Source organism: Saccopteryx bilineata, chromosome 2 (genome assembly GCF_036850765.1).
Source record: "Saccopteryx bilineata isolate mSacBil1 chromosome 2, mSacBil1_pri_phased_curated, whole genome shotgun sequence".
Taxonomy (NCBI): domain Eukaryota; kingdom Metazoa; phylum Chordata; class Mammalia; order Chiroptera; family Emballonuridae; genus Saccopteryx; species Saccopteryx bilineata.
The window spans coordinates 13,219,951-13,288,942 of record NC_089491.1 but is presented as its reverse complement, the minus strand read 5'-3'; the positions used below and the strand labels follow the sequence as shown (position 1 = coordinate 13,288,942).

Genomic DNA, 68,992 nt, shown 5'->3' with positions numbered 1-68,992 from the left:
TTAAGTGTGGCAAGCAGGACCACTGGCCCCGGCAGGGCCCCTGCCGGCGGCTGCCCACTGAATTCTGCCCTGACTGCAAGCAGCCCAGTCACTGGCAGAGCAATTGCCCCTTTGGGCAACAGGCTTTTCCTCAGCGCCTCTACGTGGAGGACAAGCCGCCTGAATGGGAGGCCAATCCAGCCTGGTGGGTGCATTGCTCGAACTCCTAGGACACGGCCTGGACTCAGAGAACCCAGGGTATGCTGCAACTAGTGGTAAGTCCATCTCATTTCTTGTGGACACGGGGGCTACCTTCTCTGTTTTGCCATCACACTCTGGACCTCTAGTTCCCTTACAGGTCTCAGTTATGGGAATGGATGGAACCTCTTCCCTTCCCCTTTTTACGCCACTCCTGACATGCAGTTTTGCCTCAAGCTTGCCTCCATACAGGACCACTGGCAGTTGGAACCACTGGACTCCATCCATCTCCAGCTCACCAAAAGGCTGGACCCTCTAAATCCCCCTATTACTCCTCTTTTTTTAAAAAATCCTTACAGGACCGCATCCACGAAGTTTCTCAACTCACAGCCACACAGATGTTCCTCCTGACACCCCTCAAAGCCACCACCTTCTGATCTCCCCCTCCCCACGACGCCCCTAATCAGCAGGAAGTAGCCAGACGAATAAACAGCGCCCCTTTTCTATTTAACACAAAAGGTCAGAATGTAAGGTTGGTGGATAATGGGAAAGGTCAGACCCGTGAACTTTGGCTAGGACCGCCCACAACCAAGAACGCCAAAAGAGGCTTCGCAGGAACCCTTTGGAAGAAAGCGACCGTCTGCCGGCCAGTGAGATTTCACCACGTCATAATAGCTTGACCACCCTAGGGACCCTTTAAATATCCCTCACACAGGTCACTCCTTGCGACTTCCTTGGCCTCCATCTTTCCTGGGGCCAGGGCACCTTGCCGGGCGGGATGCGCTGTACTCAGTAAAGCCTTTTGTTATTCCACACTTCGTGGCTCCCGCCCCTTCCTTCCTTCTCAGCGGGAAAAATACCTTACACATTGGACCTAGAGAATAGTGTTTGGGGGTTGCCGAGAGCAACCACCAAGGGCTCAAGTCATTTTGTGTACCTCATTTGCATGACTGCCTCTCCCTTCCCATCAATGGCCTCAGGGAGGCTCCCTATGACCGAATAAAAGGTGAAGAAAAAGCCCAGGCTTGGTAATGAATGAATGAATCAGCTCACTGTGCACAAACTGAAAACAGTTTCCACTTCGTAGTCTTAGTCAGGGGCAAACCACAAAGACAGAGACAGAAAAATACGTATGGCTTAGTCTTTACTGTACTTCGGAAGAATGAATGGGAAAAGGGAATGGGGGGGATTGAGGAGTGGGTGCTGACCCTGGGTCACTCAGGGGCCTTAGTTAGGCAGCCTTGACTGGTGGGAATATATATGTATATGTGATAGAAATATATATTGCATATTTACTGTACATTAGAAATATAGGGTGGGGCAAAATTAGGTTTACAGTTGTTCATGTGAAAAATAACACAATAGTTAATAAATAAGAATACAAGAACAAACTGTGTTTTGCATACTCACCACTATAAACCGACTTTTGTCCCATCCTGTATAGTAGACTGGGTACAACAGTCTAGTCTTGTCGTCCTACGATTTCCCGGGAAGACTTAGCTTAGGTGTGCTAATCCCCAGGAGTTAGGGACACACACATCAGGAACAGCAGAAATGAAGGCTCAGAGGACTCCCTCCTGAGCTTGCGCCCAGAGGTGCTGCTGGGATGTCCCCTGGCCCATCAGCTTCCTCGGGGCCCCTGTATGTCCTTGCTCCTCTGGCTGTAGATGACAGGGTTTAGTCTGGAGAACAGAACTGTGTGGATTCCCGTCGCCACCCGATCCTGGACCATATAGCTGGACAGGGGTCGGAAATAAATGTAAATAATACTTCCATAAAACAGAGTCACTGTAAGGCCAGTGGCCGAGGCCAGGCAGGTCCACATTGGATTCGGGCAGACGGCAGAGAAACTGCGGAGCCAAAAAGCGTTGGCTTTTTTTTACTATTCCGTTTAGTAAAGTCTCACAACTGTGGACAAGCACACTTAAACAGTCAAATGGCCCCTCACAGCGGCAGGCAGGCAACCCGCCATCCACAGTCCCCCATCTCTCTCGAGCACACGCACCCATAGCCTCATATAGGCCATGCACCCACGCACCAATCAGGCAAAGTGCTTGCAGCTGGTAACCCCATGAGCAAGCTGAACACAGCTGTCCCACACTCACCATGGTGAGGTGGGAGCCACCTGAGTTTGTGAGTCTTTGTAAGAGAAACATTTATTTGTGCTTTCTATGATTTGAAAATGAGGGTGTCATGATGACAAATCATAGTAGTTATACCTGAGAAATAGCGAACCCTTAGGCAGGGAGCTAAACAGTTCATGTATGTCACTCAAAACAACTCCCTGGTCTGGCTCAGCAGCGTTCCCGTTAAACAGACAAGAAACCTGAGGTCAGGATGTTAAGTGCTTTTCTCAGGATCCTGCTGCCTAGGAGGGCCAGAGCCTGGACCCCAATCAAGATGGTCGCAATCACACAACACTCCCTCACACTCTGGTAAAGCTTCAAAAGTTGATGCCGGAAACACACGTGCAGGGGTGTTCCTTTTTACCGTGGAAAATTTCTCTCTTGACAGCTTCATTCCCATGACAGACAGACTTTCTGAATCAATGTAGCGTGTAGCCCCTTGCTTAAACTGCTAGAGACAGGACGTGTTGACCAGACAGCCTCGTGTTGACCAGGAGCTCTGTTTCTATGGAGCTGCGGCAGTGCAGAGGAAAACAGTCAGCAAACAGAGACAGAAGATGTGGGTTCAAATCCCGGCTCCACTCTACTCACAATGTGTTTTTGGCAAAATCACTTCACTGCTCTGTTGTTGCTTTTCCTCGTGCCGAAGACAAAATAAAAACCTGCTGGCAAGAGGAAAGCGAGGAACACGTTTGTGAAAGCCGTCCGCCAGCCACAGACACAATACGTGTCAGCGGGATGAGTGGGACGTGTCCGATACGGGAGGAGCCAGCAGGAGAGGAAGGAGAGGCTGAGACAGGCTAAACGCACAGGAGGGGAAGGACTTGGATTATGAGAACACAGGGTATGGGGCTGGGAGCGTGAGGGGACAGGAGTTACTGGGGTCAGAATGGTTTCCCTCTTTGGTCCCATGCTGTCCAGCACCATTTCTTCGGGGTCTCCCTGGCTTCGCCTCCTCACGCCCTTCCGAGTCTTGCAACTCTTCTCAGCTTTCCTGCCAGCACTCTGGCGAAAGCCATCCCTTCCCACGTCGGCTATCGCAGCCTCGTCCCAGGGACGTATTCGGTGTTCCCACATGTCCTCTGGACATCTGCTCCCGCATCCTTTCCCTGGCCTGCAGCCACAGTGGTCTTTCAACAATAAAAAATTGATCACCCAACTCTTTAGATGAAAGTCTATGCTCATTTCCCAGGGCCTCTGCAACAAAGTACCACACACCTGGTGGCTTAAAACAATAGAAGTGTATTTCTCCCAGTGCTGGAAGCTAGAAGTCCAAAGTCCAGGTGTTGGCAGGGTTGGCTCCTTGGGGAGAGGCTGAGGGAGACTGTTCCAGGCCTCTCTCCCGGTGTCTGGTGGTCGCGGGCAGTCCTTGCTGCTCCTGGCTTGTGGGTACGTCACCTCACCCTCTGCCTCAGTCTCCACACGGCTCTTTCCTTTGTCTTCCCTCGGTGTCTGCCTCTGTGTCTTCACGTGGCATTCTCCTCTCCACGTTGGTGTCCAGATTTCCCTCTTCTTCTAGGGATACCAGTGGTTGGATGAGACCCCACTTAAATCCAGTGTGACCTCATCTTAACTTCATTACAGCTACACAGACCCCATCGCCGAAGCAGGTCACATTCTGAGGTCCTGGGAGAGTGTGAAGTTTAGCTGGACACTACTCCACCCAGTACAGAGTCCCTCTTCATGTAGCATTTGGAGTCCTGCTCCTCTCCGCCTCGCCTCGGGCTTGTTCTCCCCGGGAGTTTCATCCGGTTCCTCACATGTGTCAGGCTCCTTCCTGCCTCGGCTCACCATGGTCCTGGTCCTGCGTGCTTTTCTTCTCCGTTGTGCTTCGGGTCTCAGCCCAGCCCGTGCTTTCCTGGATCCAGTCACCCCGTACTGTGCTGTCATAGAACTCTTCCCTTCCTTTATATCGCCGCTTGTAGCGATGCTTTCGTTTATGTGATTAATATATATTTGTTTTCTTGACATATTGCACTGCGGTCTTGTTTCCTTTACCTCAATGTCACGTCCCCAGAGCTTAGTGGAGTGTCTGGCCCAGCGTGCGTGGTCAAACAAATATTTGTGGAGAAAACCAACTCACACCGGCATAAAGCTGGGGGCACCTCGAGATAAAATGCAGAGCTGGGTGGCGGCAAGCTGAAGGTGGTGACTCGGCGGCGTGTCCCTAAGTTCCTGTATTATAGAGCTCATGCCCGTGATTCCCGAGGAGTGGATGGCTAGACTTCGCTCTGGCCACGTGTCATCGGAGCTACAAACAGGGACCAGCACTGCCCTTGATTCCTCACGTCCTCTCACTTCGCAGCCTGTGAGGACAGCCTGGCAGCTGGGCCTCTACCAACTCTCCCCGCCCGCCAGCCTCTCTCCGTCTCTGCCACCACTGTCCTCACGGAGACCTTGATCACCTGCTCCTTCGAAATGGCCTCCTTGCAGCCATTCTTGTCCCCTGTCCATTTATTCTCTACACACTGTAGGCAGAACAATTGTTTTTAAAATGCAAATTAGAGGAAGTCACTGCATTTGTCTGCTAGGTAACAGAGTACTACAAATTGAAGGGTGTAACAAAAATTTATTGTCTCACAGTTCTCAAGGTTAGACGTCCACAATCAAGGTGTGGAGACGGTGGGCTCCTTGTGGGCACGGTGAGGGAGGGGTCAGCGCCACGCCTCCTCTCTCCTCGGCTTGTAGACACCTTGGTGGTCTCTCTCCCCACCCCGTCCTCTTCACATCCTCTTCCAGACTCTGTGCATGTTTCTGAGTCCAAATTTCCCCTTTTTATGAAGACACCAGTCATACTGAACTAGAACCCACCCTAAGGACCTCGTTTCAACTTGATTACACCTGTGAAGCCCCCTGTCTCCAAACGAGGTCACGTTCTGAAGTACCGGGGGATAGGACTCCAATACATCTTTTTGGGGAACACAACTCAGCCCATAAAGTCATGTTCCTGCTGTGTAAGCCTCCATATTACCCACAGACCAAAAGCGAGCTCCTCCCTGTGGCCTGCCAAGCTTCCTGTGGCCTTGTCTTTACCCTCTTCCTTCCCTCTTGCATTTCATGTTCCAGTTGTAAGACATTTCTTGCTTCTTCTCCCCTTAGGGCCTTACTATCCCATCTGCCTGGAATGCCCACTCTCCCTTCCGCCAGCCCCGGTGATATATCCCCACCGTGCAGGCTCAGAATCGATATCGCACCCTTTCGGAAGCCGGGCCACCACGTCTGGATCGGTTGCCCCTCTCGCGCGTGCGCAGTGTGGGACTGAGGCGTAGCACCGGAACCACTGTCTTCCCCAGTAGACTCTGCACTGCCCAAGTATGAGGACTGTGTCTGGTTCGTTGTTACACCACCCGCCCTGGCGCGGTGCCTGGAACAGAACCGTCCCTTGATAAATATTTGTAGAATGAAAGCATTCCTGGATGGTCACTTAGCATTCTGTCAACAGATGTAAGGAAGAAACGCAGTGGACCTCAAGTTGCCGTCTTAAAGGGCAAGGCTTTGTTTAATTAATTCATCGCGGGGTGGGGGTGGGGCCGAGGCCGGCCAGGAATGGCGGGAGCCCTTATTCCGGGAAGGTGCCTCTTGGTTTCTCATCGCTTTAACTTTTAAGTGACTCATAGAACCCTTGAGCTGGAGAAACTCTCACACACCATGTAGTTTAACCCTTCCATTTTAAAGAAGGGGAAAATCGAAGATTGGTGGGAGGCAGGACCTTCATTATCAATCACGACAGTTTCTTGTTAGAACCGAGATGCAAACCCAGGCCTCTTGGCTTGTCCCTGAAGAGAGAAAACTCTTTGGCTGTTGTGGAGATGTCACTGCATGGAGACTGAGAGCATGGCCCCCTTTCCAGGTAGGGGTCCCATCCTTCTCAGGTAAGCGGTCTAGGGCAAGTTATGTCATCTGTCTGTGACACAGTTTTTCTAGCCATCAGCGAGGACAATGGGAGTCCCCATCTCACAGGGTTACTGGGAGGGCTCCGTGAACTAAAACAAGTAGAAGCACAATGCCTGGCAGGTGGTCAGCACTCCCTCCCCCAGAGGCAGCTGTTTATACTGCACGGCAGAGAAAAATATTTGGGTGAAGTAAGTAGCCGGTCATGGTTAAACGCTGGAAGTCTGCCTGGACTGCACTTAGGTTAACCAAACATATGAGAACCGGGGGCTTAGTCATAGTGACCATGCACTCTTTTTTGTACACACCGATAGCCCTGGTAAATTTTGATAATAACTCATGGGTAACCCTTTCCTGATTCACTGCTCTCTTATCAGAACACTCAAAATGACTTTTGACAAGGTTTGATTCATAGGCACTTTGGAACTCACTGTTCTCCGATGGTGGGCTCGGAGGAGGCACACCCGGCAGGTATGGACTGTGAACACAGAGGATTCAGTCCTAGTGGCCTCCAACAGCCAGACGCTCTCTCCCCAGACGCTCTCTCCCCACGGCAGTCTCTAGATGCAGAAGCCTTCTCTGCTCCGTGTCTGCAGTTTTATTCAGAATCCACACTTCAGCTAAAGGCTCCTGCCTCCTCCCACCCACCCTTACCGCTGCCAGAGGGATCCAAAGGAAACCAGGAGGGCAGCATGTATGGTCAACAGGGGTAACAGGTCCCCGACACTGTTTCAAATTCCCTTCTCATTCCCCACCTCTGGCCCCAGCCCCGCCCGGACTCCTCATTTCCCTAGACAGAGTTACTCGGAGTCACCGAGCTGAGCACTTACATGTCCTGAGACCTCTCAATACCGTAATGGCTTAATGTCTGTTCTCCAGGCCTCCGGAGGGTTCCCTGTGCTCTGAGGGAAAAGGGTCTTCATTCTCTCTCCCTGCTGTTCCCTCGGGAACTCTGCTCTGTGCTGTTGCTAGTTTAGAAAGCAGAGCACAGCCCGAGGCAGTGGAGAATGTGAGGTCCTTCCTACTTGGTGTTCAGAATACTCCCAGAGCATCCTCTAGTCATGGTCCCATGTAGCAGGTGTGACTCAGCTTTCCCATTAGTAGGTGACTAAGGGTTGAGGAACACTGACGGGTATTTTGGAAGAGGGGGATGTCAATAGAGGTGAATTGTTACTACTCTTTGATGTGGATGGTAAGTGTGAGGTGAGTGCACAGACTCGGGAGGGAGTTCTGAGAACTCAGCTGGCAGCTCCTTCAACTCTGAACTCCCTACTGACCACAGTGAGGAGGGTGAGAAGGTCACTTGCATGGCTCTCAGTAACCGAGAGGTGAGAGTACATCCCTTATTTAGGAGTCACACTACCAACTCCAGCTCCGTGATCTGAGAGAAATAACCTCCTGTGGGTTTTCACGAAGAGATCACTATGCAATACAAAGAAAAGCCCACTCAGCAAGGTCCTTAGAAGAAACAGAGCAAGTTTTCCTACAGGTGCCTAGGGTGCATCCTGCAAGATCCAGCTTAGTCCAAGTGATCCTAAGGGGATCCAGAAATATGCAGGTATGCAGCTCTGATGGTCTGGCTCACCTCAGTGTTGTCTTTACTTAGGTCAAGAACTGCACCAGACCTGGGGTTCCTGGGGTTTTTATATCTTGATCAGGTAGCCCTCTCAAAGACGGATTTCTAGCTCCTGTATTTCTGTGCAGCTGTCTCTTGTTAATTACTGGTTACCCAATAGGCAATGTGGGCAAACAGGCACACACACTGGTTCACTAAATAGCAGGATCCTAATTTATCTCAGATCAGGTATGTGCCTATATGTTCTCTGAATTACTGTTAAAAGATGTGGAACCAACAGTCAAATTCTCAGGTTTCCCGGAGAATGAAGAGATGATTCTAGTTCACCTATTAATTTCATTCTGTCCAGTTTACCTTTGACAATTGTCAATATTTCTTTGCCATATATTCCTTAGGAATTTAAAAAATAATTTTTTTTTGATGATTGCCAGATGGAAGGGGGGTGTGGGGAGATGGGTGAGAAAGGTGACGGGCTCAAGAGGTACAAAGCGGTCGTTACAGAACAGTCACGGGATGTAAAGTTCAGCTTAGGGAACATAGTCGATAATATCGTAATAACCATGCATGGTGCCAGGCGGGGACTAAATTTATCAGGGTGATCCCTTTATAAGTTCTGTAAATGTCTAACCATTGGGTTGCACACCTAAAACTAACATAATATTCTATGTCAACTGTAAGTGAAAAAATTATTTAAAAAAAGAAAAAGTGCAAAAGATTCTTCATACAGTGATATCTACAATATTTGATGTACAAAAATAGACATTTAAAAACTGCAACATTAAGTCTTCTATCATCCAATTAGAAATTAGAATACCTCTTCAATGATCAGATTGAACCCTGACTCTATTCCCTCCTGAGATTTCTGATACATCTTTTTTCAGTTGGACCATTTCTCTCTTTTATCCCCCCTCACTATTGCTTGCTTTTTTTTAAAGGTTTAGCAAAGGTGCTTAGTTACGTATATTACTTTTCTAAAGCTAAATTCATTTTTTCTTCTGGTCAATAAGTATCCATGGATATTACATCAATTGTAAGTTTTAATTTGATTTCCCCAAATATCCTTTAATTTAGGCAACCATTTTATAACTCTGCTCCATTTTCATTTATTTTTATACTTCAGTGTATAAATTTTTTATGATGCCATGTAGTTGTGGCAGATAGATTAAATAATGTTTAACGTGTCCACATTAGTTATTGTAACCTTGACAATCTCCTAACCTTTCCCGGAAAAGTGTCGTTTTCTCATATATCATACATTTCCCATCACTGGTGTGATTACTAAAGGTCATTGCTCAGTAAACTCTAGATTCCACCTGGCCTGGGGGTATACAATACTCCACCCACCAAAAAACAAGCTTTTTGTTAACTCAGGGTTCAGGTACCTCTGTGAGACACTGCCCGTTTGTTTCCCAGGGGGATGATCTAAGGTTGATCCTTGACCTGCTCAAACTCTACCAGCTGAATCACAGAGAGCCAACATTCCTTTCTACTTTTTGACACCGTGGCTCTAAGGGGATATCAGTAGATATCATGCTGACCAGCAGCATCCTGATATAGTTTAGTCTGGCTGTAATGTTTCCACAAATGAGTCTCCTCTCAGCTGAGCCTGCCTGGCCACTGCTGTTTAAATATATCAGATACGGCCCTGGCCGGTTGGTTCAGCGGTAGAGCGTCAGCCTGGCGTGCGGGGGACCCGGGTTCGATTCCTGGCCAGGGCACATAGGAGAAGCGCCCATTTGCTTCTCCACCCTCCCTTCCTCTCTGTCTCTCTCTTCCCCTCCTGCAGCCAAGGCTCCATTGGAGCAAGGATGGCCCGGGCGCTGGGGATGGCTCCTTGGCCTCTGCTCCAGGCGCTAGAGTGGCTCTGGTCGCAACAGAGTGATGCCCCGGAGGGGCAGAGCATCGCCCCCTGGTGGGCAGAGCATTGCCCCTGGTGGGCGTGCCAGGTGGATCCCGGTCGGGTGCATGCGGGAGTCTGTCTGACTGTCTCTCCCCGTTTCCAGCTTCAGAAAAATACAAAATAAATAAATAAATAAATAAATAAATAAATAAATAAATAAATAAATAAATCAGATACTATTGCTGTCAACATGGCAGTTGTTTCTTCCTGGGTGAGGGTATGCTCTTCTGTAGTCAATGCAAGCAGTTTAGTAAATGCAGGGTCCATTCGAATACGGCTTCACTGTATTTCTGGGTCAGATGACAAGTTTAACCTGTTTCCTGGAAGAGGGCTCCCTCTAGTGACCGTTTAAGACTATATTGGTAATTCTCCAGGAAAGGATTCAACAGACTTAAGTCAAGCTCCCAACTCAAGTCCCTTTTATTCCTCTAGGCCAGTGTTATGTGATCACAAGCATTGTTGCCATGAATACTTATGGCAGAACCTAATTCAAGAACACTACGTGCACCAGAAACGCATGTTTTCCTCAGAGATGGCAGATGAGCGTTTTCTTTTAAGTGCAGTTTAAGTACCCCAAAGGCTTCCATTAATCACTCTTTTGGGGGGGAGTTCCAGAGTGACAACCATGTCATGCCAATATTGCCCTCTTGGACATTGCTGTGATTTCTCGAATGTCTGCTGGTATACTTTTCCATCCACACTCATATCTGCTGTAGTCAAAAGAGCAAATTTAAATTCCAACGTACTGGGCAGATGACAGCGATACATCTCCCTCTTATTCTGGGACTTGCTTTAACCAGGGTTTTGTCCTGGTTTACAGAAACATAATGTAGCAGCTGTTAGCTGACAGTCATGGTATACAGTGAGGTCCAAAGGGAGGCATCGTCTCAGGGATACAGAGAGTCAGCATGATAACTATAAGGACAAAATGAACGAAAATGATAACCCTAATCTGCTGTTGTGTAGGCAGGTCATCAAGGAGCTCCGGTTGATGTGTTCTCAGGAAATTGCTGTAAGATGGCTTTCCCTCTTAGGGAAGAATGAATCCTGGGGCATCTTCCTGTATTGGCTGGGACTTAGCACCATGTATGAGAGAAACAGCTCAGAATATTATTCTCTTGCACTGAGGTAGTTTCTTAAGAAAGACAGTTCCTTTCCTGGCTATTATTTCCAATTATGTAATCTCTTCAACTGCCCTGGTTCTCCCACATTTTCTAATTACTAGATGTTTAACCCAGACTGGGCTTCTCTGGTTAGACATTTCTGGTATAGCTATACTGCCCTCTACAGGCATGTAGCGGGATTAGGCTCTCCGAGTAGCTGCTTTTGTCCATTTCTAGGAAGGAGGAGAAAGGCAAAGTATGATGGGAATGCAGTATCTCTACCAGGAGTCTTAATTTAGCCCCACTAGGTAAAGCCATTATCCAGCCCCCTTTCCCTTTAGAAATATGCATGGTCAAGTGCAGAGGAATTTAAATTGAATTCTGAGCAGAAATGTCTCCTGTCTAGACATGCAGATGTTATCCTGGACTCGAGTCAATGGGATTCACAAGACAGAGAGAGGATTTGTGAGGTGGAGCTACTTTTTGTGAGGCGTTAGGTGTAGCATCATGACTGCTTCATGCCCACTTCTGCACCTCCCCAAGCTCCCAGGTATATTCCCTTTATACTGTCCCTTCCACTCAGACAGAGCCACACCGACCTGGTCCTAATCCAGGCTGGGCATCAGTGCAGAACAGTCCGCAGAGCCTCTGCACATCATCTTGAGGAGATCCAGCTTCTTTTCTAATTGAAGAATAATTTACATATAGTAGAGTGATTTAAATCTCAAGTGCATAGCATTTTACTGATGATCTATCTTTTTTCCTGTTAATGAACGTTTGGGTTGTTTTTAGTTTGGCTTATTATGAAGAAAGCTGCTGTGAATGTTTTATATACTTTTAAAAGAAAAGAAATAGGATAGTTGCATGTTTCATTCTATTGGGAACTAACTGCCAAACTGTGATCCAATGTGACTCTATAATTTTACATTTCTTCCAGCAATACATGAGACTTAGCTGTTTCAAATCCCGCCAGAATTTTGTATTGTCATTTAAATTGCAGCCCTGCCTGACCTGTGGTGGCGCAGTGGATAAAGTGTCAACCTGGAAATGCTGAGGTCGCCGGTTTGAAACCCTGGGCTTGCCTGGTCAAGGCACATATGGGAGTTGATGCTTCAGCTCCTCCCCCCTTCTCTCTCTCTGTCTCTCCTCTCTCTCTCTCTCTCTCTCTCTCTGTATCTCCCTCTCCTCTCTAAAATGAATAAATAAAAAAAATAAATAAATTGCAGCCCTGCTCTTGGGGGTCCGGTGCTACCTCATTGTGACTTTCATTCACATTTCTCTGATGAGTAATGATGTTGAGTACTTTTCACACGTGATATTGGCCATTTGAATATCTGCTTTTGTAAAATCTCTAAAGTTCAAGTTTTTTGCCCACTTAAAAAAATCGAGTTGTATGCTTTTGCTTATTGATTTGCGGGAGCTCTTTATATGTATTCTGAATATGTCCTTTAGCAGATATACGTACTCTGAATATTTTTCTCTCTTCACTTTCTTAAGGAGTCTTTTCATGAGCAGAAGTTATAAATTTTTATGAAATCCAATTGAATAATTTTTTTTGTGGTTAGTCCTTTTTTTTTTCCCTAATGCTCTATCTTTAAGGAAGGGTGACTTTTAATTACCGAACTTCTCTTTTTATTGTCCTATGAATGACCTTCCTCCGCTCTGAAACCCCAATGTGGTGTATCTCATCCTCAGCTCAGAATGTTGCATCTGCCTCATTTTCCCTTTCGGTCACTAAACCTCTCCTGTGTGTCAGCTCTCTGACTCTCTCATGTATGTGATGTTCTCGTAATATGCATGTCATTGAATTCGGCTGTTTTCTCTTGTTAATCTGTCTCATGCTGACTTAATTACTAGAGCAGCAGAAAGAACCTAGAAGAGAAAAGTGACTTCCTCCCCCACACTAGTGATAGCTAATTATTTTTTTAAAATAATCTTTTTATATGTAGTTAGTCCTTTTTGTTTTCTGACTGAGAAATTACATATATATATATATATATGTAACTTTTTCTGTTTTCTTCAAGAATTTTTACATTTTTACCTTTCACACTTAGGTGTATGAGCCACTTTGAATTAATTTTTGCATGCAGTGTGGAGGTAAGGTCAAGGTTTGTTTTCTATGTACACATCCAGTTGCTCCGGAATCGGTCTTCCTTTCCCCATTAAACTGCATTGACACTTTTGCCAAAAATCAAGTGATTATATAAATAAGGATTTATTTCTGGGTTCTTTGTTCTATGACATTGCTCTGTTTATGTATTTTTACACTAATGCCACACTGTCTTAATTACTTTAGCTTTGTAGTTAAGCCTTGAAATTTGGTAAGGTGCGTCCTCCAAGTCTGTGATTTTATTTCAAGATCATCTAGGCTGTTGTAAGTCATTTTCATTTAAGTTTTAGAACTGGCTTGTCATGTTCCAAGGACGACGATCAGGGTCCTGTGCGCAAGCGTGGAGTAGAGGGGGCAGAATTCGAGTTGGCTCTCCCGGAGCCTAGGCGGTGGCAGCGTGGCCAGGCGTGGCACAGGGCACCTAAGACTGCGGTGTCAGGTGAGAACACAAAGGAACACAGAATGACCTCTTGTTTCTCACTGAAAACACCTGGTGCCACAGGGCAACGCAGAGACGTCTTTAAAGTTCTAAAAGTTTATTGACTAGAACGCCATATCCCATCAAATTATCATTCAAGTGAAAGAACCAAAAAATGATATCTCTCAGCTAAGCAAGCACCTAGACAGTCTGTTCAGCACCACCTTACAAAAAACGTCTTCCCCCATTGCATTGGTCTCTGATTCATTAGAAGTCTTCAATTCCATGAGCTATGAATATTATTTAAACAAATTCAGATGTTATAAATGTGTAGAAGGAGTGGAAATTCTCTCCCTCTCTGTCTCCTAACCCCACACGAGTTCTTTCTCCAATATCTATACACACATAGATATTCATATATATTTTAAAAACATAATAGATTTGTACTTTTATACTTTGTTCCACATCTTGGTTTTTCTACTTAATACCTTTTCAAGGAAGTAATAGAGAGTCTTTGAACTTGCTTTGTATTATTATATTCTGTGTAATTAATCAAAATTAATTTTTTGATTTCCCATTGATAGATTTTAGATTGTTGTCAATTTTTACCTGTCATAAACTGGGATGATGATGATGATGATGATGTGTGTGTGTGTGTGTATGTGTGTGTGTATGCGTGTGGGTGTATGTATTCAATATACAGTAATGATAATATTTCTGTAGATTTCTAAGGGTGGGAGTTTCTAGAATCAAGTATTAAATCACATATTTTTAAACATGCAGCTTTAGGGATAGATGGAGTAAAGACAGTTCCAACCTCCCCACTGTGAAATGGACAATTTTCATGTTAGCACTCTTGGTTCTTGCTCTTCCTGGCTATTGGTATTTTTTAATTGAGTGGCAAAAACAGAATAATAGAAAATTTAAAAGAAATAAAGCCATAGCAATGCAATAAAGTAAGGACTGACAGAGGAAGGGCAGCGTGAGAGGTTCCCTGGATAGAAAGACAAAAATTTTTAGAAAGATACAATAAGGAATTATAAAAATCCTCAAAGTGATAAAATGAGTTAAAACGTAGTCTTCCTCCTCCTCCTTGTCTTCCCACTCTCCATCTGTTTCCTCTTTAAGTATTTGCAAAGGCATTCAACTGCTATAAACTAAGTAATTGTTTTCAGCAACGTACTGAAATGTGTTTTGGAGGCCATCATAATAAAAGGATAGAAATTCCTTCAGGGAATGTTTTTGAGAAAAGAATTAAAACAGTATTTGGAAAGAAGAGAAAGTGATGAGTCTTCATGGAGGGGTCGTGAGGTAGGAAGGATATTGTGATTTAAGCAGAGGCAGGAACGACTGGTGGGGCTGCCATCAGGGAGGTAGTGCCCATAGTACCCTTCTCTCACCCAGGTCAAAGATGCTCACCTCCAACAAACAGTGTGACTGTCCACCAAGACCCAGTGGGTTGTCAAGAGGGTGCTGCCTGGGCTGTCCTCTTGCCCAGCAGCCTCCTCAGGCCCTGTTTCAGATCTTTGTTCCTCAGGCTGTAGATGAAAGGGTTCAGCATGGAGGTCAGTACCGTGTAGACAATGGTTGCCATGTAGTCCCGGGCGGTGTAGGTGGAGAGGGGCTGTAAATAGACATAGAAGATGCTCCCGTAGAAGAGTGTCACCACGGTGAGGTGAGAACCACACGTAGAGAAAGCCTTGCGTTTCCCAGCAGCTGAGGGGATTTTGAGAACTGTGATGAGGATTCGTACATAAGAGAACATAATGAATAGAAAGGGGGTCACCAAAACAATAGGTCCTTCTGTCATTAACACAAGTTCATTGACAAATGTGGAGGAGCAGGACAACTTCATCAGAGGGCTCAGGTCACAAAGAAAGTGATGGATAACGTTTGAGTCACAGAAGGTCAAGTGGTTCAGCAGAAGTGTGTGTAGGAGAGAGTGGAGGTGAGTAAGTAAGCAGGAAAAGGCCACCAGCAGGACACAGCGATGATGGCTCACGATGGTGACATAGTGGAAGGGGTCACAGATGGCCACGTAGCGGTCAAAGGCCATGACTGCTAGGAGGAAGCTGTCAGTGTTGCCCAAAGCATAAATAAAATACATCTGGGTCAGGCAGCCTGCATAGGAAATGGTCTTCCCTGACAGGAAGTTAACTAACATCCTGGGGACGATGGTTGTTGTGAAGCCAATGTCAGTGAAAGATAGGAAACTCAGGAAGAAATACATGGGGGTCTGGAGTTGGGGGTCCGAGTGGATGGCCAAAATGATGAGTAGGTTCCCTATTATAGTGACGAAGTATATCATGAGGAATAAAGTAAAGAGTGGCTTCTGGTACTCAGGCCGGGAAGACAGTCCCAGGAGGATGAACTCAGAAACACTGCTGGTTTGGTTGATTCTTTCCATTGACTTGGGTCTAGTTATACACAAAAGGCTTTTTTATTTAACATGCTCGAATTTCATAACCAAAGTCATGAGAACCCGGCACAGTCTTTGCTTCCTCTGTTTGATCACAGTTCGCTGCTGGGCACAGAAAGCTTGTCAACCTCAGAGTCCTTGATGTTGTCCTCCCTTTCCGAATTCGTGGGCATCACAAGGTCCTCATACTGAAAGCTGGAGGGACAGAGTAAGAGTGTACCTTTAATAACCATCAGAGATGGACCTCTCTGATTCAAGTTCATTACTTCCTATTCTTTGAAAAGGAGTGTTTTCCTGATGGGAACATAGCAATAAAAACAAATCCTTGCCTTTGTGTAGCTTATGTTCTAATTGGGGAGATAGATCATCAACAAACAAAATATACACTACAATACAAAGTAGGGATAAAATCTGTGAAGAAAATAAAGCAGTACATAAAGGAATGGAGATGGATGGGGAGTGTGGGTGGAAATGTTTTAGATAGAAATGTCACAGGACACTCAGTCCCTATCAAAACAAATTCAGCTGCGTCATTCTACAGTTCACCTTTGCCAAAATAAACTACAGGGCAAATCTAAGAGGGATGTTGAGCCCAATTCAACACACTGTGGGTTTTTTTTCCTCCTCAGGGGACAGAGTGAGAGGTTCCTTCTCCTTAGCTCATGGCATTCTATCACTATCGGTTTGCCGTTGGCAAGTCTGCTCCTTTTTGTGACTTGATTTTCCTTTAATCCCTGTCCTAAATCACAATTGTACAGGGTGGGCATCAATTACTGAGTATTCAATTTATGTTTTTAAAACTCATCTTTCATATATGTATTTAAAATATCTGAGAAACCTATTAATTTAAAAAATATATATATATTTTTTTCTAATCATATCCAGCTACCTGGATGGACATCAAATGACCTCCATTTCTTGCTACCACAAAATCCTCTGCAATAAGATATCTGGTGTCAGCAAAGCATTTGAATAAATTTCTCGGCTCTAGTGAGTTGGCTGAATGGTGGAGCATTGGCCCAGCATGTGGATGTCCTGGGTTCGATTCCCAGTCAGGGCACACAGAAGTGCCCATCTGCTTCTCCACCTGTCCCCCCACCTCTTTCTTTCCCTCCTACAGCCATGGCTTGATTGGAGCAAGTTGGCCTCAGGCTCTGAGGATGGCTCCATGGCCTCTGCCTCTGGTACTAAAAAGAGCTCAGTTGCTGAGCGACAGAACAACGAACGCCCTGATGGGCAGAGCATCACCCCCTAGTGGGCTTGCTGGGTGGATCCCTGTTGAGGCACATGCAAGGGTCTGTCTCTTTGCCTCCTTTCCTCTCACAAAAAAAAAAAAAAATAAAAAAAAAAATAAAATTAGAGTCAGCATATTCATCCACGCTTTGCGAATGGACAGGCTACATCAGATTTTCTATTTTGAGACATTTGTTATTTATATGTTCTTTGTTACCATGCGTATCTCTACAGTGGATATACTTTTATCACCAAAGTGTTTAAAATAATTTCTTTATTCACACTTTACACAGGCTTATTACACTGAAATTTTAAAGCATTTAAAAACATCTTATACTATATAATAATTTATATATTAATACATTAATTTATTTAACACTGACATACTAATATAGTGACTCATATAACAGTTAAATGCTGTGATTTCATTATAACAGTGAAATGATTGAATGTACAGCATGGTGCTGTCGTTAATAAAACTGGATCGCGTATCTGAAAGTTGCTGGGAGAGGAAAACAAAGCAACAGGCACCAAGGCTTCCATTTCAGCTGTAAGTTACTGAGAACCCCTCGACCTCAGTTCCCTCCTGTGTGTCCCTGGACACAGCCCTCCACAGTCCTGGGGCGGGGGTAGAGAGATGGTGCGTTTAAAGCACTGAGAGAGAGACAAGGGCGCTGGAAACAGCCAGGAGAAGCTGTTGATCGTCATCAGTCCCCCTGTCACCTTCCTTCTCTGCTAATCCTGGACGTTCTCAAAATCAATCAAATCACCTGCTTGAAATATCCTATCTCTCGCTGCCAAGTCGTCATACTAATAATGTCATGATTTTGCAAGATTTTATAGAAGGAATATTTGTTTATGCATTGAATGATTTAGGGAACCAGTAATTAAAATTAAGAATAATAACCAATATTTATTGAACATTTATTACATGTAAGCAAGCTGATAGAAGCATGTCTCTGAATGCCATGGTGAGGGGATCTCGAGGTGTGTGCTGTTCCCTGGAGACCGAGGCTTACGGCGGGGTGGAGTTTTGCTCAGGGTCTGTAAGGGAGTGAGTAGCAGTCAGGTTCTGAGCCCCAAGCTGACTCACTCAGAAGCTCATGCTCTGAATCCTGATGCTCCACCTCTTTATGTTTTTGTGTTTCTGTTGTTTTCCTCACCGTGATCATTTCGTCATGAACTACACTTCTATTCCCCTTAACAGATAAGCTTCTGAGTCCCATGTTCAGACTCTATCCTTGCAACTGTAAGAGAGGTGACCCACGTTTCTGTGTTGTGCCGATGATGGGATGTGAAATTTTGAATATCCATGGTTAACTGGCCAAAGTGAGGTGGAAAAAACTGGCCACACATGGCTGGGCTGTGTCTCTTGAGTGGCGCTGTGGTCGGGCAGGGGACTGTGCCCCGGACTGAAGACAAAAACAGAGGCTTCATTTGTGCCCCATCACGTGTTCATAAGCTGATGTCTGACGTTTTATGAATACCAAGTGAGATTCCATGTGTGCAAAGCAGTTTGTCAAACATGGGTCAACTCAAAAACGGGTCCTTCGTGAAAGGGCTGTCTGGGGAATGCAGAATACAACAAATTAGTGGAGATTTGGGTTAATTAATCAAGTTGGGTGGTCCCAATTATAGACATGAGGATCACCCATGTTGATGATTAGAAAAAAAGGAAGAAGGTTTTTATCTGAGAATCAGGAAGAACAGTTCTAAAGGCACAAGGTGAGTGGATGAGACTGAGCATGCAATAGTTTTTTTTCCCTATTCACGGGGATTGGCTTCCACCAAAAGATACGGTGTAGGTTTCCTAGAGGTCAAACTGTTGGATTTAAAACCGAAAGCCAGATGGAAGTTTTCATTGCACCCTATGACTTCTTATTCCAAGAAATATCTGAAACTCTCAGGGAGGAGAGAATAAGTACCAACCTGAGTAGCCAGCTTCCCGAAGCTCACCTTCACAGCCAGATGCTTCTCTCATTCCCACTTTTTCCAGGAGCTGATCTGCACCACATCTGCTAGTCAGCGCCAAGCCGGCTGCTCAGTCGGAGCTCAGCTCCCTGGCGTTTCTCCCATGATGTCCTGAGCTGATGAAGAAGGAGAGGGACGGGAAAGGAGGGAGGAACTGCCCCATGACTCAAAGGAGAACACAGCCCCTTCTCCGGCCTCAAACCCCTGTTTCTTTCTTAACGTCTGGCCCCCAACACACACCTGCTGCTTTCCCCAGCCCCACAGCTCAGAGGGCAGAGATGCCCTGGTTAAAGTGACAAGGACCCCTGGTTGTGGGAGCCCAGCCAGCTTCTCCTGAGTTTGAGCTCCACTCTGATGGCCTCTGGGGCTCTTGTTAGGGGAGGGAGTTGTGCTGCGATGACCTCCCAGGGGAGTTTGTCCTGTGATCTCCTGAGGCAGAAAGGCAGAGAGGGAATCACAGTTAGTAGAACCCTCCTCAAAGGGGTAAAGGGACCTCTGAGGCATCCTGTTTAGATGTTGGGACTAATCTCAGAGCTTCTTATCCTCTTAACATCTCAAGGGCATGCTTCAGTTTCCCCAACTATGGGTTGATTATCCAGGGAGGATGGATGTTTATGTGGATGAATAAATATTTTTATGTCTGCGGATTCTAATGAGGACCGAAGTGTATTCTAGAATCAGGCAGGTCAGAAGTCCATACAGGAAGGTTGCAGTGTCGAGGGGATTCAGTGAGGGTAGATCAATGGTGTGTATGTGTGTCCCAGGGTCTGGAGAGGCACGTGGACTAGACATTTTTTTTTCTCATTGGGATTAGGCTAGTTAAGGTATGTTTGAAGCACAGGACAGGCAAAGGCAATGGCCATATTTAGCAAAGGGGCTTTGGAAAAACAACGTGTCTTCAGAGTTTAGGCTCAGAGCAGTGTTTTGAGGGTGAGAGGTGAGGAAAAGAGATAGTTATTAGAATGCCGACCTTGCCACCCTCTTGCATTCACCAAGCTACTTAACCTCTACGAACCTCAGTTTCTTCATCTGAAAAATGAGAATAACAACGATTCCTGGCACTGAAACCAGAAAGAAGATTTCCCTTTGAATTTTGTACAGAGAATATTGTGTATTCTGGTGGACATCACGCACAACAACCTTGTAGGAAATGCAACACTCTTCTACTGACTGCCCTGAGTGTAAACCACCACCGTCTCACACAGTATATGCGCGCCCTTTTCCTTAGCCTTAAATTTAATTTTTAAATGTTAATCTACACGTGAGGAGTAAGTACTACAGAGCCAGAAAGCCCTGGATCTGAGTCCTGCTTCCTTCACTTCCTATTCATGTGGCCTCGCTGCTTTCCCATTCATTCATTCATTCATTCATTCATTCATTCATTCATTCATTCAACAAATGCTTCTTTATTTCCAAATTTACTGAGATAGAATTGGCAAATAACATTGCGTAGTTTAAGGTGTGCAGTGCAATGATTTGATGGCAAAATGGTTACCACAATAGTGTTTGTTCACTCATCTATCCCCTTACATGTTACAACATCTACAGCATGTTACAAAATCTACGCTCTTAGCAACTTTCAGACATACAATACAGTGCTATAGTTAACTGTAGTCACGATGCTGTAAATTACAATAAGAACTTACTCATTTTGTACGTGTAAATTTGTGCTCTTTGACCACCTGCAGCCAGCTCTCCCATCCCCCTTGTCCCCCTTATTTCTGGAAGCCACCAATCAACTCTGTTTCTATGAATTCTGGGTTTTTGTTTTAGATTCCACATATAAATGTGATTATGTAGCATTTGTCTTCTCTGTCTGACTGATTTCACTTGTCATGATGCCCTTAATCCATCTGTGTTGTTGCAAATAACAGAATTTCCTACTTTTTTAATGACTGAAATAAATAGATGATCGATAGATCTATGTATATGCTCATTCACCTTCTGATGAACACTTAGGTTGTTTCCATGTCTTGGCTCTGTAAATAAAGGTGCAGTGAACATACAAGGCACAAATAGCTCTTCAGGATAGTGATTTTACATCCTTTGGATAAATACCGAGAAGAAGGATTGCTGGGTCATATGGTAGTTCTATTTTTAAATTTTTGAGGAACTCCCATACTGTTTTTTAAAACAGAGGCACCAATTTACATTCCCACCAAGAGCGCACAGGGTTCCATTTTTCCATATCCTCAACAGCACTTGTTGTTTTTTGTCTTTTTGATGCTAGCCATTCTAATAGGCATGGGGTGATATCTTGTGGTGGGTTTTTTTTTTTTATAGTATTGCCTTTTTTAAAATTAAATTTTATTATTAAATTTAATGGGGTGACATTGGGAAATAGGATCATACAGTTGTACGTCTCCATAGTATAAGATATGTACATTGCGTCGTGTACTCATCATGCAAAGTCAAACCACCTTCCATCACTGTGTGTTTGGTCCCCTTTACCCCCCTGTTACCCCCCATTCTCTCCCTCTGGTAACCACCAAACTATTGTCTCATAGAAGCTCAGTTTTATATCACATCTGTGAGTGAAACCATATATTGATAGTTCTTAGCTTTTTCTGGCTGACTTATTTCACTTAGCCTAATATTCTCAAGGTCCACCTATGTCATGGCAAATGGCAGTGTTTCATCTTTTCTTATGGCTGAAGTGGTTTCAATTGGCAATTCCCTGATGATTAGTGATGCTGAGCATCTGTTCATGTGCCTATTAGCCATTTGAATATCTTCTTTCGAAAAAATGTATGGTCAGGTCCTCTGCCTATTTTTTAATTGGGTTTTTTGGAAGTGAGGGTTGGTGTCAAGATATGTTTGGATATGAACCCATCATCAAATATGTGGTTTGCAGATACTTTCTTCCATTCGGTAGGTTGGCTTTACATTGTGTTGATCAATGACTTGCTATGCAGCAGAAACTTTTTAGTTTTATGCAGTCCCACTTGCTGTTGTTTTGCTTTTGTTGCTCATATTTTAGGTGTAATATCCATAAAATCACTGCCAAGACCAATGTCAAGAAGTTTTTTTCTGTGTTTTCTTATAGAAGTGTTATGGTTTCTGGTTTTATGGAAGTCTTTAATTCACTTCAAGTTAAATTTCATGAGTGGTATAAGATAGCATCCAGTTTCACTCTTTTGCCTGTGAACATCTCGTTTTCCCAGTGTCATTTATTGGAGAGACTGTCTTTTCTCCACTGAGTATTCTTGGTTCCCTCATCAGATATTAGTCAACTGAGTATGCATGGGTTAATTTCTGGGCTCTCTCTGTGCCTATTTTTGTGCCAGTAATGTACTGTTTTGATTGCTATAGCTTTGCAGCACAGTTTGAAATCAGAAAGTATGATACCTCCAGCATTGTTCTTTTTTTTCTTAGGATTGCTTGGGCTTTGTAATTCCATGTAAGTTTTAGGATTGTTTTTTCTGTTTCTGTAAAAAAATATCATTGAGGTTTTCATGAGAACAGTATTGACTCTGTAGGTCACTTTGGGTGCTATGGACATTTTAACAATGTTACGTCTTCTAATCCATGAGCACAGAGTGTATTTCCATTTATGTGTCTTCTTTGATTTCGTCCTTCATGTCTTATAGTTTGCGTTATACAAGCCGTTCACCGCTTTGTTAATTTATTCCTAAGTAGTTAATTGTTTTGGTGCTATTGTAAATGGGATTGCTTTTTAAATTCGCTTTTCAGATAGGTTTTTGTTAATGCAAAAATATACCTTTGAGAGACAGAAGGGGCAGATTACACTGAAACAATAGAAATAAGTAGCTCTTTTGTGCAAACATGTGATTTCCCAGAAATTATGGTCTTTAAAGAGGTCAGAATGAAGCCACATTCAGAAGCCCAGGGGAAAATGCCAGTGGGTTTTGTTGAAGACGGTACAAGGTAGGGGTTAGGGGACGGACTCTGAGGCTGGATGCCACGAATTAGAACCCTCAATATAACATTTACCTCTGAAATATCTATGTTTTTCCTTAAAGAGTGAAAATATTTTTTTACCTATATTTTTTTTCATTTCACCAATAGTTCTATAATTTCCAGTGCCCTTGCACTCGTAAATGTTAAATGGCCCTGTTGGTCAAATAAGTTTGTAAATATGATATATGTGTTTGCTTGCTTATAGTTTGCATTGGGTGTGGGGGACAGGCTGTAAGCAGGCAGTGTCATTATAGCCTAAAGCTTAGTTTTAAGACAAAGCTTTTCCCCACACCCTTGACTGATTGCATGATGTGGGGTGGTTCACTCTCATGAGGAATCCCATTATGCCTCAGATAAGTGACTTTGTATCAGAAACTTCCTTGTTTGTATATTGGATTAAAGGTTTTGATTTCTGCACTATAAAGTGGGGCAGACCAGGAGCTTGCTCTCTCGGTTCCTAAGATTAGCATTAGAGAGGAGAGCAGAGAGAGGCCACGTGGAGGAGAGGAGAAGAAGGCAGAGTGCTGAAGGAGAAGCCAGTTTGTGCAGAGAGAAGGAGATGGGGACATACAAGGCACAAATAGCTCTTCAGGATAGTGATTGAGGCTGGTGAGGTAGAAACCTTTGATTCTAGGAAACTTGGATAAGTCAGTGGCTTTGGGAGCCCTGAATGGAAAGGGAAGTGTTTTCCCACTGGGTATATTTCTTGCCCGCCGGGTGCAAGCTAGGATTAAGGCTAATGGCCCACCAGTTCTTGGCTCCATTGTTTCATTACCGTCTGTTCGAACCAGACCTGAACCTGCATGGGACAGGCGGCTGTAATGGTGTCCACGGCTACTGGCCTTACAGGCCCAATCTGGAGTTATTTGATCTTCAAAAAGAGTAACAACTGTAATGGACTATGATTCAGAGGTTAAATGAGAATCTATGAATCCATAATGACATAAATAAATTGATTAAAAATAGCAGAGAGCCTAACCTGCAGTGGCGCAGTGGATGAAGTGTCGACTAGGAATGCTGAGGTTGCGGGTTTGAAACCCTGGGCTTGCCCAGTCAAGGCACATGTGGAAGTTGATGCTTCCTGCTCCTCCCTTCTCTCTCATTCTCTTTCTCCCTCCTCTCTCTCTAAAAATGAATAAATAAAATATTAAAGAGTTAAAAATATACGAAGCGAAATAAGTAAATCAGAAAAAAACAGGAACTGTATTATTCCATACGTAGGTGGGACATAATAGTGAAACTAAGAGACATTGATAAGAGTGTGGTGGTTACAGGGGGGAGGGGGGAATGGGAGAGGGATAGGGGGTGGGAGGGGCACAAAGAAAACAAGATAGAAGGTGACAGAGGACAATCTGACTTTGGGTGGTGGGTATGCAACATAATTGAACGACAAGATAACCTGGACTTGTTATCTTTGAATATATGTATCCTGATTTATTGATGTCACCCCATTAAAAAAATAAAATTATAAAATAAAAAAAAAAAAAAAAAAAGAGTTAAAAAAATATAAGAGAAAGGAAACTTCCCTCTTACAGAAAACTAGTACTTGTAGAATGATTGATGAAATGAGAAAAATCACCATTGGCCACCATAATTCTAATAATTGTTTCAGGCAAGAATCACCTGATTAAGTATGTTGGTACATATAGTGATTGAAATTTTTGGCCCTGGCCGGTTGGCTCAGCGGTAGAGCGTCGGCCTGGCGTGCGGGGGACCCGGGTTTGATTCCCGGCCAGGGCACATAGGAGAAGCACCCATTTGCTTCTCCACCCCCCCCCCCCCTTCCTCTCTGTCTCTCTGTTCCCCTCCCGCAGCAAGGCTCCATTGGAGCAAAGATGGCCCGGGCGCTGGGGATGGCTCCTTGGCCTCTGCCCCAGGCACTAGAGTGGCTCTGGTCGTGGCAGAGCAATGCCCTGGAGGGGCAGAGCATCACCCCCTGGTGGGCAGAGCTTTGCCCCTGGTGGGCGTGCCGGGTGGATCCCGGTCGGGCGCATGCGGGAGTCTGTCTGACTGTCTCTCCCCGTTTCCAGCTTCAGAAAAATACAAAAAAAAAAAAAAAAAAAAAAGAAATTTTAAGGAGAAATAGGATGTTTTTATAGCCTCTTGATATCTACCTAAGTTCTAGTTATTAATTTCAAAGATAAAAATAGTAAACTTTAGCCCTGGCCTGATAGCTTGGTTGGTTAAAGCATCATCCCAATAAGCAAAGGTTGCAGATTTGATCCCCATTCAGGGCACATACAGGGAATAGATCAAAGTTTCTGTCTTCTTCTCTCTCCCTTCTTCTCTCTCTAAAATCTATATATATATATAGATTTTATATATATATATATATATTTTTTTTTTTTTTTAAATGGTAACTTTATAGTAGAGAAAGCTAGCAGATACCACCTTAACTGGCCAAGGTTAAAATCTCCAGTAATTAGAAAAATTGCAATCAGCCACCTTATGGTAATATACGCTGCGGCACACCTGTCATAGAACTATACCCTGAGTCTCAGACATAGGCGTACCTACGTAATAATAGAGCAAACACGGGACAGTAGAGATCAAGGTGGTGGCGCAGTAGGTAAAAGCTATACTCACTTCTTCCTAGGACCAAACTGGAAACACAACTAAATGAAAGATCAATCATTCCTAATATCCAACTGAAGACAAGCTAAAGAGGAGTCTTAGAACTAAGAGTTCACAGAAGAAGCCACATTGAGATTGGCAGGAAGGGCAGAGACATGAGAACGGCCGGCAGTTGCTATGGGTGGCAGCTGAGGTTTCTGAGCGTTGTCTCAGCAGCAGAAGGGTCCCCCCTAAGAAGTGTGGGGTCTAAACCCCAAGCTGGGTATCCCCAGCCCAGAGCACCAGAGCCTGGAAGAGGCACCCGCATAACATTCAGTTGTGAAAAGCACCATGGTTTCCGTCCACCAAGGAGAGACGGCTAGAGACACAGGCACCTTCTTAAGAAGGCAATGCACAAAATTTCATTTGTAGCCACTCCTCCCGGGCTTCAGAGTTGGGAGGGGAGAGTGGGCTACAGTCCCCTGAGGAGAGTCTGAGGTTTGTGGCTCTGGGGAGAGACACGGTGGGGGAACAGTCGCCAGGACCCCAGTGCTGAGTCACTCTCCAATACCACAGACTCCATCTTTCTTGGGTGGAGCAGTCTCCTCCATGTGACATTAGCCTGGGGGAAAGCGATGGCCCACCCTCTGGACTCCCTCTTGTCCCACCCTGCAGAGCTTAGGCCCTGCTGAGGAGTCAGCTGCCCTGGCCAGGGTGTAGAGGTCCAGAGAGACTCAGGGGGTGTCAGTGACTCAGCTGTCTGGCTGTGAGGCAGAGGCTACTCCCTCACTTTCTCTTGAACCTGACCGTGCTTTGCCCTCACAAGACATCTGATAAAACTGCTCACCCAGCTTCCCACAGACCCAACCTGCCTGACTCCAAGTGGCCTGTCTTGCTGAGGTCAGGGCAAAACCCGGGTCAGACTGAGTTGTGTGGCTCTGGGTCAGGGGCCACACCCACCACCTTCCATAAAGCCTGATTGGTACCTCCTCTCAGAGGAAACCCACTAGCTACATGCTCCCAACTCTGCCAGACCCCTCTCAGTGACTGAGACAAACAGGCAGCTGGCAGGTGGAGGCAGCCAGAGTGGATCTAGGGGTGTCCGGGGACATTTGCTGACCTCTTCCAGGGCCTGGCGCTGATAAAAGCCAGCCTCAGTGTGCACCTTGGTTTTCCCCACGTGAATCTAAGCCCAGCAGAGGCAGCCACAGATTGTAGATCGAATTGATTGCCAAGGGCCAGGCACAGGCAGTATCTGACATGGGCCTGCACCAGAGTCCCTCCCAAAAGGCCCAGAGTCAACACTCCCAGTGGACAGATTCGGAAAATGTCACTGCAGGATCCAGGATGCAATAACTTTCACAAGCAGCTCAATATCAAAAATTTACAAGGAACTCATAAACCTCAACACCAAAAAACACAAACAATCCCATTAAGAAATGGAAAAATGACCTGAATAAATACTTCTCCAAAGAAGACACACAGATGGCCAATAGACATGTGAAAAAATGCTCAGCGTCACTAATCATCAGAGAGATACAAATTAAAGTTACAATGAGATATCACCTCACGCCTGCCAGAATGGTTATCATCAATAAATCAACAAGCAGCAAGTGTTGGTGAGGGCGTGGAGAAAAGGGAACCCTCGTGCACTGTTGGTGGGAATGAAGATTGGTGCAGCCCCGTGGAAAACAGTATAGAGTTACCTCAAAAACTTAAAAATGGAACTGTCTTATGACCCAGCAATTCCATTTCTGGGACTAGATCCGAAGAAAGCCCAAACACCAATTCAAAAGAATACATGCCCCCTTATGTTCATTGCAGCATTATTTACAATAGCCAAGATTTGGAAGCAACCCAAATATCCATTAGTAGATGAGTGGATAAAAAAGCTGTGATACATTTACACAGCGGAATACTACTTAGCTGTAAAAATGAAGGAATTCTTTTGTGACAGCATGGATGGACCTGGAGATTTTTATGTTAAGTACAGTGAGCCAGGCAGAGAAAGACAAATGCCATATGACCTCACTTATATATGGAATCTCATGAAGACCATAAACTGAGGAACAAAATAGAAATGGGGCATGGACACAGGAAACAGACAAACAGCTGTCAGAGGGGAGGGGGAAGAGAGGACTGGATCAAAGAAGGTGACTGGCTTAGCCAAAAACATATACATACCACATAGATACAGCCAACAGGGCGGCCATAACCCGAGGGAAGGGGGCTGGAGGTAGGGGGCGGAGGACAGAGTATGGACAAAGGGACTTTGCTTGGGGAGGGCATGATGTGTGTAGATGGGGTAATGTTGAGTTGTACACTTGAAACAGGTATGGTTTGGTGAACCACTTATTTTTTAATAAATTAAAAAAAAAGAGAGAAAACAAGGAAAAAATATCCTTTGTCCCAGCTGGAACTATGTCCATGAAAAAAGGCATCGCTGGACTCAGTGACACTGTTCTCTGGGACTTCAGTCCCCTCTGGCTCCCGGACACGCACCTCCCTCCCCAAAGGGCAGTAAGAAATAGTCCAATTAGCCTGCAGTGGCTCCTCCCTGACCCAGAAGCTTGGGGATTTTGTTTCAGTCCTCACACTGATAATTAAAAAGTTATCTTTTTGCTCATCGCCCTGGAGCTGGTTAAGAAACAATAACATCTGTAGAAGCAGTGAGACCACACACGTTTCTCCTTCTCGTCTGAGTACTGAGTCTCCTGGAGAGTCAGGGCAGGGTCTGACTCAGCAGTGACGGCACAGGTCAGAGGGGCTGGGACTCTGTCCTTGGCGATGGGTCTGCCTGTGTGCTGATGTGTCATGTGTGAATCTCTCTGTGTTCTCAAGTGTGTATTGTATATGTGGTGTGCATATCATTGGGTAGTTTCATGTGTGTGCGTGTGCAGTGTATCTGCTTCACAGACTGACTCTTTTCCACAGTTAAACCTAATCTGGGTCTGTTTCAGTGCATATAGACAGACCCCTGATCAGCCTCCTGTGTGACAAGGGACTCCTGGTCCGTGCCTGTGACTGTAAACACCTGCAGCACAGCTGGGCATAGGGAGTGAGATTGTCATCTCGGCTGCTGGACAAGAAGACGCCAACTTCACTGGGACCAAGGTCAGAGAGGGCTCACACCTCTCTCTGCAGGGTGTGCTGCTGCCCGTGCCAGCTGTGTTTGTGGGAGACACACTCGTGTGACAGCATACAGGTGTATTGTTTGGTTTTCTCAGTGTGTATGTACCATGTGTATGTGACACGTGCATAGTGTAGATGAGGGTGTAATGACCGCACCTGTGACCAAATAGGCAGAACTGCCCCATGCTGACTGTCCTCCCCCAGCAGGGGGTGGGTCAGAGGGGGCGGGAGCATGCCTCAGTAACAGGAGTGGGTGTGCTGATGTTATAGTGAGTGTGGCTGGGTGTGCTTGTGTGTTGTTGGTGTGTTTTTCTTCTGAGATTTTTGAATTGTGTGGGATCTTTTGTGTTATTGGTGACATGTGTACAGTGCCTGAATTATGCATATATGGTGTGTTGAGTGTTTACCAGATGTGTTATGAGCAGGAATGTTGATGTGCATTGTGAGTGAGTTTGTGGGAGAGTGGTACATTATGCGTTGTGTATGTCTTACTTTGAGTATTGCTTACGACTTATATGTATGTATATAAATGTTTATGACCTGAACCACATGCCACATATTGGTGATCCTTCCTTTAGGGTGGAAACTTGGGCACAGGTGACAGAAATTCTCAAATTAGCAGTGTGTGTGTGAGTGAGTGCGTGTGTGTGTGTGTGTTTGGTGCTTCAATTTGTCCCTAGGACCCAGATATTTCCTTCAGTGCCCTCTCCTGGGGGCACTATTGGCTGAGATAACCTACACTCAAAATTCTCCCTGTGTCGGCAGTGGACCTGCTATGATTTTCACGTACCTGAGTCTGACGGGATCACTCAGAGATTTTTAACCCTTTCACTTAAGGTCCCAGGCACAGAAACATTAGGTGTCACAGTGTGTGAAGTCAGAGTGCGGAACTGCCACCAGATGGTAGCGAACCTGAGAGGGTCGCTTAACTCATTGGCCTTTGTTTTCAGTCTCTAAACTGGAGAAAATGATACCTGCCCCATATGAAGTACGGGCCAGCAATAATCATGTAATTTCTGGATAAATGATAATGAATGTAAGGGTCTCTTGTCAACTGGAACACAGATGGATATAAATGAAGGGAACTATCTAAGTAGGGGTCTAGGAAAACCCTGAAGTCCCCAAGGACGGGAGTCCCGGGGTGGAGGAGGAGCACAGGCTCCGACCAGGCGGGCACATCAGACTGCACTGTGGAAGTAGTCCACATTTGATGTTTTCCCTTTAAACTTATCATTAATTAGAGTCGACATACAATATTATGTTAGTTTCAAGGGTACACAGTCTGGTGCTTCAACATTTGTATATGTATTACCACAATGTCTAGTAATCTATCTGTCACCATACAAAGTTATTACAGTATTATTGACTCTATTAAAGAGTATTTGATATTTTGTGACCTACAGAAAATGGCAATACATATTGTTTATATATGCATATGGAATTATATCACTGATGTTCCTATTTTTAACAGATAGATAGGAAAGGAACATGCATTCTTAGTATAGCTATGAAGATTTTTAGCCTCAGAAAGTATGATTGATATTGGACTTAATTAGCAAAGGCAGATAAAGCCCCTAACGTAGTGATCAGCTAAGTGTTCAGGCCCCCAAGATGGTCAGCATTATTATGAAACTTAGTTGGCGGACTACTCTGGTCACACAGCTCTTCTGGCCTCGAGTGGCTTTAAACCAATGGTAGTCAACATGGTCTCTACTGCCCACTAGTGGGCGTTCCAGCTTTCATGGTGGGCGGTAGCGGAGCGACCAAAGTATAAATAAAAAGAGATTTAACTACAGTAAGTTGTTTTATAAAGATCTATTCAGCCAAACTTAGCGAAAATCTGACATAAAGTACTTGGTAAGTAATTATTATTATATGCGTTAACTTGCTGTAACGCTGCTTTATAAATTTTATAAAGTAAAGTTACTTTCCTACTTGATAAATCACCATGACTGTGGAACCAGTGCGTGGTTAGAAAATTTTACTACTAACAGAGATACAAAAGTGGGCGGTAGGTATAAAAAGGTTGACTACTCCTGCTTTTTAACAGCCACACATTTCTAGAGTGTCCATGAGTTTATAGCTGTAGGTCATTGGACCCGGCAGTTCACAGGAGCAGTGTGACAACGATCTAAGAATACCAAGTCAGCACTGGAGTCTCGTGTTACTTTAAGGCACAAACAACTGATAGCAGTTGTCTGGGCTCATCCTCTAGTTCTGCCACAGTGAGTCAGTGTGGTGTGGCTCCGGCCTGGGGTGGACATTGACCCTCCGTGACCATCACCATTTAACCTCACAGAATTGGAACCTTGCTTTTCTTATTCGCTGCTGAATCTCAGTCCTTAGTGCCTCAAGACACAGTCTCGATGTTTAATTAATAAAGGTGTTTGCAAAGGTGAATGCCCACTTGCTTCTGACATAATGAAGTCTATTGGCTGCTTTGGGTGCAATGATTCCTGAACCAGACTAGGGTAGAGCAAAGATATGTATATATATCCACAGGTTTGAGAAATTAATAAAAGCAGAGTTAGAAATACATGGTTGTTATAGAAAATTAAAGTATGAGACATGATGGTCCTGGGCATCCTTTCCAGGTTGCTGAGAGTCCCAAACCTCCTTCCTCCCAGCAGACGGGGAGCAGCATGGGGCCCGAGAACCAGAGCAGCGTGTCCGAGTTCCTCCTCCTGGGGCTCCCCATGCGGCCAGGGCAGCAGCGCGGGTTCTTCACCCTGTTTCTGGGCATGTACCTGACCACGGTGCTGGGCAGCCTGCTCATCATCCTGCTCATCAGGCTGGACTCCCGCCTGCACACGCCCATGTACTTCTTCCTCAGCCACTTGGCCTTCTCTGACATTTCTCTGTCATCTGTCACTGTCCCGAAGATGCTCACGAACATGTGGACTCAGCAACGATCCATCTCCTATGTGGGATGCATTGCTCAGTTGTGTTTTTTCATACATTTTGGTTGTCTAGACAATTTCCTGCTGGCAGTGATGGCATATGACAGGTACGTGGCCATCTGTCGCCCTCTACACTACACCACCATCATGAGGGAGGGGCTGTGTGTGCTTCTGGTGGCTGGCTCCTGGATTTTGTCCTGTGCTCATGCCCTGTTGCACAACCTCCTCTTGGTTCGACTGTCCTTCTGTGCTGACAGCACCATCACCCACTTCTTCTGTGACCTCACTGCGGTCCTGAAGCTGAGCTGCTCTGACATCTCCCTCAATGAGCTGGTCATCTCCACCGAGGGAGGAATGCTTTTATTCCTGCCTCTGTGTATTGTTTTGGGCTCATATGTTCAAATAGGGACCATCATCCTGAGGCTCCCCTCCACTAAGGGACTCTATAAAGCCTTTTCTACCTGTGGCTCCCATCTTCTTGTGGTGTCCTTATACTACGGGACACTTGCAAGTGTTTACATTTTCTCCTCCTCGTGGGATTCCAAGGACATCATTGCTTCGGTCTTGTACACGGTAGTTACCCCCATGCTGAACCCCTTCATCTACAGCCTGAGGAACAGAGATATCAAACAGGCCTTGGAAATGTGTGTCAACAGGGTTAACATCTTTAAGTGGCAATCACTAAATCCTCTTACTGTAATCAGGAGAAAATGAGATGTATCTCTTAAAGTATTGTATGGTTGACATCTCCATATTAGAATATGCATTCTTTATCATGTATAAACTGTTGTTTATATGTCAACAAGATCATGTATCTTACCTGGGTTGTTAATGTTCTTTATTCTTAATTAATATTTTTTGCTTGTTCATGATCTATTATAGATATATATGCAAAATCTAACACAAAAGATGTTGCACAATTATAATTTTCATCCTTTGAGATGTGTCAAATTTGCTTATATATTTTATATGTTATACTATTAAGAACATGCTGACTTATCAGTGTGATTTGCCCTCCTCCTGTGAACTATTTTATAATTTTCCGAGTACAAGTCTTTAATCTCCCTGGTTAAATTTTGAACTATTTTATTTTTATTTATTTTATTTTATTTTATTTTATTTATTTATTATTTTTTTCTGAAGCTGGAAACGGGGAGAGCCAGTCAGACAGACTCTCGCATGCACCCGACCAGGATCCACCCGACACGCCCACCAGGGGCGATGCTCTGCTCACCAGGGGGCGATGCTCTGCCCCTCCGGGGCCGTCGCTCTGCCGCGACCAGAGCCACTCTAGCGCCTGGGGCAGAGGCCAAGGAGCCATCCCCAGCGCCCGGGCCATCCTTGCTCCAATGGAGCCTTGGCTGCGGGAGGGGAAGAGAGAGACAGAGAGGAAGGAGGGGGGGGTGGAGAAGCAAATGGGCGCTTCTCCTATGTGCCCTGGCCGGGAATCGAACCCGGGTCCCCCTCACGCCAGGCCGACGCTCTACCGCTGAGCCAACCGGCCAGGGCCTAACTATTTTATTTTTTTAACTGATTCTCTCACACTGGCTTTCATTGTCTTCAAGATGCTGTGTGCATGTCTTATCACACACAAGTATATCATGTTGGTCGACTGCTATCAGCCCTATAAGAATAATTATACTATGCAAATTAGCATGTGTTGCAAAGCAAGACTTTTTAAAATATAAGAGACTTTATAAAAATGCATTTAACAGCAGACCACTGAGTTTATAATTGGGAAATATTTCTAGCAATGGGTCCTACCTCAGCACCTCCTCTAATTCTGATATTGGTGTCGACACATTATAGGTATATCTATAGATTGGATACACATACGGGTTGAGATAGAGGCAGAGTATAGCAGTCAAGATGCAGCTTTCTTGTGGTTAGTGTTTATATGGTATTTCTTTTCCATCACTTTATACTCTTCTATGTCCTTTGACCTGTGAGGTGTTAGTTATGAACAGTGTAACACTGGGTCTTCCTTTTTTAATGTATAGTAATAATTTTTTTGTATTTCAGGAGAATTTTATCTATTGACTTCTGAAGTAATCTTAGTATATTTGAATTCATGTATTTCATATTACTATGTTTATTATTTGATACTTCTGTTTCAAATTTTAATCTCTTTCTTTTCTCTAAACATTTTAAAAACACTTTTATTTTGAAAAGTTTTTCCATCAATTTGAGAGAAAGAGAGAGAGAAAGAGAGAAGCACCAGCTCGCTGCTCCACTTCACTGTTGCATTATTTATTTGTGTACTGATAGACTGCTTCTCCCATGTGCCCTGACCCGGGATCGAACCTGTGACCTTGGCACGCCTGAGCGAGGTTTTCTGTTTTTTTTTTTTTTTGTTTTTTTTTTCTGAGCGAGGTTTTTTTTTTTTTTTTTTTTTATAAATAAATTTTTATTTTAATGGGGTGACATCAATAAATCAGGGTACATACATTCAAAGAAAACATTTCCAGGTTATCTTGTTATTTAGTTCTGTTGCATACCCATCACCCGAAGAGAGATCGTCCTCCGCCACCCTCCATCCAGTTCTCTCTGTACCCCTCCCCCTCCCCTCTCCCTCCTTCCCTCCCCCCACCCCCCATAGCCAGCACACTCCTGTTCATGCCTCTTAGTCTCGCTTTTATGTCCCACCAATGTATGGAATCCTGCAGTTCCTGTTTTTTTCTGATTCACCCATTTCACCCCGCACAATGCTACCAAGGCTCCACCATTCCGCTATAAGTGATCCGATGTCACCCTTTCTCCTAGCTGAATAATATACCATGGTGTATATGTGCCCTGTCTTCTTTATCCAGTCCTCTATTTTTTTTACAGTGATTAACAACCTTTAAGCAAACTCTTGGCCAATACAGCAAGAATCCATGAATGAGTAGTGTCCTTAACATGTTCCCCAAGTCCAAGTTGGCCCCATCACCATGCCAAATCCCCGAAAAATGCAACCCAACCACAGTTCAGTCTGTTAGGAGCCGCCACAGGGAGCAGGAGTCCAGGAAAGTTCCCCACAGGAAAAGTCCGCATGGCACTGGAATTGTTGTCACCATTCTATACTTTGCAGCTCATGTCCATGTCCCAATGACCGCTGCTTCTAGCTGGTAATGATTCAGGCAGACTGGAAAAAACCATTTGCAGCATGCATGGATATGGAGCTTCTGTTCTCCTCTGCCTGGAGAGTTGAGACCAGGTTGCTTTTCCCTGGAGCTCTGTGACTGTGGCCTGGTAAAGAGAACCTTAGGATACACTAAGCTGGGTGGCAAAGGTAAATTCATAATACAAGTTGGCATAAGGAGGAAAGAGAGCTCTAAATTAAGAGTAGGTCTCAGCCTGAAATATGAGTGGGGCATTGAGGTAGGAGGGATAAAGGAAACACTATATATTAAGCAAAGCAGCAGAAAATAGGACTATCAACACCCACAACAGAGATCTTTGAGGGAAGAATAAAAAACCTGACTATTCAGGCAAAACATAGTTAAGTGGCCCTTGTGCAAATGAGATCAGTTTACCTGCTTCTTGGAAGAAATACCCTAGGCTCGTCCACAGTGTCGTAGATGGGGCCGACGGCCCTGGGCACCTTCAGCCTTCAGTGGCAAACCCCAGCTTTCTGGGCAAGGTTAGGTCATAGGTGGTTGGAGCAGGGCTGGAAGAGACTGAACCCTCCCTTAGAGGAGCGAGGGGGAAGCCCACCTTCCAGTGTCCCTGTTTCCTCACAGCAGAGGCGTGTAAGCCTGGCAGGCTTTAGCTCAATGACCTTCCTTTCCACTATTGAAGCAGGACCCAGATGGCATCCTATGAGACCCTTTTGGGTGTTGGAGCCTTTAAGGGTGTATCCTAAAAGCTGGTAGTTCCCCTGATCTCTATTGGGCTTTTTCTGCCTCTAGGTATCTTAAAAGCCATTCTCAGAAGATCTCGCTGAGGGGTTTGAGGATCCCCTTCCGCCTATATAAATCTTTTCCATATATCTGGAGCTATTTGGAAAAAAGACAAAACAGTGTTATTAGCTAGATCTAATAAAGAAGGTAGTAGTTTGCAGGCGAAAAAGATTTGGTGTCTCCTGTTCATCAGCATTCAAAAGAAATGTAAATTTTTTTTTTTTTTAAGTAAAAAGCATGATATGGTAGACCCGTTGGAGTCATTGGCCTGGTGTGCAGGATTCCCGGGTTCGATTCCCGGCCAGAGCACACAGGAGAAGCGCCCATCTACCTCTCCATTCCTCCCCCTCTCCTTCCGCCCGCAGCCAAGGTTCCACCGGAGCAAATCCACCCTGGACCCTAAAGATGGCCCCATGGCCTCTGCCCCAGTCACCAGAATGGCTCCGGCTGCAACAGAGCAACATCCCAGATGGGCAGAGCATTCCCCCCGGTAGGCATGCCAGGTGGATCCCAGTCAGGCACATGCAGGAGTCTGTCTGACTGCCTCCCCATCCCCATCCTCAGAAATATACAAAAAAAAAAAAGGGGGGGGGCATACCCTTGTGCTAAAGCACCAGGGAGCATGGAGTGAGCTTGAGTATGTCCTATGAAACATGGAGATCTATGTTTCTATATAAGTCTTTGAAGAAGGAGGAACTGCTGAAGTAATTTATCAGCATTTGTCCCTAAGACAGCAGTCTTTATAGTGGGAACACCATACGTAAATATTTGCTGTCTGTCTATAGATTAAGGGGGGAATATGGCAAATGCTGAAAGGCCATGATCTTTGTGCCCCTCCCCTCCCCCAACCCCCTCCCTCTCCTCCCCCCCACCCTGTAACCCCCACACTGTTGTTTATGTCTTTGAGTCTCATCTTTATGTCCCACCTATGTGTGGAAACATATAGTTCTTAGTTTTTTCTGATTTACTTCTTTCACTCAGTATAATGTTATCGAGGCCCATCCATGTTGTTGTAAAAGATCCGATGTCATCATTTCTTGTGGCTGAGTAGTATTCCATAGTATATATATACCAAAGCTTTTTAATCCACTCGTCCTCTGATGGACACTTGGGCTGTTTCCAAATCTTTGCTATTGTGAACAATGCTGCCATAAACATGGGGGTGCATTTCTTCTTTTCAAACAATGCTATGGTGTTCTTGGGGTATATTCCTAACAGTGGTATAGCTGGGTCAAAAGGCAGTTCGATTTTTAATTTCTTGAGGAATCTCCATATTGTTTTCCACAGTGGCTGCACCAGTCTGCATTCCCACCAGCAGTGCAGGAGGGTTCCCTTTTCTCCACATCCTCGCCAGCACTTATTCTGTGTTGTTTTATTGATGAGCGCCATTCTGACTGGTGTGAGGTGATATCTCATTGTGGTTTTAATTTGCATTTCTCCAATCATTAGTGATGTTGAACATTTTTTCATATGCCTATTGGCCATCTGTGTGTCCTCTTTGGAGAAGTGTCTATTCATTTCTTTTGCCCATTTTTGGATTGGATTGTTTGTTTTCCTGGTATTAAGTTTTACAAGTTCTTTATAAATTTTGGTTATTAACCCCTTATCAGACGCTATGTCAAATATATTCTCCCATTGTGTAGTTTGTCTTTTTATTCTGTTCTTATTGTCTTTAGCTGTGCAGAAGCTTTTTAGTTTGATAAAGTCCCATTTGTTTATCCTGTCTTTTATTTCACTTGCCTGTGGAGACAAATCAGCAAATATATTGCTGCGACAGATGTCAGAGAGCTTACTGCCTATGTTTTCTTCTAAGATGCTTATGGTTTCACGGCTTATATTCAAGTCTTTTATCCATTTTGAGTTTATTTTTGTGAGTGGTGTAAGTTGGTGGTCTAGCTTCATTTTTTTGCAGGTAGCTGTCCAGTTTTCCCAACACCATTTGTTGAAGAGGCTGTCTTTACTCCATTGTATTGTCTTACCTCCTTTGTCAAATACCAGTTGTCCATAGAGCTGTGGGTTTATTTCTGAGTTCTCTGTTCTGTTCCATTGATCTATGTGCCTGTTCTTATGCCAGTACCATGCTGTTTTGAGTACAATGGCCTTATAATATAACTTGATATCTGGAAGTGTGATACCTCCCGCTTTTTTCTTCCTTTTCAGGATTGCTGAAGCTATTCGTGTTCTTTTTTGGTTCCATATAAATTTTTGGAATATGTGTTCTATGTCTTTGAAGTAAGTCATTGGTATTTTCATTGGTATTGCATTGAATTTATATATTGCTTTGGGTAATATAGACATTTTAATGATGTTTATTCTTCCTAACCATGAGCACGGTATATGCCTCCACTTATTCGTATCTTCCCTGATTTCTTTTATCAATGTTTTATAATTTTCCGAGTACAAGTCTTTAATCTCCTTGGTTAGATTTATTCCTAGGTACTTTATTTTTTTGGTTGCAATGGTAAAGGGGATTGATTCCCTGATTTCTCTTTCTGACAGTTCATTATTAGTGTATAAAAATGCCTCTGATTTATGAGTATTGATTTTATATCCTGCCACCTTGCCAAATTCTTTTATCAGGTCTAGTAGTTTTTTGACTGAGACTTTAGGGTTTTCTATATACAATATCATGTCATCTGCAAATAATGATAGTTTTACTTCTTCTTTTCCAATTTGGATGCCTTTTATTTCTTTTTCTTGTCTGATTGCTGTGGCTAGGACTTCCAGAACTATGTTGAATAAGAGTGGTGAAAGGGGGCACCCCTGCCTTGTTCCTGATCTTAAGGGGATTGCTTTTAACTTTTGCCCATTGAGTATGATGTTGGCTGTGGGTTTGTCATAGATGGCCTTTATCATGTTGAGGTATGTTCCCTGTATTCCCACTTTGCTGAGAGTTTTGATCATGAATGGGTGCTGGACTTTATCAAATGCTTTTTCTGCATCTATTGAAATTATCATGTGGTTTTTCTCCTTTCTTTTGTTTATGTGATGAATCACATTGATTGATTTGCGAATATTGTACCAGCCTTGCCTCCCAAGAATAAATCCTACTTGATCATGGTGTATGATTTTTTCCATATATTGCTGGATCCGGTTTGCTAATATTTTGTTGAGGATTTTTGCATCTAAGTTCATCAGGGATATTGGCCTATAGTTTTCTTTTTTTGTGTTGTCTTTGCCTGGTTTTGGAATCAGAATTATGCTTGCCTCATAAAAGGAGTTTGGAAGTCTTCCTTCCTCTTGAATTTTTTGAAATAGCTTGAGAAGGATAGGAGTTAGTTCTTCTTTGAATATTTGGTAGAATTCACTTGTGAAGCCATCAGGCCCAGGACTTTTCTTTTTTGGGAGTTTTTTGATAGCTGTTTCAATCTCATTTGTTGTAATTGGTCTGTTTAGGTTTTCTGATTCTTCCAGATTGATTTTTGGAAGATTATATGATTCAAGGAAATTGTCCATTTCATCTAGGTTGTCTAGTTTTTTGGCATACAGTTCTTCATAGTATTTTCTTACAATATTTTGTATTTCTGTTGTGTCAGTTGTTATTTCTCCACTCTCGTTTCTAATTTTATTTATTTGAGTCCTCTCTCTTTTTTTCTTGGTGAGTCTTGTTAAAGGTTCATCGATCTTGTTTACCTTTTCAAAGAACCAGCTCCTGGTTTCATTGATCCTCTGTATTGTTTCTTTAGCCTCTATGTCACTTATTTCTGCTCTGATCTTTATTATTTCCTTCCTTCTACTAGCTCTGGGCTTTACTTGCTGTTCTTTTTCTAGTTCTTTTAGATGCAGGGTTAAGTTGTTTATTTGAGCTTTTTCTAGCTTCTTGAGGTATGCCTGTAATGCTATAAACTTCCCTCTCAGGACTGCTTTTGCTGTGTCCCATACATTTTGAGTTGATGTATGCTCATTATCGTTTGTTTCTAGGAATTTTTAAATTTCTTCTTTGATCTCAATGTTAACCCATTCATTGTTTAATAATGTGCTATTTAGTTTCCAAGTGTTTGAATGTTTTTCAATTTTTCTATTGTGGTTGATTTCTAGTTTAATGCCATTGTGATCAGAGAAAGTGCTCGATATGATTTCAATCTTCTTAAATTTGTTGAGCCCGCTTTTGTGCCCTAACATGTGGTCTATTCTAGAGAATGTACCATGAGCGCTTGAAAAGAATGTATATTCTGCTGTTTTAGGGTGAAAGGTTCTGAAGATATCTATTAAATCGAGTTGATCTAATATGTCCTTTAAGTCTGCTATTTCTTTGTTAATTTTCTTTCTTGAGGATCTGTCTAATGATGTTAATGGGGTATTGAAATCTCCTACTATTATAGTGTTGCTGTTGATCTCGCCCTTTAAGTCTATCAAAGTCTGCTTTATATATTTAGGTGCTCCTATATTAGGTGCGTAGATATTTATAATGGTTATATCTTCCTTTTGTATTGCTCCCTTTATCATTATGTAGTGACCTTCTTTATCTCTAGCTATGGTCTTTGTTTCAAAGTCCATTTTGTCTGATATAAGTATTGCTAACCCAGCTTTTTTTTCATTTCCATTTGCGTGAAATATTTTTTTCCATCCTTTTATCTTCAGTCTGTGTGCATCTTTTGATTTAAGGTGTGTCTCTTGTAGACAGCATATGTATGGGTCCTGTTTTCTTATCCACGCAGCTACCCTATGTCTCTTGATCGGATCATTTAATCCATTAACATTTAAGGTTATTACTGATATGTAATTGTTTGTTGCCATTTTTTTTCTTTAAAACTGTTTCTCTTTTGCTATATTCTTTTTTTTCCTTTGATCTGTTTACAAGAGGTCCCTTAGCATTTCTTGCAGCCTTGGTTTGGTTCCAGTGAAATCCTTGAGTTTTTTTTTGTCTGTAAAGCTTTTTATTTCTCCTTCTATTTTAAATGATAGCCTTGCTGGATAAAGTAGTCTTGGTTGTAGGTTCTTGTTCTGCATTACTTTGAATATTTCTTGCCATTCCCTTCTGGCCTCAAGTGTTTCTGTTGAGAAGTCAGAAGTCATCCTTATGGGGGCTCCTTTGTAGGTGATAGTCTTTTTTTCTCTAGAAGCTTTTAATATTTTCTCTTTATCATTTAGCTTTGGTAATTTAATTATGATGTGTCTTGGTGTTGGTTTCTTTGGGTTTCTCCTTAATGGAGTTCTCTGTGCTTCCTGAACATGTGAAATGTTTTCCTGCCTTAATTGGGGGAAGTTTTCTGCTATAATATGTTTGAACAAAGTCTCTATCCCTTGTTCTTTCTCTTCTTCTTCAGGAACCCCTATGATGCGGATGTTTTTTCTCTTCATGTTGTCACAGAGCTCTCTTAGAGTTTCCTCAGACTTTTTGAGTCTCTTTTCTTTTTTCTGCTCTGCTTCCGTGCCTTTATTTATTGTGTCCTCTAACTCACTGATTCGGTTCTCTGCTTCATCCATCCTGCTTTTAATTCCTTCCATTGTATTCTTTATTTCAGATATTGTATTTGTCATTTCTGTCTGATTCTTTTTTATTATTTCAATGTCCTTTTTTATATTTGTTATCTCTTTATTTAGGTTTTCGTAATGGCCATCTATGGTGGTTCTAATATCTTTGAGCATCCTAACAATCGTTATTTTAAACTCTGCATCTGGTAATTTGGTTATATCTGATTCACTTAGGTCCTTTTCTGGGGATTTCTCTTGGTTTATTTGTGTTGTATTTCTCTGCCTCCGCATTTTATCTTCTCGAGGGTGGCTGTGATCACGTGCTCGGGTGCACAAGGATTGGTGGCCTTGGCCTTTGTGCCGCCCCTGTGTGTGACGTTATGCTCTGTCCTGAGGGCACTGGCAAGCACCTTTGCTCTGCTGCGGGTCTCCACCTGTTTCCGAGCTTTCGCCCTGCCTTTGCAGGATGCTCCCACTCAAGGAACAGCTGCTAGCCTTGGCTCTACCGCCAGGCAGGGCTGCGTGCCCAAGCTCAGCTTCGTAGTGGAACTCCGCCTCTTCTGGGTTTTTGGCTCCACCCTCGCGGGAGGAGCAGGCTACCAAGTCAGACCGCAAGCCTGGGTTGCACGGGCGGGGCAGGGATGTGCTCCTCTGCCCTTGCTCCGGGGCTGGTTTCTACCCTTTCTGGTTTTCCCGCCCTTCTCCCGGAGGCTGGATTACAGGCTGCCGGCAGCTGAGCTTGGCCGCTTTTGCACGCCCCCTTCTCCCTAGCCAGGCAAGATTGAGCTCACACCTGAGCCCACTGGTGGCCAGCCGGCTTCCGCCCCTGCCAGCAGAACCGCGCTTTTGTCTCCCGCTGCTGCCCGCCCTCCGGGGAGCCCTCAGCCGCGTGGGTGGGGGCGTTGCAGCTCGAACCCTAAGACTCACTACTGTAGACCCGAAAGCTCCCTCCTTCTATGCGACTCTGCTCTGAATGCTGCGGGGGAGCTTGTTTGGCTGCTCTCCTGCTTCCCTTTGCTGGTATTGCGGTTTCTGGGGGAAATATTCACTTCAGCTTTGGGGACTGACTCGTCCCAGGGGTTAGGGTGGCTATCTCCCAAAATGTTTTTCCCTATGCCTCCTAGATTGCACTCTCTTCCTGTTACTGTGGTTCTCTCCCCTCTCCCTCCATCTCCAGGAGCCCCGGGTGAGTGTTTGTGAGAGAGATGTTCTGTGTGGTCCCTTTAAGAAGGATCCTGGGTCTGAGAAATCAGACTCTCTCACAAACAGTATCCTGACTTGTTTCCAGCTAAATACTGTCCTTACGCTTCTTCTGGGCTCTTTGGCTGCAGGCTGGGGCTTTGTTCCTGGGGCTCAGGACCCTTCCCCCTCTGCTAAACTCACTTCCCGCCACGCGAGTCTCTCCCTGCTGCCGTTCGCTCCGAGAAGCTGGGCAGCCCTCTCCGCGTCTCCGCTTTTCCTACCAGTCTCTGTGTGGCTTCTTCAGCGTTCCTTGGTTGAAGAGTCCTTTTAGTTTAGTCCAAAGTTGGTTTTTCCAGCTGATAGTTCATAAAATTAGTTTGTAATCCACATTGGTTCTGGGAGGTAGATGCTGGTACGTCCGCCTACTCCAGCGCCATCTTGTCTCTTTGAGCGAGGTTTTATTCACTGATCTACCCTGCTTCGCCCTCTTCTCGCTTTTGATTAATGAAATACATATTTTGTTACTTAATTCCTTTTTTATTAACGTATGAATCATACATTATTATAATTTTATAATTTTTTTCTGTGCTGTGTGAAGTGATTATTTCTTACTGTCTCCTTAATTTTTAAATTGTGGTTTAATATAGAAAACATGAAATTTACCATTTTAGCCATCAGAGGTACACAATTCAGTGGCATTTAGGACACTGATCACCAATATGTTATCTTAGGACATGTAAAGAAAACTCTACAGAACATTAATGGAATTGAGTATTTTGCAGTTGTGAAAAAAAATAAGGACAAAGATATCTATAGACCCATTTGGAGAAGTATCAGGATATATTCCTAAATGGGAAACAAAGCAATGTGTAAAAGTGCATTTATAGCATGTTAATTTCTAAGTAAAAATGAAGGGGGAATAAAATAAACATGTGTCAGCCCATTTGAGCAAACAGAGGTACAGGAAAATTAATCAGAAACTGATGAAATTGCTTAGCTATAACCGGTAAGGCAGAGAAATGCAGAGATGAGTACAATTATTTGTATAGTTCTTTACTATGTTGTCTTTTGTTACTAAAAATAAATAGAAAAGATAGTGAAAAAAGCAGAATAGAATAAAACAACACAAATGAACCTTTATATTTCAACTCAATACCATAATTAGTGTAATGGGGAAAAATAAAATGAGTAACGTAAGTAACTTTTGAGCACAGAATTTTGTCTATACTCAGTGGTAGAGCGTCGGCCTGGCGTGCAGAAGTCCCGGGTTCGATTCTCGGCCAGGGCACACAGGAGAGGCGCCCATCTGCTCTCCACCCCTCCCCCTCTCCTTCCTCTCTGTCTCTCTCTTCTCCTCCCGCAGCCAAGGCTCCATTGGAGCAAAGATGGCCCGGGCGCTGGGGATGGCTCCTTGGCCTCTGCCCCAGGCGCTAGAGTGGACCTGGTCGCGACAGAGCGATGCCCCGGAGGGGCAGAGCATCGCCCCCTGGTGGACAGAGCGTCGCCCCCTGGTGGGCGTGCCAGGTGGATCCCGGTTGGGCACATGCGGGAGTCTGTGTGACTGTCTCTCCCTGTTTTCAGCTTCAGAGAAATAATTAAAAAAAAAAAAAAAATTAAAAAAAAACTAGCAACAAAGTTTTAAGCTGAGTTAGTGTGTCATTACAGTGGTATGAATTCAAGATTCTGAAACAACTCAGCATGTGTCCAAAGATTCAGCAAGTAAGTAACCCTGAGGGAGAGGGAGGGAGCCCCACTCCTGGGGAAGGTGCTGTGCACACGGAGAAGGAGGGGCTGGAAAGAACCCTGTGGTGTCCAACGAGAACAGATCTCAATTCAAACTCATGGGTTTTTAAATGTATGAATACATGGAAATGTATATGTTCTATGTCAACATCTATACTGTGCCCACACCCCATTCTTTCTGTCCCACTCCTGACCTGCCTCCTATGGGAAAATATTCCTTTAGTTTCTTACTTTGTAGCTTTCACTTCTTAATGTTTCTTTCATCAATACCTCCCAGTTGTCTTCTTTGAGATCATTTAATATCCTTATAAGCAATGAGCACACGTAAAGCTCCAGAATGAATAACAATGGTGATGGTTTATAACTCATAGAGCGAGAATCCATGAGTCCGTAATGATCTACATAAACAAACATTAAGTAAATGAGTCGAGAATAGAGCTAAATTCCTTCTTACTGGAGATTACAACTAATACACATAGAAGAAACTGTAGATTTAAAAAAAAATCACCATTTGGCTACCACATTTGCAAAAAATCTTGTCATAAGAATCATGAAAGAACGTGAAATAAGTGGGTAAAATTTTAATAAGGAAAAGTCATATTTATGATATATAGTAATTATATATATATCCAAATAATCCCTATTAGTTACAAACTTAAAATAAAAAAATGTTAACTTAACAACAGAGAACCAGGCAGATGCGACCTTAGCCAACAGATCAAGAATAAATAACAATAGTGATTGAAAAAATTAATATCATATGCCTTCTCAAAATGTCACTGAGGTATATCAGCTGAAAATAGAAGCCTGATATATACATACTGTACTTACACATATATAACACAGACGGAAAACAAAGTAGAATGTTAACTTAACCATTAGGATATCAGAGTGAAGCCTGTCCAGGAATTTGATATTTCATTTTTACAATTTTTCTAATAACTTTAAAATCAATCAAAATATAAATTTGAAAAGTCCTGTGTCCCTGCTGAAACAATGACTAAGAAGAAAGGAGACCAGAACATCACTGGAATCAGGGACACTGTCCCCCAGGACTCCAGTCCCTCTGGCTCTGGGACACACAACTCCCCAAAGGGCAGTCAGAAAGTAGCCCGAAGCTTGGGGACTGGGTTTCAGTCTCTCATTAGTAATTGTTGTCTTGACTTATTTCCCTGGAGCTGGTTGAGGAAAATGAAGGTTTCTAGAAGGACCAGGGCCACAGATGTTTCTTCTCTCTGTCCGGACCTAAGGCCTCCTGAAGAAACCTGAGGAGTCGGGCAGCAGTCTGGAGCAGAAGGGTCTGACTCAGCAGTGACGGGCACAGGTCAGAGGGGCTGGGACTCTGCCCTTGGCGATGGGTCTGCCTGTGTGCTAGTGGGTCATGTGAGACTCTGTGTCCATGACTCTGTGTGTGTGTGTGTGGGTGTGTGTGTGTGTGTTGCGGGATTATGATCTGTATCCATGATCTCAAATATTATCTGAGGTGTCCTCCTTCTGGGGCACCAATAGCTGAGATAACCAAACTCTAAGCTTCTCCCTGTTCCTTGAAACAGGTCTATCATTTTCTTGACCTGAGTGTAACTGAATTGCTCAGAATTTTGCAAACCTTTGGTTCCTTTTATTAAACATGCAAAGTCTAAAAGAAAAATACTCCAGGCATCATGCTGTGTGAAATTTGTGCGGAATCACCATCAAATTGTGATGCGACCTGGGAAAGTTACCTAAATCTTTGGCCTCAGTTTCCACATCTATAAAATGGAAAGGACACTTGCCTGGAAGTACATATATGTCAAGTGATGTACATAACAAATCACATATAACATTGACGTAGACACACATATGTGTGTGCCATTCTGTCCCCTACTGTACTGTTGTGTGCCTGCAGCATTTGTATCATGTATGTTTCTATTTCTTAAAAGTGAAAATAAATGAAAGAATGCAAATTCTTAGTGCAGTTGTGAAGTGGTTTTAAATTCTGATCTATGATTTGATTAGGAAGCACAGGTAAAGTCCTCAGGCCAGTACCCAAATATTCACCAAAATGTTCTGCATCATTAGGAAGAAAGTTTGTGGACCACTCTGGTATCAGAGCTCCTCTGGAATCAAGTGGTTTTAAAAGGCTACGGTTTTAGAGCGTCATGAGTTTAAAACTGTAGGTCAATGGACCCAGTAGGCTCATGGAAGGAGTGTGACAACGCTCCAACAAGGCCAGCTCAGCCCTGGAGTCTCACGTTACTTTAAGGCAGAAACAAGTGAGAGCAGTTTTCCGGGCTCCTCCTCTATTTCTGCCAGTGAGTCAGTGTGATGTGGCTCCGGCCTGGGGTGGACATTGTCCCTCCATGACCATCACCATTTAACCTCACAGAATTGGGATCTTGCTTTTCTTGTTTACTGCTGAATGTCAGTCCTTAGTGGGGGTCCAGGCACAAACTCATGCTCAATAAATAATAGAGAATGCATCAGTGAACACCCTCTTGCTTCAGTGTAATGCGGTCTTGTTGGCTGACTTGGGGTGTGATGTTTTCCTGGATCCTCACTGGGATAGAGCAGCATATTTTCATCCACTGGTGTGAGAAATTAATAGGAGGGAGTTAAGAATTTCTGGTTTTCCTGGAGAATTACAGTGTGAGACGTGATGGTCCTGGCTGTCCTTTCCAGGTTGCTGAGAGTCGCAAACCTCCCTCCTCCCAGCAGATGGGGAGCAGCACGGGGCCCAAGAACCAGAGCAGCGTGTCCGAGTTCCTCCTCCTGGGGCTCCCCATCTGGCCAGGGCAGCAGCGCGGGTTCTTCACCCTGTTCCTGGGCATGTACCTGACCACATTCCTGGGCAACCTGCTCATCATCCTGCTCATCAGGCTGGACTCCCGCCTGCACACGCCCATGTACTTCTTCCTCAGCCACTTGGCCTTCTCTGACATTTCTCTGTCATCCGTCACTGTCCCCAAGATGCTCACGAACATGCAGACTCGGCAACAATCCATCCCCTATGTGGGATGCATTGCTCAGATGTATTTTTTCATGGTTTTTGCTGGTATTGACAATTTCCTTCTGGCAGTGATGGCATATGACAGGTACGGAGCCATATGTCACCCTCTACACTACACCACCATCATGAGAGAGGGGTTGTGTGTGTTGCTGGTGGCTGGTTCCTGGATTTTGTCCTGTGTCAATGCCCTGTTGCACATGCTCCTCTTGGTTCGACTGTCCTTCTGTGCTGACAACACCATCAGCCACTTCTTCTGTGACCTCGCTGCGCTCCTGAAGCTGAGCTGCTCTGACACCTCCATCAATGAGCTGGTCATCTTTTATGAGGCGGGAATGCTTTTATTCCTGCCTTTGTGTATTATTTTGGGTTCATATGTTCGTATAGGGACCATCATCTTGAGGGTTCCCTCCACTAAGGGACTCTTTAAAGCCTTTTCCACCTGTGGCTCCCATCTCTTTGTGGTGTCCTTATACTACGGGACACTTGTAGGTGTTTACTTCTTCTCTTCCTCATGGGATTCCAAGGACATCATTGCTTCAGTCATGTACATGGTAGTTACCCCCATGCTGAACCCCTTCATCTACAGCCTGAGGAACAGAGACATCAAACAGGCCTTGGAAATGTGTGTCAAGAAGGTTAACTTTTTTAAATAGCAATCACTACATCCTCTTATTGCAGTTAGAGGTAAGTGAGATATAGCTCCTAAATTATTGTATGGTTGACAGCTCCATGTACCTTTAATAGAATAGTCATTCTGTTGCCATGTATAAGTATCATTAATTTGTCAAGAAGGTCTAGTTTGCTACTTAGATTGTTAATGGGTTTTTATACCTAATTAATACTTGTCACTATTCATTGTTTTGTTTCTTATAAGGTGTATATGCAAAATTGTATGCAGAACATGTTGCAGAAGTGTAATTGTGGTTTTGTCTTTTTCTCCTTTGAGACATGCCAGTTTTTGATTATATAGTTTTCATGCTATGTTATTGAGTACACACTCATTCAGCATCATGATTTGCTCCTGGAGAACTTTTTTATGAACTGATCTTTTGTGCTGTCTTTGTTGGTTTCAAGCTGATTGTGTGCCTGTCCTCCCAACTCACATCTGTGATGTCATGCTGGTAGCCTGTGATCAGCGTGATAGGAATCAATGTACTACGAACGTGGGTATATGCTACAAAGCAGGGTTTTTTAAAAAAGAGAGTCCATGTTTTATTTTTATTTTATTTGACAAATTTATAATTTACTATAATTCTTTATTTATAATTGATATTTTTTGCTTGTTCATTATCTCATATAAGATGTATGCAAAATTTTATACAAACCTACTCAGAATTATAATTGTGATTTTGTGTTTTTTTCTTCAGAGATATGCTTTATGAATTTTTCATAGACTGTTTTTGAGGATACAAGGATTTGGCATCATAATCAGCTCCTGGTGAGATTTCTTTCTTTCTTTCTTTCTTTCTTTCTTTCTTTCTTTCTTTCTTTCTTTCTTTCTTTCTTTCTTCTCTCACTCACTCTTTTCCTCCCTCCCTCCCTTCCTTCTTCTTTCTTTCTTTCTTTCTTTCTTTCTTTCTTTCTTTCTCTCACTCACTCTTTTCTTTCCTCCCTCTCTTCTCCCTTTCTTTCTTTCTCTCTTTTTCTTTCTTTTTTCTTCTTTCTTCTTTCTTTCCTTTCTTTCTTTGTTTCTTTCTTTTTATCTACATACAAGATTTGTTATTGTGTTAAAATATACATGAGATAGGACTTAGATTTCATCCATTTTTACGTGTGCAGATCAACGGCATTCAGCACATTCCCTGTGCTGTGGGGCTTCATGCATCTGAGAGCTCCATCACTAAGTACCTATACACTTAAGATCATTAGTTCTTCCTGTTTTTATATTTTAATTGAATTTATTGGAGTGACGTTGGTTAATATATTGTTCTAAGTTTCAGGTATACCTGTCTATAACACATCTATATATTGTATCGTGTGATCTCTACCCAAATGCAAATTTACTTCCATCACCATTCATCCCCCTTAGCCTGTTCCTACTGCCCCACAACCCCTTTCTCTGGTAATCAGCACACTGTTGTCTGTGTAAGAGGCTTTTAAAATTCTTTTTCTTAATCACTTCACCTTTTTCACTTAGTGCTCCAGCTCCCCTCTCCTCACCCAGCTCAGTCTGTGTTTTGAATCTATGAGTGTGTTTCTATTGTGTTCATTGTGTTCATTAGATTCCACTCATATGTAACGCCCTGTGGTCCTGGTCTTTCTCTGACTGGCTTATTTCACTGACTGTAATACCCTTCTGGTCCAGCCATGCTGTCACAAGAGACAAGAGTTCCTTATTTTCATGGCTGAGTAGTATTCCACTGTGTAAATGTACCACAGTTCTTCCCTTCTTTATTTCATTTATTGGGCTAACACTGGTTAATAAAAATATACAGAATTCGGGTGCAAAATTCCACAACACATCATCTGTACACAGTATTGTGTGTTCACCATTCTGATTCAATCTCCTTTCTTCACCATTTATTTCCCCTGTCCCTGCTTCCACATCCTCCCACCATCCCCCCAATCACCACACTGTTCTTTCTGTCTCTGAGTTTTTCTCTATTTATACTTTTTGTAATTGTTGTTGAAATAAGCCATTCAGAGAAAGATATGTTCCACAGTGTTTTCATCCATTCACCTACTGTTTGACACGTGGGCTGCTGCCAAATCTTGGGTACTGTAAATAGTGCTGTAATGTACACAGGAGTGCATTTATTCTTTCATATTAGTGTTTGGAGTTTCTTTGGATGTGTTTCCAAAAGTGAGACACAAGGGTCATAAGGCAGTTCTAGTTTTAATTTACTGAGGAAACTCCATACTGTTTTCCCCAGTGGCTGCACCAGCGTGCATTCCCAGCAACGGTGCACGAGGCTTCCCTTTGCCCTGCATCCTTGCAGCATTTGTTTGTTGCCTTATTGATAATAGGCATTCTGACAGGTATGAGGTGATAGCTCATGGTTTTAATTGGCATGGCCCTGATGACTAGTGATGCTGAGCATCTTTTCATATTTCTATTGGCGATCTTATGCTCCCTTTAGAGTAGTGTCTATTCAGATCTTTTGCCCATATTTAATTGAATTGTTTGTTTTTTGGTGTTGAGCTGTATAACCTCTTCATAAATTTTGCATATTCACCTCTTGTGAGATGTACCATTGGCAAATATATTGTTGTATTCAGTAGGTTGTCCTTTCATTTTGTTGATGATTTTACTTGCTGTGCAAAAGCTTTTTAGTTTAATGTAGTCCCATTTGTTATTTATCTATGTTTGCCTGATGAGTTATATCAGAAAAAATATTGCTATGAAATATGTTTAGTATTTTACTATGTGATCTTATAGGGTTTTTATGGTGTTGAGCAAGTACATTTAAGTCCTTAATCAATTTTGAGTTTATTTCTGCATATGTTGTAATAAAGGGGTCTACTTTCATTTCTTTGCATGTTTCTGTCCCATTTTCCCAATATAATTTATACGAATAGTCTAGCTTTACCCCATTGTAAGTTCCTGGCTCCTTTGTTAAGTATTAATTGACCATAAAGGCGTGGATTGATTTCTGGGTTCTCTATTCTGTTCCATTGATCTATATGTCTGTTTTTATGCCTATACCATGTTGATTATGACTATGGCTTTGTAGTACAGTTTTATATCAGGTAGCACGATTCTCTCACCATTGTGTGTTCTTTTTTTCAAGATTGCTGTGGCTATACAGGGTCTTTTGTGGTCTCATATAAATTTTTGACATATTTGTTCTGGTTCTGTAAACTATGCCATTGGTATCTTGATAAGAATTGCATAAATGTGTAGATTGCTTTGGGTTATATGAGCCTTTTAATAATGTTAATTCTTTCTGTTCATGAACACAGTATACGCTTCCACTTATTTGTATCTTCTATTTCTTTCTTCAGTGTCTTATAATTTTCCATGTGCAGTTCTTTTTTTTTTTTTTTGCATTTTCTTTTGCATTTTTCCGAAGCTGGAAACAGGGAGAGACAGTCAGACAGACTCCCGCATGCGCCCGACCGGGATCCACCCGGCACGCCCACCATGGGGGGGCGCTCTGCCCACCAGGGGGCGATGCTCCGCCCATCCCGGGCGCCGCCATGTTGCGACCAGAGCCACCCTAGCGCCTGAGGCAGAGGCCACAGAGCCATCCCCAGCGCCCGGGCCATCCTCGCTCCAATGGAGCCCCAGCTGCGGGAGGGGAAGAGAGAGACAGAGAGGAAGGTGCGGCGGAGGGGTGGAGAAGCAAATGGGCGCTTCTCCTGTGTGCCCTGGCCAGGAATCGAACCCGGGTCCTCCGCACGCTAGGCCGACGCTCTACCGCTGAGCCAACCGGCCAGGGCCTCCATGTGCAGTTCTTTTACATCTTTGATTACATTTATTCCAAGATATATTTTTGATGCAATTGTAAACGAAGTCATTTTATTAGTTTCCATTTTTGATATTTCATTATTGGTGTATAAATATGCAACTGATTTTTGGATATTTATTTTGTATCCTGTTACTTACCGAATCCAATGATCAATTCCAGTAGTATTTTGGTGGACTCTGTAGGGTCATCTGCAAATATGACAGCTTTACTTCTTCCTTTCCAATTTGGACCTTGGTTGGGTGGGGCCACCAGGAGTCAAGAGGGTAAGGCCACTGCAACTCAGACAGTGGGGCTATCTGCTATGAGGTGCCAGTCAGGTTCACGGGAATGTGGGAGAAATGTCACCTGACCTAAAGCCACACTACTCAGTCACTGACACCCCTGGGGCTACACAGAACTCTACACCCCGGCCCAAGCAGCTGACTCCTCAGCCAGAGGTGAGCTCTGAAGGGTGGGTGACAGTGAGTCCAGAAGGTGGGGTTATTGCCTTTCTCCCAAGCTGCTGCCATATGGAGGGATGTGCTTAATGCAAGGATGATATTGTCTATGGTTCAGGTGAGTGACTCAGCCCAGGGTTCCCAGCAGCTACCTTCTCAGCTCTGTCTGAGAACCACACTGTCCAGTCTCTCCTCACATGACTCCAGTCCCCCCTCCCTTCCCCACCCAGAACCCAGGGTGAGAGGCTTGGAACAAGATTTTGTGCATTGGCACTTTAGGAAGACACTGTGTCTCACTCAAGCAGATTCCTGCCTCTCCCTGGAAGACTGAATTCCCATTGACCTTCACAGCCAGATTTTTTTTTTTTGTATTTTTCTGAAGCTGGAAACGGGGAGAGACAGTCAGACAGACTCCCGGGATCCACCTGGCACGCCCACCAGGGGCGACGCTCTGCCCACCAGGGGGCGATGCTCTGCCCCTCCGGGGCGTCGCTCTGCCGCGACCAGAGCCACTCTAGCACCTGGGGCAGAGGCCAAGGAGCCATCCCCAGCGCCCGGGCCATCTTTGCTCCAATGGAGCCTTGGCTGCGGGAGGGGAAGAGAGAGACAGAGAGGAAGGAGGGGGGTGTGGAAAAGCAAATGGGTGCTTCTCCTATGTGCCCTGGCCGGGAATCGAACCCGGATCCCCCGCACGCCAGGCTGACGCTCTACCGCTGAGCCAACCGGCCACTGCCCACAGCCAGATTTTTATGGGCACCTCTTTGTGGCTCTGGTGCTTTGGGACCGAAAGCCCAGCATGGGGTTGAGACCCCACACTCCTCAAGGGGAAGCTTTGCAGCTGAGATATGCCTCCGGAATCTCAACCACGGTCTGTAGGAATAGGATCAGCACTTTCCACTTCTGTGAACTTCATAGAGGTTTCAATGCAGCTTCTTCTGAGTATAAGACTTTTGTTCAGCCAGTCTTCAGGTGGCTATCCAGGTTGATTATTTTATATTTCAGCTGAAATTCCAGTTTGGTCCTGAGAGGAGGTGAGTGTAAGTAACACCCACCTAGACTGCTGCCATCTTAGATCAACCCTGGTAAGGTTCCTCCTCCTCCTCATCACTGTCCTCCTCCTCCTCCTCCTCCTCTTCTTCTTCTTCTTCCTACTCCTCCTCCTTCTTCTTCCTCTTATTTGTTATGAACTAATTCTTTTTTTTTAATATAGAAATATGTCTTTTTTATTTATTTACTTTTTTAGATTTTATTTATTCATTTTTTTATTAGAGAGAGAGAGGGGAGAGAGAGAGAGAGAGAGAGAGATAGATAGAGAAAACAGAGGGAGGAGCAGGAAGCATCAACTCCCATATGTGCCTTGACCAGGCAAGCCCAGGGTTTTGAACCGGCAACCTCAGCATTCCAGGTCGATGCTTTATCCACTGCGCCACCACAGGTCAGGCCGAACTAATTCTTTTATACTGGCTTTTGTTGCCTGCAAGCTGATTGTGCACATCATATCCTAATTCACATTCGATGACATCATGTCAGTAGACTGCAATCAGCCATAAGAAGAAGGATTACACTATGAAAATTGGCATGTGCTGCAAAGCAAGAATTTTTCTATTTAAAAAGATTAAGAATGTATTTAACAGTACAGCACTGAATTTATAAATCAGAGATATTTTTAGTAATAGATCTTACCTTAACACCTCATCTACTTCTGATATTAGTATAGATACTGTATAGTTATATTACTATAAAGCTATACATACACATACAGACAGCTACAGACAGAAAGAGATACTAGTATTGTATAGGTACTACAGATGCAGATTTCTTGTGGTTAGCATATACATGCTATTTCTTTTCTATTATTTAAAATTTTTATACATTCTTATATGTTTGAGGTGTTGTTAACAGTGTAAAGTTGGATTTACATTTTTTATGTAGACCAACTCTTATTACTGTATTTCCTCATGTTTTTTTTTTTTTTTTTTTTTTACAGAGACAGAGAGAGAGTCAGAGAGAGGGGATAGATAGGGACAGACAGACAGGAATGGAGAGAGATGGGAAGCCTCAATCATCAGTTTTTTGTTGTGACACCTTAGTTGCTCATTGATTGCTCTCTCGTATGTGCCTTGACCGTGGGCCTTCAGCAGACCGAGTAACCCCTTGCTCAAGCCATCGACCTTGGGTTCAAGCTGGTGAGCTTTTGCTCAAACCAGATGAGCCCTCAACTCAAGTTGGTGACCTCGGGGTCTTGAACCTGGGTCCTCCGCATCCCTGTCCAACGCTCTATCTACTGCGCCACAGCTTGGTCAGGCTCATATTTCCTCATGTATAAGACACACCTCTTTTGGAAATATTTGAGGTCTGAAAACTCAGTGCGTCTTATACAGTGGTTATAGATCTTTTAATTTGCACTTCCTGTTTTTTGCACTTGTTTTTATGCTCATTGACTCAGATGAAGACAAGCTAATGGATGGGAGTTTTGACAGTGATGAGGATCTGTATGGATTTTATGACGAATAGAACTGGAGTTCAATAACTTTATGTAATACATTTATTTTTCAAATTTCAGGCCCCAAAATCAAGGTGTGTCTTATTCATGGGAAAATATAGTATATTTCTGAAGTATTTTATCTATTAACATCTAATATAATCATAATATATTTAAATTTATATTTTTCCTATTACTATGCTTTTTATTTGATACATCAATTTAACATTTATTCTCTCTTGTTTTCCTCCTCTTTGAATAATTAAATATATATTTTATTATTTCATTCCCCTCTATTAACTTATTAATCACACACTACTATTACTATTTTATAATTCTGCTCTGTGCTTTAGGCAGAGATTACTTCTTACATTCTCTATAATTTAAAATTATAGTTTAACATACAAAACATAAAATTAACCACGTTAGCCATTTGAGGTACACAATTAAGTGGCATTTAGGACACTCATCACCAATATCTCATTCTAGGACCTGTAAAGAAAACTCTATAGAATGCCACTGAGTATTTTCCAACTATGAATAAAAGCTATCTATGAAATATCTGTGAATGAATCTGGGGAAATATAAATATAAAGAAAAAGCAGTGAGTAAAACATCATATATAGCATGCTACATTTTTTATGTAAAAATGAAATATACATGGGTCTGGTCATTTGAACAAACACAAACACAGGAAGGAAAAATGAAAAACTAGTGAGGTTATTTATGGACAGGAGCTGAGGCCGAGCGTTGGGGAGCTGGGTGTAATTCTTTGTATAGTTTTGAATATGTTGTCTTTTGCCACTAAAAATAAATAGAAAATATGGTGAATAAAACAAGATATAAAACAAAACAAATGAACTTAACCACATTTTGAATTAATACCATAATTAGAATAAGGAAAAAATAAAATAAGTAAGTTATTCTTGAACCCTGAATTATGTCTGTATACTTTCAGACACACACAATGAAAACTGGAAACAGAGGTTTAAGCTGAGTTAATTGCAGTGTGTCATTGCAGTGGTATGAGTTCAAGATTCTGAAACAAGTCAGCATGTGTCCAAAGATTCAGCAAATAAGTGACCCTGAGGGAGAGGGAGGGAGTCCCCACTCCCGGGGAAGGTGCTGTGCACACGGAGAAGGAGGGGCTGGAAAGAACCCTGTGGTGTCCAACGAGAACAGATCTCAATTCAAACTCATGGGTTTCTAAATGTATAAGTAGATAGAAATGTGTATGTTCTATGTCAACATCTACACTGTTCCCATCCCCCATTCTTTCTGTCCTGCTCCTGACTCACCTCTTAGAAGTAAACATTCTTTTAGTTTTTTATTTCCTAGTTTTTAGAGCTTGTGTTTATATCTCTCTATATATTTTCTGGGAGGCTTCCATGAGATCATTTAGAATCCTTGAAGCAATGAACACACTTAAAGCTACAATATGCATAACAATGGTGATAGATTATAGCTCAGATTATAACTCAGAGAATGAGAATCTTTGAGGCCATAATGATATAAATAAATATATATCAAAAACAAACAAGTGAGGAATAAGGGTATGATCTGTCTTATAGAAGAATACAATGAATAAACATAGATGAAATGGCAGAAAAAAAATCATCTAGCCACCATATTTAGTCATACAAAAATAATCAATGGATGTGAAATATAGTGGCTGAAGTTTTAATAATGAAAAAAAATATTTATTTAGCATCAGCATATCTACCCAAATGATATCTATTAATTACAAGGTTAGAATAGTAACTTTAAAATAATGTTAACTTTATTGTGGAGAGCCTTGCAGACATTCCCTTACCCAACTGATCTAAAGTAAAGACACTGGCCTGGTTGGTAGGCTTAATGGTAAGAGCATTGGCCCTGCGTGAGTCAAGTCTGGGTTTGATTCCTGATCAGGGCACACAGGGGAAATGACCATTTGCTTCTCCACCCTTTCCTTAATCCATCCCTCCCTTCCTCTCTCTCTCTCTCTCTCTCTCTCTCTCTTTCTCTCTCTCTTCCTCTCCCGTAGCAATGGCTCGAATGAGCAGGTTGGCCCCAGGTGCTGAGGATGACTCCATGGCTTCATCTCAGGCACTAAAAAAGCTCAATTGTGAGCAATGGAGCCGCAGCCCCAGATGGGCAGAACATTAGACCCAGACGGGTTGCTGGGTGGATCCTGGTTGGGGCCCATGTGAGAGTCCGTCTCTCTGCTTCCCTGCCTCTCACTTGATTAAAATATTTAAAAAAAAATCAATATAATAAAAACACACACTAGTAATAGGAAAAATTATTGTCATATACCTTCTAATATTACTCAGTGTCGCACTCCTGATCCACCTCCTACGGGTAAACATTCCTTTAGTTTTTTAGCACCTAGCTTTCACTTCTTGTGTTTGTCTTGTATACATTTTTCAGTTGGCTTTGCTGAGACCATTGAGACTCCTTGTAAGCAATGAACACGCCTAAAGCTCCAGAATGAGTAACAATGGTGATGGATTATAGCGCAGAGAGTGAGGATCCATGAGTCTGCAATGATCCACACAAATGAAAGCAGAGGGTGAGGAATAAGGGGAAGTTCCTTCCTGTAGGAGAATACAACTAATACACATGGGAGAAATGACAGGATTAGAGAAACACCATTTGACAACCACATTTGCAATAATTTTGTCATATATGAATCACCAATGGATTTTAAAAACTGTAGGTAGAATTTTAACAAGGAAAACGTTATTTTTATATAGTATCAAAATATCTACCAAAGCAATCCTTATTAATTACAAGGTGAAATTTGTAACCTTTAAAAATTGTAACTTTACAGCAGAGAACCAGGCAGACACCACCGTAGCCAATAGTTCAAGGATTAAAACACAAGTAATTAAAAAAATTAATATTATATGCCTTTATATAATAGGTAGTGTGGCGTAACTGGTGAAAATCTAAGATTTTAATATACATACATATATATATTCACACAGAAGGGAAACCGAATAAAAAGTTAATTCAACCAATAGGGATTCAGAGTGAAGCTTGTCCAGGAATTTTTACAACTTTCTAATGCCTTTAAAATCAATCAAAGTAAAAAATTAAAAAAATCTTTTGTCCCTGCTGGAACAATGCCCAAGAAGAAAGGAGCCCAGGGCATCACTGGAATCAGGGACACTGTCCCCCAGGACTTCAGTCCCTCTGGCTCTGGGACACACAGCTCCCCAAAGGGCAGTCAGAAAGTAGCCAAAGCTTGGGGACTGTGTTTCAGTCTCTCATTAGTAATAAGTCTTGTCTTTGACTCATCTCCCTGGAGCTGGCTGAGGAGAATGAAGGTCTCTAGAAGGGCCAGGGCCTCAGATGTTTCTTCTCTGTGTCTGGACCTAAGGCCTCCTGAAGAAACCTGAGGAGTCGGGCAGCAGTCTGGAGCAGAAGGGTCTGACTCAGCAGTGATGGGCACAGGTCAGAGGGGCTGGGACTCTGCCCTTGGCGATAGGTCTGCCTGGGTGCTAGCGGGTTGTGTGAGACTCTGTGTCTATGACTGTGTGTATTTGCTGGGAGTGTATATGCTTGTGTGCATGTTGTTTGATAGTTGTGTGTGTGTGCGCGCTATGTGTCTGACTCATAGTCAACCCTTTTCCTGAATTAGACTTCATTTTGACCCTGTTTTAGTGGGTATAGACCAAGTAACCAGCCTCCTGCTGTGTAACTAGGGACCCCTGGTTCATGCCTGTGACTGTAAGCACAGCTGGGCATTGGGAATGAGATTATTGTCTCAGCTGGTTGACAAGAAGATGCCAACCTCACAGAGGACCAAGGTCAGAGAGGGCTCACATGTCTCTCCGAAGCATGTACTGCTGCCCATGCCAGCTGTGTTTGTGGGGGACACACTTGTGTGTGACAGCAGGAAGGTGTATTGTTTGGTTTTCTCTGTGTGTGTTGCCATGTGTATGTGACACGTGCATGGTGTAGGTGGGGGTGTAATGACTGCACCTGTGACTGAATAAGTGGACCTGCCCCATCTGACTGCCCTCCCCCAGCAGGGACTGGGTCAGAGGGGGCGGGAGCATGCCTCTCAGTAATAAGAGTGGGTGTGCTGATGTTGCATCTGCATTGTTTGTGTGTGTTTCTTGTGAGATATTTAAATTGTGTTGGATCTTATATGCTTTTGATGACATGTGTGTACAGTGCCTGAATTATGTATATGTAGTGAGTTGAGTGTTTACTAGGTATGTCATGAATCAGTTGTGTTGATGTTCATTGTGAGTGTGTTTGTGGGAGAGTGGTTCATCATTGTGTGTTGTGTATGTCTCACATTCAGTGTTACTTATGACTTGTACGTATGTATATGAGTGTTTATGAGCTGATCCACATATTGGCTGTCCTTTCCATAGTAAGTGAACATGGTGACAGAAGACTGAAATTCTCAAATCAGCATTCTGCCTGTGTGTGTGTGTTGAGGATGAATGATCTGTATCCATGATCTCAAGTATTTCCTGAGGTGTCCTCCTTCTGGGGCACCAATAGCTGAGATAACCAAACTCTAAGCTTCTCCCTGTTCCTTGAAACAGGTCTATCATTTTCTTGACCTGAGTGTAACTGAATTGCTCAGAATTTTGCAAACCTTTGGTTCCTTTTATTAAACATGCAAAGTCTAAAAGAAAAATACTCCATGCATCATGCTGTGTGAAATTTGTGCGGAATCACCATGAAATTGTGGTGAGACCTGGGAAAGTTACTTCAATCTTTGGCCTCAGTTTCCACATCTATAAAATGGAAAGAAGGACACTTGCCTTGAAGTTTATATATGTCAAGTGATGTACATAACAAATCACATATAATACAGATGTAGACACACACACATATGTGTGTGCCATTCTGTCACGTACTGTACTGTTGTGTGCCTGCAGCATTTGTATCATGTATGTTTCTATTTCTTACAAGCAAAAATAAATGAAAGAATGCAAATTCTTAGTGAAGTTGTAAAGTAGTTTTAAATTCTGGGAATATAGACTGATGTTTGTATTTGATTAGGAAACATAGGAAAAGTCCTCAGGCCAGAAGTTAAATATTCACCAAAACGTTCAGCATCATTATGAAGAAAGTTTGTGGACTACTCTGGTGGAAATTATCCCTCCATGCCAGTCACGATCTAAACTCAATATATTGAGGACTGTGATTTCTTGTTCAATGCTCTATCTCAATCCTTAGTAGAGGCCCCAGCACAGAATAATGTTCAATAAATAACAGTTGAATTCAACAGTGAACACACTCTTGCTTCAGTGTAATGAGGTTTTGTTGGCTGATTTGGGGTGTGATGTTTTCCTGGATCCTCACTGGGATAGAGGAGCAGATATTGCTCCACAGGTGTGAGAAATTAATAGAAGGGCAGTTAAGAATTTCTGGTTTTTCTGTAGAATTACAGTATGAGACGTGACGTCCCTGGTCATCCTTTCCAGGTTGCTGAGAGTCCCAAACCTCCTCCTCCCCAGCAGAAATACAGCAGCATGGGGCCCGAGAACCAGAGCAGCGTGTCCGAATTCCTCCTCCTGGGGCTCCCCATGCGGCCAGGGCAGCAGCGCGGGTTCTTCACCCTGTTCCTGGGCATGTACCTGACCACGGTGCTGGGCAACCTGCTCATCATCCTGCTCATCAGGCTGGACTCCCGCCTGCACACGCCCATGTACTTCTTCCTCAGCCACTTGGCCTTCTCTGACATTTCTCTGTCATCCGTCACTGTCCCGAAGATGCTCACGAACGTGCAGACTTGGCAACAATCCATCTCCTATGTGGGATGCATTGCTCAGATGTATTTTTTCATGTTTTTTGCTAGTGTCGATAATTTCCTTCTGCCAGTGATGGCATATGACAGGTATGTGGCCATCTGTCACCCTCTACACTACACCACCATCATGAGTGAGGGGCTGTGTGTACTGCTGGTGGCTGGCTCCTGGATTTTGTCCTGTGCCCATGTCCTGTTGCACACTCTCCTCTTGGTCCAACTGTCCTTCTGTGCCGACAACACCATCAGCCACTTCTTCTGTGACCTCACTGCACTCCTGAAGCTGAGCTGCTCTGACATCTCTGTCAATGAGCTGGTCATCTTCACTGAAGCAGGAATGCTTTTATTCCTGCCTTTGTGTATTATTTTGGGCTCATATGTTCGTATAGCGACCATCATCTTTAGGGTCCCCTCCACCAAAGGACTCTATAAAGCCTTTTCCACCTGTGGCTCCCATCTCTTTGTGGTGTCCTTATACTACGGGACAATTGCAGGTGTTTACATTTTCTCCTCCTCATGGGATTCCAAGGACATCACTGCTTCAGTCATGTACACAGTAGTTACCCCCATGCTGAACCCCTTCATCTACAGCCTGAGGAACAGAGACATCAAACAGGCCTTGGAAATGTGTGTCAACAGGGTTAATGTCTTTAAGAGGCAATCACTAAATCCTCTTATTGCAATCAGGAGCAAATGAGATATAGCTCCTAAATTATGTATGGTCGACATCTCCATATAATTTTAATAGAATAGGCATTTTGATGCCATGTATAACTGTTGTTAATTTGTCAAGAACGTTTAGTCTGCTACTTGGATTGTTAATAGTTTTTTAAGCTAATTAATATTTGCTACTATTCATTGTGTTTTTTTATAGGGTATATGCAAAATATTATGCAAAACATGTTGCAGAATTATAATTGTGGTTTTATGTTTTTCTCCATAGAGACATGTCAGTTTTTTGCTTATATCAAGTTCATACCATGTTATTGGCGACACCCTGATGTAGCATCATGATTTGCTCTTGGTGAACTTTTTTTTTTTATTGATGTAAATTTATTGTGTTTACATAGATTCAAGTGTCCCAGTGAATACAGCCCCTGCTCCCGTGTTTCCCTCAACATCCCTCTTGGCCCCCTCCCCCCAATGTTTTTCCCCCTACCCTCTAGGATTTGCTTTTCTGCTCTCTATAATGCTGTGTTATGCATATATAATTTCACCAATCTTTTTCCCTTCTCTGATCCCATCATCTCATCCCCTTTCATTCAGTCCGCTTTCCCTCTGGTTTCTTATATCCCATGTCTGCCTCTATTCTGTTCCTCAGTTCACATTGTTCATTGGATTCCTCAAATGAGTGAAGTCATTTGATATTTTTCTTTTTCTGTCTGGTTTATTTCATTTAACATAATAGTTTCCAGGTCTATCCATGTTGTCACAAAAGGTATGATTTCCTTCTTTTTCATGGTCACATAGCAGGGGTAGTCAACCTTTTTATACCTACTGCCCACATTTGTATCTCTGTCAGTAGTAAAATTTTCTAACTACCACCAGTTTCATAGTAATGGTGATTTATAAAATAGGGAAGTAACTTTATTTTATAAAATATATAAAGCAGAGTTACAGCAAGTTAAAGCGTATAATAATTACTTACCAAGTATTTTATGTCGGATTTTCACTAAGTTTGGCAGAATAAATCTTTATAAAACAACTTACTATAGTTAAATCTATCTTTTTATTTATACTTTAGTTGCTCCGCTACCAGCCACCATGAAATCTGTAACACCCCCTAGTGGGCTGTAGAGACCAGGTTGACTACCACTGGGCACATAGTATTCCATTCTGTGTATGTACCACAGTGTTTAATCCCCTTGTTCACTGATGAACACCTGGGCTGTTCCCAGATCTTGGCTATTGCAAACAATGCTGCCATAAACATGGGGGTGCATTTCTCTTTTGAATCAGTGATTTGGTGTTCTTAGGATATATTTTTAAAAGTGGGATAACTGGGTCAAAAGGCAGTTCCATTTTTAATTTCTTGAGGAATCTCCATACACAGTTCTCCACAGTGGCTGCACCAGTCTGCATTCCTACCAGCAGTGCAGGAGGGTTCCCTTTTCTCCATATCCTCACCAGCACTTATTCTGTGTTGTTTTGTTCATGAGTGCCATTCTGACTGGTGTGAGGAGATATCTCATTGTGGTTTTAATTTGCATTTCTCCAATGATTAGTGATATTGAACATTTTTCATCTGCCTATTGGCCATCAGTATGTCTTCTTTGGAGAAGTGTCTATTCATTTCTTTTGCCCATTTATGGATTGGATTGTTTACCTTCCTGGTGTTGAGTTTTACAAGTTCTTTATAAATTTTGGTTATTAACCCCTTATCAGACGTATTTTCAAATATGTTCTCTCATTGTGTTGTTTGTCTTTTTATTTTCTTCATGGTATCTTTAGCAGTGTAAAAGCTTTTTAGTTTGATATAGTCCCATTTGTTTATCCTGTCCTTTTTTTCCCTTGCCCGTGGAGATAAATCAGCAAACATATTGCTGTGAGAGATGTCAGAGAGCTTAGTGCCTATATTTTCTTCAAAGATGTTTATGGTTTCACGACTTACATTTAAGTCTTTTATCCATTTTAAGTTTATTTATGTGAATGGTTTATGTTGGTGGTCTAGTTTCATTTTTTTGCAGGTAGGTGTCCAATTTTCCCAACACCATTTGTTAAAGAGACTGTCTTTACTTCATTGTATGCTTTTACCTCCTTTGTGAAATTTCAATTGTCCTTAAAGGTGTGGGTTTATTTCTGGGTTCTCTGTTCTGTTCCATTGATCTATATGCCTCTTCTTATGCCAGTACCAGGCTGTTATGAGTACAATGGCCTTGTAGTATAACTTGATATCAGGAAGTGTGATACTTCCCACTTTATTCTTTTTTTTTCAAGATTGCTGAGGCTATTGGTGTTTTTTTTTTTTTTTTGGTTCCATATAAGTTTTTGGAATATTTATTATATATCTTTGAAGTATGTCATTGGTATTTTAATGAGAATTACATTGATTTTATAAATTGCTTTGGGTAAAATAGACATTTTATTGATGTTTATTCTTTCTATCTATGAACACGGTATATGCTTCCACTTGTTTGTATCTTCCTTGATTTCTTTTATCAGTGTTTTATAAGACTGGGGAACAAATTTTTTGTTGCATCCACAAAAACACTTTTACTTAATTCGAGTGTGCTGATCTCAAATCTGACATTAGTTTTTCTCTGTAAGCTACAGTTTTTTTGCAATTCAAGATTTTAGGATTTCATCTTATTGTAAAATTTTCAACATTTAGTTTAACATAATGAAGTAGAATGTCTTCTTGGGCATTATCTTTGTGAAAATATAATAATTTATATAACACAGTAAATACACTAATACACTAAAAGATATGATTGCATCAAAATTTGTCTTCAATTTCAAAATAGAACATATTAAAACACTTATTTTAATCATAAAATTTTTGCAAAACTTATTTAAAAATTCTGTTCAGGCAAATATTTACATTTGTAGTTCCTGCATTTGTGTACTTGTTGAGAACAATCTTGTTTGATGCTCCAGCAGTAGTCTGCTCATCACTAACAGCTCCAAGATTTTTGGGAAACTTATCAAGGTGACTGTTGCCAAGGAAGTTCTTTGTAACTGCCACAAAGACTGCCATTCTGCTTTCTCCTCCTAATTTATCTTCCTGGCAAATTCTTCGTCATGTATGAGGGTTCGAATTTGAGGTCCATCGAATACACCTGCTTTTATCTTCTTGAAAGACAAGGCAGGAAAAGCAGAAATAATATGTTGAAAGCATTCACTTTTTCTATTCAAAGTCTGAACAAACTGCTTCATTAAGCCAAGTTTAATGTGAAGTGGGGCAAAAAATAATCCTGTCTTGACTAACTATAGCAGGGGTCCCCAAACTTTTTACACAGGGGGCCAGTTCACTGTTCCTCAGACCGTTGGAGGGCCGGACTATAAAAAAAACTATGAACAAATCCCTATGCACACTGCACATATCTTATTTTAAAGTAAAAAAACAAAACGGGAACAAATACAATATTTAAAATAAAGAACAAGTAAATTTAAATCAACAAACTGACCAGTATTTCAAGGGAACTATGAGCCTGCTTTTGGCTAATGAAATAGTCAATGTGTTTCTCTCACTGACGACCAATGAAAGAGGTGCCCCTTCAGGAAATGCAGCGGGGGCCGGATAAATGGCTTCAGGGGGCTGCATGCAGCCTGCGGGTCATAGTTTGGGGACCCCTGAACTACAAGTTTATTCACAATATTTTGCATCCCTACTTCCAGAGCTTCACGTTTTGGCCACTCCTTCTGTGTCCAGTGTTTCTCCCAAGCTCGACTGTCCCACAAAAACAGAAAGTAAGGATAGTTCATGAAACCTCTTTGTTGTCCTAGCAAGAAATTTACCATTTTAAGATACATACAAATGATCCAGTTATGCTCCTCATACTTCAGAAAGTCAAGGACAATTTTTATGTCATTATAATCTTATCGCAAATGAGTTGAATAACCAACTGGAACTGCTGCATAAACATTATTATTGTGTAGGAGAACACATTTCAGACTCCATTTAGAGCTGTCAAGAAATAGCCACCATTATGTTAGACTGTAAGTGGTAACACCTTGCTGGCTGAGAAGACTACTGATATCATGACAGTAAATGAAATGTTTGTCTTCGAAAAAAAGTCCACAAAAATTTGTTCACACTTCCTGAAATGGGATACTTTAGCTGACTGGTGAAGTACATTCTTTTCTTGAAGCCTGGAGGCTAATGACTCAGCTGCTTTCTTTGATAGGCCCAAATCTCTTACTAAGTCATTCAATTCAGGTTGGCTAAACTGCTGAGGGGTTAATGACTGCTTGGCATCAGAAGAAGACCCTTCAGATTCTACAACCATTTCCTCATGCATCTTATCAAAATACACTTGATCACCATGTTCACTTTCTTCATCCTTAGAAGAAATAAAACCATTGAAAACTGGAACCAGGAGTGTCTCAGAGTGTGGGATAGGTTGTATTGCTGAAGGAATATTAGGATATGCAATCATATGTCGTTTTTTCTTGCCGATGCCTTTTGTATGATCAGATAGAAATAACAGTCACTTTGTGGTCCTTAGGTTCACGCCAAACCATGGGAATACCAAAAGGCATTCCTTTGCATTTTCCTTTTGTCCAGTCACAAAGCATTTCCTCACAATTATGACACAAAATATGATGAGCCCAATTCTTGTCTTGATCACCAAGGGGAACTTGAAAATAGGCAATATATGCACGTGCCAAAAATGATGAAATATTGCACCTTTGAGGTTGAAGTGTGTAACAGCCACATATATAACAGAAGGTGTCAAGACTGTTCTTACATTTATGCCTACTTGAAGAAGCCATGATTTAATCTTAAAACAAAATAAGAGAGTGTTTTTATCAAATAATAATTTTTTACATTTAAAAACAACTATAATTATGTAAAAGTGATGTTTGTAAAACATTAATTGCCTTGTGGTATGTTCAATCAAAGAGTTGTTGCCCTTTAACTCCAATTTAAAAACCAATTCATGCCATTAATTGTAACAAAAAGAAATTAAAATTGCATAAAACTAGAGCATGCATCAAAAAACAGATTTCAGATTTGGAATCAGTGATACAGAAATATATAGATACAGTTCTAAAACCTCATGCAACAGAAAACGAAAAAAAAAATTTGTTCCCCAGTGTAATTTTTTGAGTTAAAGTCTTTAACCTCCTCAGCTAACTTTACTCCTAGGTACTTTATTTTTTGTTGTTGCAATTGTGAAGGGGATTGTTGTCTTAATTTCTCTTTCAAACAGTTTGTTGTTGGTGTATAAAAATGCCTCTAATTTCTGAATTTTAATGTTATATCCTGCCACCTTGCCTGATTCATTTATCAGGTCTAGTAGTTTTTTTTGACTGAGACTTTAGGGTTTTCTATGTACAGTATGATATCATCAGCAAATAATGATAGTTTTACTTTTTCTTTTCCAATTTGGATGCCTTTTATTTCTTCTTTTTTCTAATTGCTATTGCTATGACTTCCAGAACTATGTTGAATAAGAGTGGTGAAAGGGGGCACCCCTGCCTTGTTCCTGATCTTAAGGGGATTGCTTTTAAGTTTTGCCCATTAAGTATGATGTTGGCTGTGGGTTTGTCATAGATGATTTTTATTATGTTGAGATATGTTCCTTGTATTTCCACTTTACTGAGAATTTTGATCATGAATGGGTGCTGGATTTTATCAAATGCTTTGTCTGCATCTATTAATGTTATCATGTGATTTTTCTCCTTCCTTTTGTTTATGTGATGAATCACATTGATTGATTTGCAAATATTGTACCTGCCTTGACTCCCCAGAATAAATCCCACTTGATCATGCTGTATGAATTTTTTCATGTATTGCTGATCCGGTTTGCTAATATTTTTTGAGAATTTTAGCATGTAAATTCATCAGGGATATTGGCCTATAGTTTTTTTTCTTTGTATTGTCTTTGCCTGGTTTTAGAATCAGGATTATGCTTGCCCTATAAAAGGAGCTTGGAATTTTTCTCTTCTTTTGAATTTTTTGACATAGCTTGAGAAGGATAGGAATTCTTCTTTGAATATCTGGTAGAATTTGCCTGTGAAGCCATCTGGCCCAGGGCTTTTGTTAGCTGTGAGTTCTTTGATAACTGTTTCTATCTCATTTGTTGTAATTGGTCTGTTTAGGTTTTCTGATTCTACTGGATTGATTTTTAAAAGACAACATGTTTCCAGGAATTTGTCCATTTTACATAGGTTGTCTAATTTTTTGGTGTACAGTCTTTCATAATATTTTCTTACAATTCTTTGTGTTTCTGCTGTGTCAGTTGTTACTTCTCCACTTTCATTTCTAATTTTATTTATTTGAGTCCTCTCTCTTTTTTTCTTGGTGAGTCTGGTTAAAGGTTCATCAATCTTGTTTACCCTTTCAAAGAACCAGCTCTTGGTTTCATTGATCCTATGTATTGTTTTTTAGCCTCTATGTCATTTATCTCCACTCTGATCTTTATTATTTTCTTCCTTTTACCTCCTCTGGGCTTTACTTGCAGTTCTTTTTCTAATTCTTTTAGATGCAGGGTTAAATTGTTTACTTGAGCCTTTTCTTGCTTAAGGTATGCCCGTAATGCTATGAACTTTCCTCTCAGGACTGCTTTTGCTGTATCCCATAAATTTTGAGTTGTATGTTCATTTATATTTGTTTCAAAAAAATTTTTGATTTCTTCCTTGATCTCATTGTTAACCAATTCTTTATTTAATAACATGCCATTTGGTTTCCAAGTGTTTTTTTTATAAATAAATTTTTATTTTAATGGGGTGACATCAATAAATCAGGGTACATATATTCAAAGAAAACATTTCCAGGTTATCTTGTCATTTAGTTCTGTTGCATACCCATCACCCAAAGAGAGATCGTCCTCCGTCAACCTCTATCCAGTTTTCTTTGTACCCCTCCCCCTCCCCCTCTCCCTCATTCTCTCTGCCCACCCCCCATAATCACCCCACTCCTGTCCATGTCTCTTAGTCTCGTTTTTATGTCCCACCAATGTGTGGAATCCTGCAGTTCTTGTTTTTTTCTGTTTCACTTATTTCACTCCGCATAATGTTATCAAGATTCCACCATTCTGCTGTAAGTGATCCGATGTCATCATTTCTTCTAGCTGAATAGTATACCATGGTGTATATGTGCCCCATCTTCTTTATCCAGTCTTCTATTTTTTTTAGTTGATTTCTAGTGTCATGCCATTATGATCAGAGAAGATGCTTGATATGATTTCAATCTTCTTAAATTTATTGAGACTCATTTTGTGTCTTAACTTGTCAATCCTAGAGAATGTACCATGAGCACTTGAAATGAAAGCATATTCTGCTTCTTTATGGTGAAATTTCTGAAAATATCTATTAAATCCAGTTGATCTAGTGTGTCCTTTAAGTCTGCTGTTTCTTTGTTAATTTTCTTTTTGAGGATCTACCCAGTGATGTTAGTGGGGTATTGAAGTCCCCTACTATTAAAATATTGCTGTTGATCTCGCCCTTTATGTCCATTAAAATCTGCTTTATGTATTTAGGTGGTCCTATATTAGGTGCATAGATATTTATAATGGTTACATCTTCCTGTTTGATTGCTCATTTTATCATAATGTAGTGATCTTCTTTATCGCTTACTATAGCATTTTTTTTTTTTCTGAAGTTGGAAGCAGTCAGACAGACTCCCGCATGCGGATGACCGGGATCCACCCAGCATGCCCACCAGGGGCGATGCTCTGCTCATCTGGGACATTGCTCTGTTGCAACCAGAGCCATTCTAGCACCTGAGGCAGAGACCATAGAGCCATCCCCAGCACCCGGGCCAACTTTGCTCCAATGGAGCCTTGGCTGCGGGAGGAGAAGAAAGAGACAGAGCAGAAGGAGAGGGGGAGGGGTGGAGAAGCAGAAGGGTGCTTCTCCTGTGTGCCCTGGCTGGGAATCAAACCCGGGACTCCTGCACGCCAGGCTCATGCTCCACCACCGAGCCAACTGGCCAGGGCCTATAGTCTTTGTTTTAAGGTCTATTTTGTCAGATATAAGTATTGCTACAAAACTTTTTTTTTCTTTTCCATTTGCACACACAAAAAATATTTTTATTCTTTTACTTACAATCTGTGTGTATTGTTTATTTTGTGGTGGGTCTCTTGTAACAGCATATGTACAGGTCCTATTTTTATTTATGTTTGAGGAAGTATATTTATTATTATGAAGTTTTTAAAAATTTTTATTAATTTTAATGGGATGACATCAATAAATCAGGGTACATATATTCAAAGAAAACATGTTTAGGTTATATTGTCATTCAGTTATGTTGCATACCCATCACCCAAAGTCAGATCGTCCTCCATCACCTTCTATCTAGTTTTCTTTGTTCCCTTCCCGTCTCCCTCCCTCTTCCCCCATAACCACTACACTCTTGTCCATGTCTCTTAATCTCGTTTTTATGTCTCACCTATGTATGGAATCATGCAGTTCTTAGTTTTTTCTGATTTCCTTATTTCACTCAGTATAATGTTATCAAGATCCAACCATTTTGTTGTAAATGATCCGATGTCATCATTTCTTATGGCTGAGTAGTATTCCATAGTGTATATCAGGTGTCCCCAAACTATGGCCCGCGGGCCACATGTGGACCCCTGAGGCCATTTATCTGGCCC

At 42.5% G+C, this 68,992-nt stretch overlaps 4 protein-coding genes across 4 annotated transcripts; 3 read left to right on the top strand and 1 right to left on the bottom strand.

Annotated features, from left to right (window-relative positions):
- Positions 1 to 14,697: 14,697 nt before the first annotated feature.
- On the bottom strand, positions 14,698 to 15,738 carry LOC136322758 (olfactory receptor 1L8-like). The gene has a single exon (XM_066254662.1). It carries the CDS (start codon positions 15,706 to 15,708, stop codon positions 14,764 to 14,766), a length of 945 nt encoding a protein of 314 aa, XP_066110759.1. The 5' UTR covers positions 15,709 to 15,738; the 3' UTR covers positions 14,698 to 14,763.
- Positions 15,739 to 31,157: 15,419 nt separating this feature from the next.
- On the top strand, positions 31,158 to 32,144 carry LOC136322166 (olfactory receptor 1J4-like). Its single transcript, XM_066254322.1, has one exon. It carries the CDS (start codon positions 31,173 to 31,175, stop codon positions 32,142 to 32,144), a length of 972 nt encoding a protein of 323 aa, XP_066110419.1. The 5' UTR covers positions 31,158 to 31,172.
- Positions 32,145 to 46,366: 14,222 nt separating this feature from the next.
- Positions 46,367 to 47,290, top strand: LOC136322757 (olfactory receptor 1J4-like). Its single transcript, XM_066254661.1, has one exon. The coding sequence runs from the start codon at positions 46,457 to 46,459 to the stop codon at positions 47,288 to 47,290; it is 834 nt and encodes a 277-aa protein (XP_066110758.1). The 5' UTR covers positions 46,367 to 46,456.
- Positions 47,291 to 59,454: 12,164 nt separating this feature from the next.
- On the top strand, positions 59,455 to 60,566 carry LOC136322756 (olfactory receptor 1J4-like). The gene has a single exon (XM_066254660.1). It carries the CDS (start codon positions 59,455 to 59,457, stop codon positions 60,424 to 60,426), a length of 972 nt encoding a protein of 323 aa, XP_066110757.1. The 3' UTR covers positions 60,427 to 60,566.
- The last annotated feature ends 8,426 nt before the right edge of the window (positions 60,567 to 68,992 follow it).

Excerpts from the sequence above, each read along its gene's own strand:
- LOC136322758 (XM_066254662.1), bottom strand. The coding sequence starts at position 15,708 with ATGGAAAGAATCAACCAAACCAGCAGTGTTTCTGAGTTCATCCTCCTG.
- LOC136322166 (XM_066254322.1), top strand. The coding sequence starts at position 31,173 with ATGGGGCCCGAGAACCAGAGCAGCGTGTCCGAGTTCCTCCTCCTGGGG.
- LOC136322757 (XM_066254661.1), top strand. The coding sequence starts at position 46,457 with ATGTACCTGACCACATTCCTGGGCAACCTGCTCATCATCCTGCTCATC.
- LOC136322756 (XM_066254660.1), top strand. The coding sequence starts at position 59,455 with ATGGGGCCCGAGAACCAGAGCAGCGTGTCCGAATTCCTCCTCCTGGGG.